Source organism: Alternaria ventricosa (genome assembly GCF_023758065.1).
Source record: "Alternaria ventricosa strain BMP 2768 chromosome Unknown scaffold_15, whole genome shotgun sequence".
Classification (NCBI taxonomy): domain Eukaryota; kingdom Fungi; phylum Ascomycota; class Dothideomycetes; order Pleosporales; family Pleosporaceae; genus Alternaria; species Alternaria ventricosa.
The window spans coordinates 695859-765557 of NW_026055695.1; the positions used below are offsets into that span (position 1 = coordinate 695859).

General features: G+C 47.7%; 16 protein-coding genes across 16 annotated transcripts; 7 read left to right on the forward strand and 9 right to left on the reverse strand.

Annotated features, from left to right (window-relative positions):
• Positions 1-4148: 4148 nt before the first annotated feature.
• Positions 4149-5559, forward strand: J4E93_008135 (uncharacterized protein; the record flags this gene model as incomplete). The annotated part of the gene is made up of 2 exons (XM_049346037.1): positions 4149-4152; positions 4403-5559. 2 exons carry the CDS (start codon positions 4149-4151, stop codon positions 5557-5559), a joined length of 1161 nt encoding a protein of 386 aa, XP_049196970.1.
• A 4037-nt stretch (positions 5560-9596) lies between these two features.
• J4E93_008136 (uncharacterized protein) lies at positions 9597-11693 on the reverse strand (the record flags this gene model as incomplete). Its single annotated transcript, XM_049346038.1, has 1 exon — positions 9597-11693. One exon carries the CDS (start codon positions 11691-11693, stop codon positions 9597-9599), a length of 2097 nt encoding a protein of 698 aa, XP_049196971.1.
• Positions 11694-12857: 1164 nt separating this feature from the next.
• J4E93_008137 (uncharacterized protein) lies at positions 12858-13420 on the reverse strand (the record flags this gene model as incomplete). The annotated part of the gene is made up of 2 exons (XM_049346039.1): positions 12858-13366; positions 13414-13420. 2 exons carry the CDS (start codon positions 13418-13420, stop codon positions 12858-12860), a joined length of 516 nt encoding a protein of 171 aa, XP_049196972.1.
• Positions 13421-14108: 688 nt separating this feature from the next.
• On the forward strand, positions 14109-14755 carry J4E93_008138 (uncharacterized protein; the record flags this gene model as incomplete). The annotated part of the gene is made up of 2 exons (XM_049346040.1): positions 14109-14114; positions 14213-14755. 2 exons carry the CDS (start codon positions 14109-14111, stop codon positions 14753-14755), a joined length of 549 nt encoding a protein of 182 aa, XP_049196973.1.
• A 494-nt stretch (positions 14756-15249) lies between these two features.
• On the reverse strand, positions 15250-15712 carry J4E93_008139 (uncharacterized protein; the record flags this gene model as incomplete). Its single annotated transcript, XM_049346041.1, has 2 exons — positions 15250-15407; positions 15496-15712. The coding sequence occupies 2 exons, from the start codon at positions 15710-15712 to the stop codon at positions 15250-15252; spliced, it is 375 nt and encodes a 124-aa protein (XP_049196974.1).
• A 3495-nt stretch (positions 15713-19207) lies between these two features.
• On the reverse strand, positions 19208-20686 carry J4E93_008140 (uncharacterized protein; the record flags this gene model as incomplete). Its single annotated transcript, XM_049346042.1, has 2 exons — positions 19208-20508; positions 20683-20686. The coding sequence occupies 2 exons, from the start codon at positions 20684-20686 to the stop codon at positions 19208-19210; spliced, it is 1305 nt and encodes a 434-aa protein (XP_049196975.1).
• Positions 20687-21515: 829 nt separating this feature from the next.
• J4E93_008141 (uncharacterized protein) lies at positions 21516-22056 on the reverse strand (the record flags this gene model as incomplete). The annotated part of the gene is made up of 2 exons (XM_049346043.1): positions 21516-21733; positions 21825-22056. The coding sequence occupies 2 exons, from the start codon at positions 22054-22056 to the stop codon at positions 21516-21518; spliced, it is 450 nt and encodes a 149-aa protein (XP_049196976.1).
• Positions 22057-23169: 1113 nt separating this feature from the next.
• Positions 23170-23532, reverse strand: J4E93_008142 (uncharacterized protein; the record flags this gene model as incomplete). Its single annotated transcript, XM_049346044.1, has 2 exons — positions 23170-23334; positions 23392-23532. The coding sequence occupies 2 exons, from the start codon at positions 23530-23532 to the stop codon at positions 23170-23172; spliced, it is 306 nt and encodes a 101-aa protein (XP_049196977.1).
• A 958-nt stretch (positions 23533-24490) lies between these two features.
• J4E93_008143 (uncharacterized protein) lies at positions 24491-25213 on the forward strand (the record flags this gene model as incomplete). The annotated part of the gene is made up of 1 exon (XM_049346045.1): positions 24491-25213. The coding sequence occupies one exon, from the start codon at positions 24491-24493 to the stop codon at positions 25211-25213; it is 723 nt and encodes a 240-aa protein (XP_049196978.1).
• Positions 25214-26942: 1729 nt separating this feature from the next.
• On the reverse strand, positions 26943-29370 carry J4E93_008144 (uncharacterized protein; the record flags this gene model as incomplete). Its single annotated transcript, XM_049346046.1, has 4 exons — positions 26943-27491; positions 27602-28830; positions 28878-29293; positions 29348-29370. 4 exons carry the CDS (start codon positions 29368-29370, stop codon positions 26943-26945), a joined length of 2217 nt encoding a protein of 738 aa, XP_049196979.1.
• A 3158-nt stretch (positions 29371-32528) lies between these two features.
• Positions 32529-34224, reverse strand: J4E93_008145 (uncharacterized protein; the record flags this gene model as incomplete). Its single annotated transcript, XM_049346047.1, has 2 exons — positions 32529-33863; positions 33916-34224. The coding sequence occupies 2 exons, from the start codon at positions 34222-34224 to the stop codon at positions 32529-32531; spliced, it is 1644 nt and encodes a 547-aa protein (XP_049196980.1).
• Positions 34225-35680: 1456 nt separating this feature from the next.
• On the forward strand, positions 35681-38540 carry J4E93_008146 (uncharacterized protein; the record flags this gene model as incomplete). The annotated part of the gene is made up of 2 exons (XM_049346048.1): positions 35681-35686; positions 35757-38540. 2 exons carry the CDS (start codon positions 35681-35683, stop codon positions 38538-38540), a joined length of 2790 nt encoding a protein of 929 aa, XP_049196981.1.
• Positions 38541-42936: 4396 nt separating this feature from the next.
• J4E93_008147 (uncharacterized protein) lies at positions 42937-44431 on the forward strand (the record flags this gene model as incomplete). Its single annotated transcript, XM_049346049.1, has 2 exons — positions 42937-43740; positions 44117-44431. The coding sequence occupies 2 exons, from the start codon at positions 42937-42939 to the stop codon at positions 44429-44431; spliced, it is 1119 nt and encodes a 372-aa protein (XP_049196982.1).
• Positions 44432-44794: 363 nt separating this feature from the next.
• Positions 44795-45982, reverse strand: J4E93_008148 (uncharacterized protein; the record flags this gene model as incomplete). Its single annotated transcript, XM_049346050.1, has 1 exon — positions 44795-45982. The coding sequence occupies one exon, from the start codon at positions 45980-45982 to the stop codon at positions 44795-44797; it is 1188 nt and encodes a 395-aa protein (XP_049196983.1).
• A 1924-nt stretch (positions 45983-47906) lies between these two features.
• On the forward strand, positions 47907-49055 carry J4E93_008149 (uncharacterized protein; the record flags this gene model as incomplete). The annotated part of the gene is made up of 1 exon (XM_049346051.1): positions 47907-49055. The coding sequence occupies one exon, from the start codon at positions 47907-47909 to the stop codon at positions 49053-49055; it is 1149 nt and encodes a 382-aa protein (XP_049196984.1).
• A 1293-nt stretch (positions 49056-50348) lies between these two features.
• On the forward strand, positions 50349-51731 carry J4E93_008150 (uncharacterized protein; the record flags this gene model as incomplete). Its single annotated transcript, XM_049346052.1, has 2 exons — positions 50349-50387; positions 50439-51731. The coding sequence occupies 2 exons, from the start codon at positions 50349-50351 to the stop codon at positions 51729-51731; spliced, it is 1332 nt and encodes a 443-aa protein (XP_049196985.1).
• Between the last annotated feature and the right edge of the window lie 17968 nt (positions 51732-69699).

Consider the following 69699-nt stretch of genomic DNA (forward strand, 5'->3'; position numbering starts at 1 on the left):
TGCCCCACGCTGGAGATTTTAGCGTCAGGTCATGGCGCTAGCGTCACGTGCAATCGTCTCGCCTGGTCGCGGTTGCCCTACGAAGCATCCAGAACTAGATTTCATCATGCATTCATGGATGGTAGTTCCATGATGCGGTTTGACTACACAGGCTTACACCTTGCTGTCCTCTGACATTGTCACTATCTACCCAACAAACTCCCTCTCAACCATACCAACTGCTGTGCCCCTATCCGCCCTCACCGCTTCAAAAGCCTTGACAACCGCTGGGAACCACACATCTGCCATCTTGACATCTCCACTATCATTCGGATGTATTCCATCCCTCAAATCCGCCGTCCCACTGAACCCGGTATACTGGTCCACAACCCAGATGGGGCTTTCCGTTGTATTGAGACCCTGAGCCCAAGGAACGATTGCGCGATTCAGGTCTTGGATCTTGGTGTTGTAGCTGCCGAAACCCATGGGGATGATTTGCGCAACCTAGGATGGCAGAGTGAGTAAGCGATTGGTATACAATGAGGCGACAGCGCTTGTACAACAGCGCTTGTACAACAGCGCACCTTACTCAGGTACACAGGCAAGTATCAAAAAGAACAGACTCACCACAATCTTCATCCTCGGATTCGCCCCCCTCATACTCCCCACCAACGTCCCAAACGCCTTAACAATATCCGCCACCGCCTTATTCTGCTGCACAATATCATTCGTGCCAAGATGCATCGTAATCACATCCGCGGGATTACTTTTCAACCACCCATCCAACTGCCCTTTATTCGCGATATCGATAGCGAGGAAACCAGAGTGGCCTTCGTTGTCGCGGTCGTAGGACGTGTCCGCGCAGTTGTTCTCGGTTTTGCCGCTGCCGACAAAGTTTACGGTGGAGGAGTTGAAGGGTGTGGTTTGCAGGCGTTGCCAGAGTTTGGAGCGCCAGCAGATTATTTCGGTTATGGAGTCGCCGAAGGGCATGTAGCGGATTGGGGGGTTGGTGGTTTGGGCGGATGCGAACGTGAGGAGGGTGGTGAGGGAGAGGAAGGTGGGGAGCAACATCGTGGTGGTTGTGATGCTATAGAGGTGCGTGTGTATCTGCGCGAAGCTGTGTTTATAATCCAGTTACATGTTGGCATGGGGGACGAAGAGCTGGTCGTTTTATGTTGTCTTGATGCTGTTTACCTGGCGACACCCCATCTGTTGCACTCTCTGCCATAATTCAGGCCATATGAACATGACGCTTGGAGTACTCTAGACACATATGAGGATCTCGGAGCGAAGGGAGTTTCGAACGATGAGGGCGCCATCTGGTGTGACTAGGTGTTACTATACCGAAGGCTAAATGCAGCTGCCGGGTGATCGCTAATATACGCAGAATATGCACGCTCGGAGAAAAGGCAAGAATGCGGGGAAGATATGGCAGACTGCCCAGTACGCAGCGGACACATCAGATGTATCGTTGGGGTGGTCTTTGGTGTTTAGACGTTATGCGATCTCCTCGAGCGGCTTTGACTTCCGGCAGTCACTTAATAAGTTCGAATTGAAAGTCAATAGCACGTGCGGAAGTTACTCCGAAACTCAAAGGCGCTGGTCTAGAAATATAGCTACCCGCTAACCCTGATGCTAACACGGACGAAATGTCAAAACTGAAGAAGTAGGTACATGCGATGACATGAAGAGATGGTCAAAGCATAACGCTCGAACCTCGACGGAAGGAGAACTACTCACCGCCTCTAGCCGTCTCGTAAAACCACGTGGCTGAGGATGGTGCTCAGAAGGAGAAGGTGGAGTGCTCAATGAACAAATACGACCGTGGCGTAGATGAAGACACGCCGTCACGCCGAGCGATTTACGACGACATATGGAGATGTGTCTCTCTTAGTCAACAATGACTAAAGAAGTCTCCATCATGACTGTACAGTACCTCCATCACGGTGGGAGAGGAAATGAGCTACTTACCACACGCTTCCACCAATTACAGCCTCGATATAATTTGCCAACTTCCTCATTGGGAGGCATACCTCAATTTCTCCGCCTGCTTCACTCCAAATACACTCTAGACATGAGGCGCAGCAATCTGTGAATTTGGAATCGCAGGCATCGTATGATGCTCATTGCTCGCTACCGCTGCCGCCGGATGTTACTCCTTAGCGGACGGTAATACCCCAGATTTCTGCTCGGCCCTTTCCCGACCGACATACGCTGTCGGGGTATTGATTGGTCGATTGGACAAGAAACTTGGAAGTGGCAGTGCAAAGAGGTAGCACGTGATTGCTGCGAAATTGTGTTGTGACTGGGAAAGGGCCGTTGTCGGTGCGCAAAGAGGAAAACAACCGAATGGAAAAACACACTGATCGTGAAATGGACGCGAGAAGAGAGACGTGCACAAGAGCACAAACTGCGAGAAGACGGCGAGGAGCGCGGAGGTGAGACGAGTGATGTGAAAGATTGGGGCGGTGGGTGCTGACTTCGTGCGACAACTCACTATCGGCCCTCACACTTAACTCCGAAGGCTCTCGCGATCGAGCAACCCCGCAACAAGATGTCGATAACTCATCATCGACGTATGCTGAGAGAAAGCAGCTAGCTTGGCATTGTGATGCCTCGGTGATTCCCAGCAGAAGACGCCGATGGTGTTGATTTTACTTCCTGGAATCCAAGGTTTCGCGCTCCGAGCTGTCGCGCTCCGAGCTGACGCGGTCCTTCAGGGCTGAGGCTGCCACGCTTGCAAGCCACCAGCCTGCGCCTATCGAGACATGAACGGCGCCACGTGAAACCGACCGGACTTCATGCAGCTGCAGTGCGATGGTCCCAAAGTAGAAGGCAATTCCATGCAGTGGTAATTATGTCGCGTATACACCGTAATATGAGGAACAGGCCGAATCTCCGATGGGGAATTCGACTAGGCCGATGGCCGAGGGCTGACGGTGACGAGCACAGCCTGGACAGCATGCTCCTGTAAGAGTGTGCCCAGCTCGAGGATGAAGTCATGGGAGTCTGGATCTCGACGCATGTTGCTGACATGTCTTGGAATTGCGGTCGCTGGAATTGGGTGTTGGGAGATCCAAGGCGAGGGACGTGCGGGACAGGAGGGCCCACAAGAGCGGGCACCAAGACCGCGACCGTCGAGACCACACCTGTTCCCAACCTTACGTGAACTGACATGCCCGCCGTTCTCAGCGTGCCCCCGCGCCGGGACATTACTTTTGCAAAATAGCTGGCGGCTGATTCGTCCGGATGCAACTTACTTGTTTGGCCCTGCACATAGCCACCACGACGCGTCCAGCCAAGCCGCGCCGAACGTTGAGTCCGCTGGCCCTCACTGGTACCACCTCTCTGCGCCAGACCCTGCACCATGTACAGGCGGGAGATCTCACTTGTTATCGCGGCCCTCTGGCGTTCGTGACGCGTACCGCTTGCACAAGTTGTGTTGTCATATCGCGAGGTCCTCACGGTGTTTTGCTATGCCCAGCCGGTGACTGACGGCTCTCCGCAAAGCCGCCGCATTCGGCCAGGCTTGTCCAACCACACATCAGCAGTAATACCGTTGGGTTCACCTGTGCCTGCGAGGTACCTACCTCCACCAAACTAAGCCAGGTTGTGTGTACGTAGCCATGCTTCTGTCAGCATCTATCTTGGGGGCTTGGAGGTGTATCTTGGAAGGCGGGTGATCCGGGCTCCACCATCTATAAACCTCTTTGTCCACCGCTGCCAAATCATCATCGAACTGGAAATCCCTTACTCACCTCAAGACATCTTCTCCTATTGGTTTGGCTACTTGAACTCTGATCAATAGCCTTGTGATCGACTCTAGACACGACGCCATCAAGCCACGCTTTCAGCTAGGCGCTGTCGACTAGCCTTGGAACATCGAGCCCTTTGGCAACCTCGAGTATTCGGCCTTCCTTCAACGACCTTTCAGAACAAAAGAAATGAAGCGCGCAACAAGTTCGGTCATTGGCCTATTGGCTCTGGGTAAGCCCCCAACAACAGCCTTACCACATCACATTGCTAACCTCATTCAGCCTCACAAGCCACAGCGCAAGTAGCCAGCGTCTGCCCCTCTACAGGAGTCTGCTATGGTCTCAACATTCCCGAGCGCACAGCATCATCTGGATCAGGAGACATCTTCTTCCAGATATCGGCCCCAAGCAACTATGAGTGGGTTGCGCTCGGCCAAGGCAATGGCATGGCCAACTCCAACATCTTCGTCGTGTACACTTCAGGATCTGGCAACAATGTCACACTGTCGCCAAGAAGAACTACCAGCTACCAGCCTCCCAGCCCTAACGATGATGCTCAAGTCACTCTCCTCGAAGGCTCTGGTGTTTCGAACGGTGTCATGACCGCGAACGTGAGATGTAAGAACGGTAACCACCACCACATAAACACAGGCTAACACGTGATGTAGGCTCAAACTGCAACTCATGGTCCGGCGGCACCATGGACTTCACCAAAGGCAGTGGAAACTGGATCTTCGCCTACCAATCATCTGGCGGACCCAAGAACGACGACTCCACGTCTGCGCAAATCAACCAGCACTCCAACCAGGGTGTCTTCGACTGGAAGTTCGCTCAAGCAAAGGGTGGTTCAAGTGTAAACCCCCTCCTCAACACGTCTCCATCCGGTACCACAGGCGGCGCAACACCTACCAACTGCCGCCAGCGCCCCTCCGGCGCCGCAGGCACAGGCAACGCCAGGCCAAGCCAAACAAGCAACAACGACGACGATGATGATGACGACAACTACGGTCGCCCCACCTCTCGTCCTACATCTCGCCCCAACGGCCCCCCAGGAGACAAGCGCTCCCCCTCCCCCGACAAGGGCGGCAAGGACGACGACGACGACCTCCCCTACTGCGACACCCTCCCCAACGGCGGCGCCACAGGCGGAAACTCCGTGCAAACCATCAGTTCCGGCGCGTCCGTCAGCCCCTCCAAGAAACGCACCATGCTAATCGCCCACGGCGTCCTCGCATCCCTTGCCTTCGTCATCCTCTTCCCATCTGGCGCCATCGCTATCCGTCTTGCGTCTTTCCCTGGCATCGTATGGCTGCACGCCGGCTTCCAGATCTTGGCTTACATGGTGTACATCGCAGCATTCGGAATGGGTATCTGGCTCGCTCTTCCCATCAGCGGGGGTCACTACATCAGCAGCTACCACGCCATCATCGGTATCTTGGTGTTCTGCCTCGTCTTCTTCATGCCTTTCCTCGGAACCCTGCATCACATCCTCTTCAAGAAGACGCAGCGTCGCACTCTTACTTCCTACGCGCATATCTGGGTTGGCCGTATTGCTATTACCCTCGGTATGATTAACGGTGGACTGGGATTGTTGCTGGCGGATAACTCGCGCGATGGCGCGATTGCGTATGGTGTTATTGCGGCGGTTATGTGGCTAGTGTGGGTTGCGGCTATGGTGTTTGGTGAGGCGAAGAGGAAGAAGGCGGTTAGGGCTAAGAACGCGCAGAGGACGGATAAGGTGCAGGAGGAGAGGAGGGAGAGCGATAGGAGCGCGGAGGATGTGGAGTTGGCGGGGCATTACAGGCCAGCTAAGGGTCAGCAGTAGGGTGCTTGCTGGTTGGAGATGGGGTGGGTGTGTTGGAAGCGGGTGTGCACTAAGGGGGAGGGGTGTATATAAGTGTAGTTGGCATTTCCTTGTTGTCAGAGAAGATCATGAACACGTTCAAACCTCCATCCTCTTCTTCTTCCTCCCCATCCATCCTCCCCGCTACCGCCTACCGCCTACCCATCCCCCCAAAAACCCGACTCGCCGCCCTACTAACCTTAATAACATCCCTATACGTCAAACTCACCCTCGTCCCCCTCACATTCCTCCCTCCGTTCTCTTCAATCTCTTTCCTCGCTTCTTCACTCAACAACTCCCAATTCGCAACTGTCTCGGCGTTCACACCTTCATCAACCTCTATGGACGCGATGCCGTGCATGAGATCCCTGTACGCACGCCCCGTGGTGATGAGTAGGGAGCGGGGTTCTTGGAAGATGCGGGTTGGGAGGGTGAGCATCTTTTCTTTGGTTTCCTGCTCTTCTCCGTCTAAGTCTGTGTTTAGAGGTTGGGGACGTTCTTCGTCTTCGTTATCTTTCTTCTCCTTTCCATATTCTGCTGGGTTTTCAATTTTCGGAAGCACATCCAAGCACAGCGCCGCCCCCAAACTCACAGTCGCAACGACTTCAGCATACGCTCCACCGTCTTCATGCGGCATAATGCCCTCGCCGGGTTTATACTCGTTTACCAGAACATGGTTTGGTTGACCGTGGGGCGTGTGATCAAAGATCCCCAAGTCTTTGAAACGGGGTAAGATGGGTGTGGTGAGGTAATCAGGTAGAGGGGCGGCGAGGAGCGTGTTGTTTGATGTGAGAGTTGAGGGGAGGGCTTGGAGGCGGCGGTGGGTGAGGTGGGTCCATCGTTGGGCGGGGATCTATGGAGGGAGGGGAGAATCAGTTGATGTCAAGGGGGATTAGGAAGAGGTATGGGTTGGGTTGTGGATGTTATGCGCGGTGATTGTATGTGGAGAAAGGCGTGGTAAGCGGGGTAAGTACGCGATATCCGAATCTGTAGACTAGATCAGAGGTGGGAAGAGAACATACCTTATGCAAAATCGACGCTTCCTCTTCGTGACTAATGAAGTTGGGGATATAGTAGAAATCCGGTGGCAGACCCGCAATGCGGAAAGCCTGCAGGCCCGTCTTGTCATCAACGGGTAGAGAGCACATAACCATTGCTCGGCCCTAGTTTGACAAGGCAGTTGACAGCCTTGGTAGCTCGTGGTGGATTGATGATGTTTGTGAGATGTACATGGGTTGGAGACTGATGTAATGCAGCTAGCAAACACCCGTGGACCCTTACGGTAGGCGCGCCTCCGCCAGTTTGAGCTAGTCGCGCGCTCACGTGCGAACGCTACGCTTCACACCACAATACATGGGAGTGCAACATAATTGTTACGCACATTAACTGTCCAATACAGTCTGCGAGGCTTCATACTACCATCTGATGTAATTTTCAAAGTGTCATGAATCATGCCAATTTTGTAGCTGCAACGGAATGTGACTGCCCAGGTGATTATACCAGCCCAAACATTTGAACTCAGCTCACGTGATGTGTCGGCATCAGTTCTAGAGTAAAAGGCACGGAAATGCCGTTAGGCTTGATGGGATTTTATACTCAAGATTCGCGGTAGCAGGAAAGCCAAGCTTGTCAACATTTTCCTCCATACCTAGGTAGTAACATGCCAACGATTCGGAGAACGATAGAAGCGCAGCCAACATGAGTATGTGCATTGAGCGAGTATGCAGCCATCAACACACTGTGCGAAGTGACTAAAGACCAGGTGTAATCACCAGTCTTTGACCGCTTACTTTCCCCGCCTTGAGCAGATTCCACGCCTCTTGCACCATATCCAGGCCACCGAGAACATGAACAGGCACAGGCTGCAGCCGCCCAGCCGCGAACTCACTTTCCAAGAAATCCCACCAGACCCACGTGGTAAAGTTGCGTGTCTTGGGGTCAAGATAGACATCCATAATCGGCACAAAGTTGCCTTGAACTCCAGTGGGCAGCTCCACACCCGGCCGCAAGCCCATTGTCGACAGAAAAGAGCCCCCTCCGTGCGCAGCCAGAACAGCTCCCAACACAGGCTGATCCTGGGCCGCGTCCGCAGCAGCCAAGACGGCTTCGAAAGGTCCTATATGTATGAGCTCTTGCGTTGCTGTCGGCGATTTCCTGTCGACAAAGTGCACGGCACCGAAGGACTTTACAAGCTGCGCATTCTGAGAAGACGCAACGCCTACTACTGTGTAACCTGCTCTAGCAGCCAGATAAGTTGCATAGGCACCGAAAGAAGAGGAAGCGCCCCAGATAAGCACCTTCTTGTTCTTGTTCTCGGGATTGGCATGTTCTGCTGGCTTCTCAAGGTGCAGGTGTATAAAAAGCGCACTGGCAGGATAGGCCAGGCTGGAGATGGATACCGCAGCTTCGAAGGACACTTGTCCAATCTGCAAGGCCATGTTGTTAGCAGACAGTTGGTTACATCGCGAGACTTAAGCTGGGCATCTCGTCCCCTTACCTTCGCTGTCATTTCTTGCGTGGTAACCGCATATCTCTGATATGCTCCAAATCGAGGATCGTTGCGGATACTTCCAGCGCTGTTGGTGACGATGCGGTCGCCCTTCTTGAAGCGGCTGACCTCCGTGCCGACTTTGACGACCACGCCAGAAAATGATACTGCACTCGACTTAGCAACCATGTTCTATAGCGGCACTCTGCTGGAAACGGATACTGACTTCCAATAATAGTGGGGTAATTCAGCTGATACGGGAGTGTTCCCTCTTGGATCTTGTATTCTGCTGGCTGGGCAGCGACCACTTTTACCTCGATGAGAAGTTCCTCTGGGCCCGGTTCGGGGATATCGGCAGGACCGATTTCGGCCTGCTTCCCTACGCCTGGTAGCCATGCCGCTTTGTTCTGATACTCCGCCATCTAGATGCTGAGAAAGAAGTGATTGGAGACTGTCAGAGAGGTGTTGAGTGTGAGTTTCTTGGTTCGTGTATCGTGAGGTGGCAGAGTGTTTATATTCCCTATTTGAAAACTTGATTAGATTGATGATGATATTCATTTAACGCCTATATGTGACCTCCCAGGGGGCATTCCGGCGGGCAGCGCCGAGGAGTTACAGTGCTGACGCACTGCCTCGTGGGCCTGTTCTAGGGTGACTTAGACATGATCAGTACCGTTCGTCCAATGCATATCCCATGCTTGGGCTACCAGCTTTGTAACACTACCGGCTTAGCAATCGCGAGAAGAGGCTTTACTATGACAATGGTGCCAAGATCTATTGCCGGATTACGAAGACGCTCGTTTTTGGTGTGTTGTAGGCTAACACCAAAATCCGCACAGACTCTACGACACACTAAAAACGAGCTCCTTCGTAATGCTACCTAGTGTCTCGGAAGATTTCCGCGCTTCTCTCATAAGCAGACCCACGCCGCCTCTGGTCCGGATACTTCATGTTCCGAGAAACCGTTCTGTCATCTATGGTTAGAGAGCACGTTATGCTTGCTCGATACTAACGCAAGAATAGTAGGCGGCCTTGCTAGCTTGTGATAATATTCGCATGTTTGTTGGATGGAATTAAGTCCGAGATGGGGTTGAGTCCGAGATGATGTAACGCAACCAGCAAACGACGCGTCGCCAGTTCGAGCCAGTCACGCGCTCACGTGCGGACGCTGCTCTCTTCATCACACAACCCATTAGAGTGCGATATGATTGCATGGAAATCGATGTGTTGAACAAGTATGAAAATATGTTGATCTCTGTACTGCATGCAGCATATGCTGATCTACATTTGTCCAAGAGTACCCAGCCTCAAACTCCAAACATCCAATGCCAAAACATCATTGAGATCTAATGTTCGCGCTCGGAAAACAAAATCCTAGACTCATGTTCATCATACTCATCTCATGCCATAACCACCATCACAGCATCAGCCCACAAACCTGGGGCCAACTACCATCTCAAAAGAAAACGCCACAAGCCTGCGGTGGAGATGCACTCAACACCAAGACCCACCCAACCCCATCAATCCACAATCACATCACAGCACACCCGCCAGGGCCACTTCTTGCGCGGCGTCTCCTCCCGCCCCCACCCGTAGCCCCAGCCCCAGCCTCCTCCTCATCCGCATGCATCATCTGCGCCTCTCTCGCGCGCCTCCTCCTGCGCCGCGCTCCCGCCCCACCAACCCCCGCCTCCTCATTCAACATCATCCAATCCGCCCACTTCCTCTCCAGCCGCGCCGCGGCCGCAAAGTCACCCCTCAGAACACGCTTGGTATGTTCCTCAACCGTCGGCTGCCAATTATGGAAGCACTTTAGCTTAATAATTTCACTTGGGTAGGTCGCGACTTTACTCGCAGACCGCGAATTCGGTCTTGTGATCTCCGCGTTTCTTGATAGGACTTCGCGGACGCCGGTCCAGGTCACGTTTGCGCAGTCGTAGGCTTCGATGCGGAGGCCTACTTCGGGGCGTTCGGAGTTTGTGAGGCCGCGGGCGGCACGGTTGCGGTTGCGGAGGCCGGAAGCGGCTTCGGCGAGGACGAGGTCCGAGATGCGTGTGTTGTCCATTTCGAGGGAGGCGAGACGGGTGCAGGCTTTTAGGACGGGGAGCATGCCGACGTCGCCGAGGTTTTCGCAGTACGAGATGCAGAGGTGGCGGAGGTGGGGGGCGCAGGCGGATTCGGATAGGGTCTTCAAGACTTCGTTTGTTAGGTTGTCGATTTCTTCGATGTCTAGATGGGTGAGGACGGGGACGGTGGGGAGGAGGCTGGTCAAGGCATCGTCTGTTAGGCCACCGCATTTTGAGACTTGAAGACCTTCTAGAGACGGGACGTTGTGTACCAATGTCTTCAGGCCTGCATCCGTAATGCTGCGGCAGCGCGTAAGGTTCAGATGCTTGAGGATTCTTGGTGGGACGATTGGGCGATCGGTAAGGACATCAACCTCTTCGTCCACGCCCTCAATCAAAGCAGCCAGTGCTTCGTCATTGAGACTGTCGCAATTCTTCAGGTCGAGCCTCTCAAGAGTGTTGCGCTTGAACAGTGCGACCATCAGCTCGACATCGTCCCAGCCTCGCACCTCGCCTGCCCTGAGATCGCGCAGCTTCGTGCATCCCTCAACAACCTTCTTCAGCCCTCTGTTGTCGATGTTATTACACCATGAAATGTTCAAGACTTCGACTTTCGGGCAATGTGCAGCAAGGATCTTCATTGCTGCGTTCGTCGCACCCGCAAGACCCGAGAGATTGACGTGGACGAGGCGACTGTTCTGGAGTAAGAAGCAGTGGATAGATGTCCGGTCGATCCGGCAGCCCTGGAGCGAGAAGTTCTCCAGGTTCTGGCAGGACTCAATGAAGCCATCCTTGCCCCAGTGTTCTCTCAGTTGTACGCAACCTCTTAGGTTCAAGTCTTTCACGAACGGACCAGCCGATGTGATGATGTTGACCAAAGCGTTGGCAGAGATGTCGCGGTAGAACTTGCTTGTATCGAGATCGCTCCACAGTTGACCATCAAAGCACATGGTATGCCACGACTTGGAGACGCGCGAACAACGCACAACCTCCTTTGGCTCGAGGTATCTCAGGATCTGCATGCGGATCTCCGTTGGCATATCGCTCCAGAAGTTGAAGTTTGCCCGCTTCTGAACCTTGTGGACGGGCCGCGAGAAGTAGTCGTTCTCGGCTTCAATGCCATCTCGTGTATATGGTCGTCGGGCGGAAGGAAGAGGCACTGAGGATGGAATATCTGGTGTCTTCATCCGCAAACGGGTCCTCTCGTCCCAGAAGGGAGTGCCAGGTGGGCTGTTGGCGACGGAGGTAGGAGCTGTGGAGAAGCCATTCGACAGTTCGGAGGAGTAAGAACTGCCAAATGAGTTTCCATATGGCGAGCCAGGCGATGCGAGGGAGACGCAAGACATGGATGCCTTTCCGCCGCTTCTCAGACTGTGAGAGCGGGGTCTACCCAAGTTCGCCAGACTCGAGGACGAGCCCATCCGTTGTAGACCCTTGAGAAGGCGCTGTCTGCCCTTGAGCTTTGGCTGCTCGATCATGATGGCGTCTGATGGCGGGGTTCCCGGCGCGGGACGCATTTCGCTGTGGTCGACAACCACGGAATCGATGGACAAAGGCTCCATGGTGAGCGTGGCTGTGCGGTACGCGTGCTCGGCGATAAGCGGGGAAGGTGGAGGATCAAAGAAGTCGAAGACCGAGGGAGGATATCGTCACGTCTACTGGAGCAAGATGGCAGGATGAGAAGGTGGGAACAGACCCGTACCAGCGAAAAGGAACGAACGCAAGAGGAGCTGACGCTGACCCGGTGGTTGGGTGCGCGGTTTTTGATAGCTGAGCGGATGGCGGAACGCGCAGTTCAGTGCAGTCTAGAAAGGCGGGGATATGGCCCGTGTTATGCGGCGAGCCAGAGGCCGATCAATAGCCTTTCGGTTCAAGAAGGGTTCTTGGCTGTTGGCTGACGAGGCGAGCGGGCATCACTTGAGGGCATCTGGGTGCGATGCTTATGGTGTGCGACCAAGTGACGCGAAGGATGCCAGCAGCAGCGACGTGCAGCTCTTCCATGTGCAGCGAGTTGCTGTTGTCCAATGTCTTATCGTTGCTATCGCGTAGATCCGGAAGGCCCGATTGGGGGCGCGCCACGTGCGGCCTCCGATGTCACCAGCGCACCTCCGAAGAGAGACATTGGTCGCTTGACCGTTGAAGCAGTGTCGCGTGAGCTGATAAGAGCCTTGGATTACAGGCATCTCACTCATCTTGCGAGATGGACGTTTGCTTCAGGTTCAAAATATGAAGAGAAGGCATCGGCATTCAGGGTCAGGTCTCCAACCTGCAGTTGGTGTTATGCAGGGTCAACCAGCAGCAGCCTTTTTGCGTCTAGCCGACATCCACGACCCGCCACTGGTACAAATTCCGCCAATCTGGATGTCTTCTAGATGCAGAGGCTCCGCCTTGGAACTTTTCGCCCCAGACGCCAGGCAAAATACGTCCTTGGGCCCAACGGCACATGGACCATTCAGCCGGGCTTCTCCATGTTTCCTGACAGGCGGGTGAGGATTGCACCAAGCATGTTGAAGCTGTTGTCCATTAGGTTTGACAACAAGAGTTCGTTGATCTTAGCGTAAAGTTTTTATAACGTAAAGACCTGGGATAGTGTTCGCATCTAGAACTGCTACAGATCTAGTGGATAGAGACTTGCGCTGTGCTCAGGATATCAATCCCCAGGGCCAAGTCACGATACTCCAGCATATTGTAAACCCGAATACAAGCCCCCTCCCATCCATATCCCACTATGCCGCCGTCTCCCCCGTACAATACTTCAAAAACTTGCCATGCGCCCCCGGCCAATTCTCCTCACACTTCGCCTTGACCGTCCCCACCAACATCCTATTCGCCCTAATCTCCACATCCTCCACAAGACTCCACTCGCACCCTTCAGCCCCCTCTCTATCCTCCTCACTCAACCCCTCCGTCTTCAAACACCGCCACGTAGTCTGCTGAGTGAGACCCAGCGGCGCCTTGATAGTCCATAATACGCCGTCGTCGAGATCAGTCATGTGGGCGTCGAACTTGACGGTTGTGTCCCAGAGACCGGCGGGGAGCGCGTTCATGTGGTCGGTTATGCGGTAGCATTTTGCGTCTGGGGTGGAGGGGTCGCTGGGGAGGTCTTCGTGCGAGGCGTATTCGGGGTCGAGGCGGATGAGGAGGACGTGGTTGTGGAGGTGGGAGACGGCTGTCGCGAAGGAGACGGAGCGCGGGAGGTGCGTTACGTGGTGGAGGGTTGCGGTTGTGTTTAGAGCTGAGGGCTGTTAGGGAGAGAGAGGTGAATAGGGGTGAGGGACGTACAGAACATGGCTGGTGGATTGGTCTGATAGCTGATTAGATGGTGGTGAGGGTTGCGATGGGGCACAGGTTGCGGCGCGGATGCCGTTCTATGTAAGACCTTGCGTGGATTGAGCACGAATATGTTATGGTTAATCTTGAAGATCAAAAGCAAGTTTATCGGCAAGAGGCTTGAGAGAAGCTAAGCTTATGTACGTCGAGCGCTCGTTGATGATGCTTCTACAGTTTCACGGCAATAAGCGACGCGTCTCACCCAGGCACAACAATTAGGAATAGGAATATAACTACATTAAGATCTGTGCAACAAAGAAGCCACATCCAGCCCCCCGTGATGATGGCGAGGGCAAAAGCAAGTAGTCGGAGCTACGTGGTTGACCTATGGCATGCATCGGAGTGCGGAGCTTCAGTCGACGCGATCGGGATCCGCGGGGAAGCTGGGAAGCCTGACGGCCAAGCCCTGCAGCGCGTCTCCGAGCTATCACGCCGACCACGACCATCATTCTCTTAGTCAGGCCACCGCTTTGACAAGTCATAAAACTCGCTTTGGAGACCTCAATTGAAGCATCTTCATCTACACAAACGCAATGGATATCCTCACGCAGAAGACGCCCACGGCGCTGGCGATCGCACAGGCGGTGGGCATCACAGGCAGTGTATTCCTGGTTGGTAAGACACTCTGGCACTCAATGACCATCTCTATGGTGGTCAATGGGCAGATATTTCCTCTAGAGAGCTATGACTGATGTATATACCAGGCTCCAACGTCTCCCTCTCCGTCGTCGGCATCCCCGCCGCCATGCAGGCCCCCGCACCCCTCGCCGTAAAGCAATGGTACACAATCTTCACACGCGGCGGCGCAATTGCACGTCCTTTGGCTGCTATCTCAGCGCTGGCAACGGGATACTTGGCTTATCACCGTACGTCCTATTCCATTTCTATCTCCCTTCCAACACCCATGCCGCCACTCCAATCCCAAGCCACCCACGAACAATATATAACTAACAACCCAACAGAAGACCGCACATCCACCCCCTTCCGCCTCAACGCCCTCGCCACCCTCCTCCTCCCCTCCATCGTCCCCTTCACGATCCTCGTCCTCGGCCCCACAAACAACAAACTCATGGCAAAGAAAGACGAACTCGCCAACGCCTCCCTCCGCGACAAGCACGTCGAGCAGTTTGCCAAGGAAGGCGAGACAGTCAAGGAACTGATGGACAAGTGGGCTAGCTTGAACTTGGCGCGCGCGCTGCTTGTTGGTGTTGGTGCGGTGTGTGCTGTTGCGGCGGGTGTTGTGGGCAGGAGGGAGGTTAAGGAGATTGGACGGTTTGCGGGGTGGGGACGGTAGATGGTTGTGAGATGAGGTGTGGGTCATGGGGTTGATGAAGTTTGGATATGAATCATGGCTCATAGGGCAGATAAAGACATTTGGAGGTTATGATACACGAATATATGCATTGATCAATACATCTCAGCTTGAGTAGTAGACCAATATCAGGAGGAAAGAGGTTAGCACTGGAAGAGAAGTATCTGCTTGTAATGAGATGTGCTCTGGGACTTGTGAAGCGCGAATATCTGAACTGACTCCAGGTATATCTACATGTGTACCGAAACGCTAAGAATAAAGCATAAGATAACGGCTATGTGCTTCAAAAGAGCTTAGGCATAAGAACTTTTGGTTAGCACACTGTGATCAGCTCCAATCTGCGACTTAGCATTTACCACATCACTCCGAACATCCAGTCACAAGCCACTTATTCAATCCACAAATACATTTATCTATCCACCTTGCTATAAAGATCCACCCATCAACCCTTCACACAACCCCCATCATTCACTCTCTTAGTTAACCTTAGCCTGAGCCAAGCTGTTAATCTGCTGAGCACCATCCTGAATCTTGCCGTTGGCAGCCTGGAAACGGCACAAGTTACCAGAGCGCTCCTGGACGTTGTTGTCGCATACGAGCTGGTCGTTGGCTACGCAGTTGAGAGCGCCGTTGCCTTAATTCACATTAGCATCGTCTCATATACCCCCTACCACCCCAAGAACACCGTCCAGTGTCTTATGGATATGGATATGAATACGTACAAGCAGCAGGTCCACCAGGCACACACTTGCCAGCCGCACCATTAACAGTGCAAGCATCCTGCTTGAGCGATTGCTCGGGGATACAGCATGCACCGTTAGCAGCCTGCCTGTTCTCAAGGATAGCGCGGGGGGTGTTGCGGACGTTTTCGACATCGGCGATGGCGGCGGAGGAGACGGCGACGAGGCCGAAGAGGAGGGCGGTGATGGAGAACTGCATTTTGGCGGTTGGTTTTGCGAAGTTTGTTGGTTTGGTTTTGAGGTATTAAGCAACTGGTTATTGATTCGAAAGTTGGTGATAGGTGATGGGTGAGTGAAAGTAATTGATCCGCACAGCGGGTAGTGAATAAAGAATAAATGTAGATGTGAATTGGAAGACTGGCTTGAGAATCGCAGTATGGGCAGGGGAAGATGCGTGCTTTATACTTGCTGTGAGAGGCTCTCCTTCTTCTGAGTATAGAGCATTGATACCTATTTCGCTGCTTTCCATAAAAGGTATCCTGGGACGGTGATCCTGAGGCAAGTCGCAGGCAGTCGATCATGCACATCTCAAACCTTTGGCCGGGTGGTCGGGCCCTGGCGGGGATGGTGAACCGAGGGATCGCGGGCGGGCAAAACAATGATTCTTGTGCGTAGGGAGTATGGCCGAGATGGATCGGTGTGCTGTTATTTCTAGTCTCGCGAGATACAGTATACTTACAATGATCTTCTCTCGTGAACTAGCACCTTGGTTGTGGCGTCCAAAAAACCGTGTTACACCCCATCACAACCCAACGCCACACTACCCAACCACAAGCGTGCCGTCAAACCCGAGTCGACAAGCGAAACCGAAGCGCTGCCTTGCACTTGAAACACATGCTGCCTTCTCAAACATGCGGCCTTGGGGAAAGATGTAAAACGTAGAAGAACCTGCGGTTAAACGGCTGATTTAGGCGACGGTCTGTGACATGCAGGTTCAGGCGCTTCCAGGCGCATCTTTGCATGACGGTCGTGAACGAGTTGAGCGTGAAGACCGAGGAGAGCTTTGTCTGAGTGCAAGCGTTACCGATGCCTTGGTTTCGTCGAATGCGATTTTGCGTGTGCGAGAGGCAGGGTAAAACCGCTGGCTGAAGTACACCGCCAGGCGCAGAGTGCTGCTGAGCACCGAGAGATATCACGAGAGGGCTCAGGATAGCACAGACATTCAAGAGATGCGGTACGGGTACCTGCGCATAGCGTTGGGGCTGAAGGCTGTCACGCGCGCATGCAACGTCGGCGCTGACTACGATGATCTTCACACATGTCGCTCGCGCAACATCGCCGACTACGCGAAACATCCTGCTCAAATTCGCCAGAGTAGCAGACATGTCTCTGGGCTGCGCCACAGGTCCTGCGACATTGATAAGAGACATTGTTTAGACTGTCATACGCCTTCTACAGAGACAAAACAATGTAGATGGATGCATGGTACATGTGAAGGTCTTGTGATCTGGAGTTAGATACAATCCTTGCCCATTCTTACATCGACTGTGATAAATCATCCGATATGCGGGAAGTACTGCGACCACCTCGGAACTTCGAAAGCGGAGTCCGGCAGATGAAAGACGTCGAGGAAACATTCGACGATGATGAAGGTCCTACAGGAAATGTAGAAAAGAACGGGAAGAACAGGAATGAACTTGAAGATGAGATTAAGGGTGTGAAAGGCCTGTGGGAAAGTGTATTTCCAGATGCTCTTGGGCCGCTCATGGAGTGGAAGTTGTGCAGCTTCGCCCCAAACCCCATCGCGCAGATCCATGGCTAGACACCAGAGAGCATATGGAAGGCCTGATCCCAGAATGGTGAGACTGCTCACTTTCCAAAGCAATTCATCGGTACTGTGGCGAAAAGGTCGATTCCATACAAGCAGGTGCACACTGCCGTAGAAGAGACCAGCCAGGACAAACCCTTTTGTAGGGGCACTCCTTGTTGTATCGAAATGAGGCCGCTTGTCGTAACCGAGTTTTAAATGTCGCGTATCATGTTGACGCGGAGCAAGCACAATCTTTGGGCGATTGCGCGAACGAACACTCAAGAAAGCGCGTTTCGAACAAACAACGTGCAAGTTGATCTTCCTATCAGCTCTTGAGGCTAAATCGAAGCGTCGAAAGTCCAATTCAGTAAGATCTTTGTATGCGAATCCTTCTTCATATGTGGGGAACGCAAAACCTTGATATATGAGATGCTGGCCCTCCCCATTGGGTCCGATCCTGGCTTGCCTGAGTGAGATGTGCGTAAGAACAGGATGCGGCTCCGAGTTTCCTAAGTTGGAAAATGCGTAGGGGTCTGCGTCCTGTCTAACATCCGTCCGCACTGGCTGCACACATGGATACATTTGATAAACAGCTACCAACGCGGCAATTGGATGTATGTCTGCATTCGTGCAGATAGTCGGCTCCTCAACATCTAGAGGCTTGTTCCACCAAAAAAACCAGTATAGAGACAGAGCGCATACTGCATGCACGGCAGTATTGATCTCCAGAAGCGATATCGAAAGACCTTGAGTGGATCGTGTCAAACACTGGATGCCGAACCAAAGCGCTTGTCCGCAAGTCAAGATCTTGGTGAACATGCTGGCTTTGCTCTTATCTTGTATCTCTGATTCGGGTATATCTGGAATCAGTTCGGGATGATGTTCGGAAATGTACTTAAGACCCGGTAATGTCAATGTCATCCTTTGCCGCCCGCCAGGAAGATAGGCTAGGTCTAGGCCGCGAGTATCAATGGCAAAACCGCCCATCGTAGCGTATAGAGAATGACAGTGCGTCCATGGGTGTCTTTGACATTTCGTATCGGGCTGTGCATTCGTGGGTCGAGGGTGCTTCTCCAGCCGTTTGGTCAGGCCTGTTTCCACTCCAACCCCACTCGACTTTTGTGAGGCGGATCGGAAGAAATGACGCAGCGTCGTCGAAAGCGTACCAATGAGCCCTCGGGGCTTCGGTTGATCAAAAGCCTTCCTCATGACTTTTCCGATCTCTACTGCGTTTATGTGTTCAATGTAAGCAGTCCAAAGAACCTATTCATTGATCAGCATCCATGAGGTGTGCGATGGAGAAGTTTGACGTACCCACTCCGGAGCCAGAAGCGCTATAATCATCCAGCCCGACTTCCGCCAGGTTTGCGTTTTGATTAGCCGGGTCTGCGCTCGGCTTATCTCATTTTCATACTCGGGGATGTTCAAGTGGACGGCTGTCCAAACACACAGGATCATCGTAAGAAGAGATGATGATACTATGGACCACGTGCCGCGGACCAAAGGTTCTGGTTTCCAGGAGTGGTAATGTGTTCCATTGGGTATAGTCGCATTCGCCATCTTCACTGTGCCGCCGTTCAAAGCGGAGGACAGTTCACGCGGCCACGGCGCGATGTGTGAAAGTCCTCTCGTTTGTTGGATGATGGCAGCCGGACTCGAAAGGTCTATTACCCAGTGGAGGTCGAAGCTGGTGGCAAGACTAAGGAAGACAGAAACGGGTCTGTTCGATGTACTATCAGTCAACCGCATTTCAGCTGCCAATGTTGTGGCGGCTGTCACGTCGCCAAGCTGAGATGTACAGCTTCTCCACAGCGCTGCGCGCCGCTCGAAAACCTGGCAGCTGACACGTATGCATGCTGCATGCTTCATGATCACCTATGAGATAACGCAGACATTGATGATGCAGAGAATGCTCTTTCGTAGTGTCGTACAGCAGATTTTGTTTCACAATCCATAGACGAACGTAAGCCTATCGTCGCCCTCCCTGCCAGCTCGCGCAGCCTTCTCAAGCCAATCCGCGAGCCAGGCAAGGCTCGTATGCGACCGCGTCATACCGATGAACTTCTTCAGCCACCGCTGTTGCTGCGGCACTGGGCCTCTGCCATGAGTCCTTTCTGCCTCGACGTCGTCTTCGCTCCACTTGCGCAAGATGTTCTGTCGCGTCTCATTCTCGACTTTCAAGCGTCTAAGGAAGAGCACATAGCCGAGAGCGGCTAATGCGACAGAAGCAAGTGTCCACCAAAAAGGCACGATGTAGCCACCCGCAGCATATTTTGGTCGGAACAGGATCGCTGAGATGACTCCAGCGAGATTGCCCCAGCCATTGATGCCAAGCAGCAACGCGCGCTTGCCGGGCGACGGCGTGTTGCCCGATATCCAGGCCACGGTGAGCGGAGAGGCAACATAGGTACCAGAGAGGAGGATGTTGAGAGCAATGTAGCGGGGTATTGCCCATGAGGACGGTAACAGCACCACGATTACCAGGCCGGTTACCATGATGAACAGGCCGAGCAGTATGGGCTTGAGCCGTATACGATGTTTGTCGCTGTAGCTAGCTGCAAAGTACAGTACTATGGCTCCGCAGATGTGTGGTGGTGCAGTGAGCAAGTTGATAAGCGCAGGATTCGCCTTCTTTGTCAAAGGTGCCAGTACAAGCGGGAGGAAGACGGAGAAGGCATAGACTGGGATGGCAGATAGAACGTTACAGGCGAGAATGTGCCATATCTTCGTGTTGAACACTGACGAAAGGACGTCGTGAGGGCTTAGACCACGATCGTCGACCAGCTGTCGCGACGGCGTGGCTGAGGTGATCGAGTGTTTGGATGAATCGAGGAGACCGCGGGACTCCTCATCGTAAGTTTCTTCCGCTTCTCGATCATCTTCTTGGACTGCTGCCGGCGCGTTCTGTATGTCTCTGTCTCTCACCACACGCGAAGACGCATATCGACGCTCTTCAGGTGTGAGGAACCATGCCGTCTCCACGCTGTGTGGTAGCCAGAAGTATCCGATGAAAGCCACCACGATAGTGAGAGTGCCTTCCAGTAAAAAGAGCACCTGCCACGGCTTCCAATCTTTGTCTGAACCTCCATCGTCGTTTCCGAAGTGGGAGAACACTAGGTAGCTTATAAGGCCCCCAAGCGCACCACCAACTGCCGCCTGACCGTAGAAGAAGGAGAGCCGGCGGCCGAATTCGAAGCGCGTGTAGAAGAGGGAGAGGTAAGTGACGGTGACTGGGTAGAATCCGGCTGGGAAAATGTTAGCCTTGTGGTCTGAAAAGGGAAGCGACAGTCGGATGAGGAAGGAGCAAGCTGAAAAAGCCGACAAAGTTGACGTAGACTTCCATTCCATGAGGCAACATACCTTCAAGACAACCGATGAGAATGCGCAGCGTGTACAGCTGCCACCTATGCCTCACCCACGCATGTAGCGCTGTGCAAACACCCCAAAGAAGCATACAACTAGGCACCCAAAGCACCATGCCATACCTTCTTCCCAGTGCTGCACCAAGCGGTTGCAGCGCAACGAAGAAAGCGAAGAACAGCGCAACAGCCGTATTCAGCGCTCCCTTATCCAAGCCAATATCCGCCGTAAAATGCGCAGACTCTGCATTTCCGATCTGTTCCCCATTAGCAAACCTTCTCACTGCCAAAGTCGGCGTATACATACATTCGACTTATCCAGCGCATTAAACAGGAACAGCAACGCCAGAAACGGCAGTAGCAAACAGTCCAGTTTCCTCAACGTCCTCTTATGCAACCGCGCATCCACAGCGCATGTCTCCTCCAGCTCATCCGGCGGCATCGTTGTCGTGTCGTGTTCCGTTGCTGAGGAAGACGAAGCTGCAGTGAGCTCGTATAGCTGGTGCTCATGGTCGGCCATATTGTCGGGCGCCAAGAGCGAGCCCACGCGCATGCATCACAGGGTCTGCGACTTCGGATGACCTCGGTCGGTGTCGCGGGCAGTAACGGGTTTGGGTAAGTGGGAAAGGGTTAGAGTCAACAGAGTGATGCATGATGGAATGTTGTGGAAATGTCAGACAAGGTACGGAAGATTAGATGGGCGGTTGAGCTATTGTTTTGGACCCTGAGGGCATGACGTTGTTGATTGGAAGGTTCATGGGGGTGCTGGGATTGGCGCTGGAGTGGGAAGGCGCCGAGGGTGGCTTATCGATTACCACCGAGATTGAGGACTATCGTTTTAGATCCCATCTATCATGACACAATAACATCCGAACACATTACGCATCCTGCGTCTACTCCATCATCTCCTCTTCCCGCTTTCCAAACGCCTTGACAGCCTCGTAGTACAACGTAGCAGTAGCTTCACATGGTCCCTTCGCCTTCTCAGTCGCACACTGGTTGAACATGTCCGTCTTGAAATTACTGTCGGTACGCGCCTTCATCGCATCGAAGCGGCCTTGTTGTTTGTAGTTGCGGTAGCCGAAGTCGTGACGGTAGCATGAGTTGATGACTGTGATCATCCGTATTAGCTACTGGCATCGAACTGACGGTGGAATATCGGGTCATATGTGACATGGATGAATGAGGAAATAAACACGTACAGTTGAAGCCAAACGGATTGTCTGGACTAGCAGTGCATCCATTGCTCTCCCAGTTCAATTCCGGAGGACCGACTTTGCCATCACGGTTGGCGATGAACTCCGCGATGGAAATGTCGAACATGTAGGTATCGGTAACCTGCTCGAGAGACGCCTGGCGTTCGACAAGCTGTGCAGGTGCAGAGGCCGCAAGAGAGGCAAAGCCCAGAAAGGCAGCGATGATGGTGGACTTCATGATGAGTAGACTTGAATGAACCGTTCAGGATTGAAGTCAACGTATATAACCCTAAGCTAAGCTACACTGCCTCACTTTATACCACGTACACCACGATGCGTAATGTCCCGATGTTTGCGCCGCGGGGTCTTCCCGGTCTTGGGTGCTTGCGACATTATGGGTACCTGCATGTGTGCTTCGGAGCAGATCACTTGCATATGAAATGAAGCATTTCGTCGAAATAGGCCCTTATGTGCTGGAAGCGTTGTAGTAGGTATGAAACAGCATGCAAAAGAACGGAAGAATGCATGCGCATGCCAGATCTGTCAGATCTGTCCGTTGTCACGGTCTTACGTCGGACTCGCCAAGAGGTATGTGAGCGGGTGATCCGAGACAGCCTCTTCAGCCGCGCTATCACGACCGCAGTTGTTGCGCATGTTGTTGATCGGTATTTAATGGAGGGTAGTGTGAGGAGGAAATGGGAAGGTCAAGAGTGATGACAGTGCTCGACTGCCGTGATGATGAGAAGGAAAGCAAGACTCAAAATTGATTCTACGCAAAGACGAGGCAGACGCTCCAGGTGGTTGTGGGTACTAACACGTCTTACATCGATATCCAGCTTCCGCAATGGCAAGTCTCGTCAAATTGAAAGGGAACCCTGCTAGAAGTGACTGGGTACGCATCCGAACTTGGCAGGTCGACTGATGGTTGTGTGCCGACGACACACGCCTTCGAAATACCGTTCGAGAACCGGTAATGAGATGCTGTTGCAATCGATGTGGATCGTACCAGGGTGATTGTCTGAGGATACCGAAATCTGAGGATTGAGCCTGATGAGTTGAAGAGATGCCCCACATGTTCGTTCTTCGCTGGTTTGAGACACGGCTACCGTTCATCGATGCGGGGCTATCGCTCTGAACACACTGGGACATCTCCGCTAATTCTCCAGCTGTCATGTCCTTCTTCGTAGTATCGTGAGCGGGCCTAAGACATCGGTTAAACATCAGAGAATGCCCCGTAGTCATCACTCCACAAATCGCCATCCTTCGTGCAATGCCATTGAATTGTCTATGAGCATATTCCCACTACTTATACAGTGTCATCCGCTCTTTCTGGTCCTTCCAATCCCCTCGCTTACAACTTGCTGATGAAGAGACGGGCAGCGAACATGCGCAGACGCTGGGGCAGGATGTACTTGGAGAAGATGTAGATGAGCGATGGCAGGAGGATGAAAGCCACGGTGGTCTCGTTGACGAAGAAGAAGGGGATGAGCTGGGGCATGGCCGACTTGAGGATAGTCTGTTACTTGGATTAGCTTCCATCCCTCATTCTACCATGTCCCATATCCATTCTCACCATCTGCTGAGGGCCAACCTCGGTCTTCTTGTTCTGGCTCGCGATGAAGGCGGGGCGCGCCAGGGCGGAGGGGCGGACGGCCATGGGCGCGCGGGCAGCGGCGGCCCTGGAGAAGGGGCGGAGGAAGCGGGCGGCGTTCATAATGGGCTATCTGGAGTTTTGCGGGTCAGCGCGCTGCTGTGGGGGTCCAATTGGCGGAGCTGAGCCTGCGAGAGGGGGAATTGACGCACTGAACGCGATGGTCGAAGCCTGGGGAGATGAGGGGAGATGGTGTTGCGGTCGCGGGAGTTTCGGTGGTGTTGCTATCGTCGTCCGCAAAAGCTCGCACAGCTGCGATCCCGGAAGTTGCCGCGTCCGTGCATTGGCTTGGCGCTGCCTTCCTCTCCCAACTCCGCACTTCCCCACGACTACTCACTTGTATCGAACATTGCGTCTTTGAAAGTTTTTGAGACTCCTATACTGTCGCGTCAACCCAGCGCATCCCCTTTCACGATAGCTTTCGCTCATGTTCTGGAACGCCCCTGCTGCACGCCGCCGGACTGCCTAACACTAGAGTTTAAGGTTTGCACAGTACTCCAAACATGATGATTGGTGTAGAGAATGTCGGGTCTCTTATCCGCATGGATATCACAGACCTCTACAGCTTCATTTCTGGTCCTATTTTATATGACGAAATGAGCCAGTGTTGGCTCTTCCTTTCCACCGTGTCAAGTGCGGGGGGCCTCATCTTCCAACCAATGTAAAGGTGAAGCTTACTGCACTCGTGTGACATTTCCTCACCTGCCCTTGATTTCCAAAAACCAACATGGCAATCGAAAAGATCATGATATTAGGGGTAAGACACGAGACGGACTGGCTGGCATCGAGTGGCTAACACGCGTAGAACTGGGAGCTTTGCCTCACCATCCTCAACGCCCTTTTCCCACAGGAGAAACGACAAGGAACACCCAGATATCAAGTCACTGTACTCACTTATCTTTCGCAAACCCTCAGTCTGCCACCTCACGTCAAGGCCTTCGATGTACAGCACAAGAAATCCGGCTATTCGTCTGCTTCACTGCAATCAGTAATGACCGGACAAGACTTAGTTATAAGCACAATGTCGGGCGGAGATTCAGAGCAACAAATCCGCATAATCAACGCCGCCATCGCCGCCGGCGTCAGGCGCTTCATCCCTGATGAATTCAGTCACGATAGCATGAACAAGCAAATACAGGCGCGCATTCCAAAAGATGCCGGCCGGGCGAAGGTCATTGCTCATCTGAGGAGTATGCGGGAGGATTACCCATATTTCGAATGGACAGCGATTGCGACAGGATATACGCTCGACACCCAGCTTATCAGCGGTAATATGGGTTTCGATCTCGACTGGCACAGCGCGACTATTCACGGCATCGGCACTGAAGCTTTCGCAGCTTCTAGTTTGGAGAGAGTCGGACGCGTCGTGGAACGCGTCATCACACACTGGGACCAAGTCAGGAACCAATACATATACGCTGCAGGCGTCATAACGTCTGCCAACGAGGTTCTGAGATCTACTGAAAAGACGACTGGCCGTGAATTTACTGTCGGAAATCACGATGTCCAAGAGTGTGTTGCAGAGGGAGAGAAAAGAATAGAGAAAGGATTTCCCGACTCAGGCATGTTTCTGCTCGAGCGGAGCGTGCTGTATGACGAACAACTGGACGCATCAAGACCTTTCAGGAATCGCAACTCGAACTATGTCCTAGGACTCAAATCAGAGTCGGTCGAGACTATCGTCAGAACCGCCTACGACGACTTCAAACACTACGGCAAACCAGGATGCGGGTGTTCAGCTTGATACCCCACTTAACGTCAGACTTCTATACCATACCATCAACCTCACGTCTAATTCTACCTCGTCTCCCCTCCAATCGCACTGCCTGCCCAGACCATAGCCCTCCCCCGCAAGATCCGCATATCCCGCATAATCTCCCATCTCCACATCCACCCCTACCCGTCCTCTTTCCCGGAGCGGCAGACAAACAGTCCTTCATATAACTCAAAAGCCACCCTTACCGATCAGGAACGATGTCGTGCATACACCCGGATAACGCCACGTCGTAGATCCCGTTCGGCATCGCTTGGACCCTGAGTTCGACCCAGCCTCAGGATACGAGGCCAGGATTGTGGTATGGAGGGATACGCGGGATACGAGAGCGCATGGCGGGCCATTGTGAAGGACGTTGCGCATGAGTAATTTCCTGAATGTCAATAAAGTTTGAGGAAGTGTGGATTTCGCGGGATAAGGACTGGATGTGGACGGCGTTGTTCGTGATGGGAAGCGCAAAGCGCGCGTGGCCTTTACGATACCACTCAGGAAGCAAGAACCACATCACTAATAACAACCCTCCCCAATATGAGTAACATCATATACCCTCTCAACTATTTTTAACCAAATATCTTCTCCACTTTCCCTACCACCCACTGTCCCTCCCCTCCCCACCCACCATCCGACGACGGCCTCAACCTCGGTCAAAACTCCCAACATGTGTCCACACCCAACCCACACGGCCTCATCCACGTTACACAGCCTCGTCACAGCCTCAGTTTCGGGCTGCAGGATCTGAGACCCAACGGCAAAAAGGCTGAAACACCGCATGTGCGGGAGGCGTTATCTGGGTCTCACCGGCAAATGTTGACAGTGAGGGTGGTTGCTGGGTGAGTAGAATGGAGTGGAGGGGGGAGGGGATGTGAGAGGTGGGGTGGTGGTAAGAAGATGTGTGTTGGTTGTTGGGTGTTGTGGTTGTGGGTGTGGTTGTGGTTATAGTTGTGGTTTTGATGTTTGGGTGAGTTGGTGAGGTGGCAGTGCGGGAAAAAGATCAAAGTGTCGGATGTGGCTGAGCGTTGGGCATCCTTTTGCTTGTTCCCGCACCGCTCGCTGCAGGTCCAGTCGACCAAACCAACGGTCTTTTTATTTTCCTAAGCACGTTTGCTCAACACGTTTCTATTTTTCCATCATCCAAATATAGCCAATTCAACACTTCTCGTCTGTGATTGTAAAACTTTTCAACGCTTTGTTCAATGGTATTGCAACACAACTTCTGCAGGAGAAAACAAGTCTATAAACGTTTTTGCGCTGCGCAAAGTAAAAAAAAAAAGCGAGGACTAAACTACGTTCTACCTACGTTGGTTGGCAAAGTAAAGGAGGTGGGGATATCGCTGGTGTGTGTGACAGTGTGACATGTCGAGGGATAGAGATGATGACAGAAAGGCTGCTATGCTACTACTGAAAATGCTGGGAGTCGTGCCTTCGTGAATGCCGAGATTGATGAGTGAACGCTGCTGCGGGAATGGGAACGCTATAAACCAAGAACGCTGGAAAAGGGGTGTAGTAATGGTCGAGGCGACGACGCGACGCGAGATTAGACGCAATAATGAGGAAGTTCAGATACCCGTACCACACCCACCCGTGCGATAGTCTTTCTAGTGCAACCCCTCCGTTGATGTACCGTGGAGCCGGTGACGCCGAGAGAAACCCAGGACACAATTGTTGCTTGTGAAAGAAAGTCTAGAGGACGAAGTTTGACTCATATCATGCTTGCGATCGAGTTGAGGGCTGTGGTAGTCGTTCGTATACCCACAAGCTCGGGTTCGCTGACTTGATGCGAGAGGTTTGGCGAATGCGAATATTGATGGCCGGAGAAGCTCTGCAGGCTTTGGAGTGGCGTGGTAAACATGCCAACTACGGGCTCGTGTCTACTAGAAGGGTCGCCATATGCATCTCCAAATGACGTCGCAGTCGGGGTTCGAAGGGAATGCATGTTGGGCGTGCCTGAAGTGGGTGTTGGGTACGCTGTACTGGGATAGCACGAGGTGTTGACTTGCGGGGTCGACGTTGGTGTGGACGTTGGCATGGGAGACGGACCGCTCGACATGCCGTAGGACTGGAGCGACGAACTACCGGGTATCGGTGTTGGTGTAGAATGGCGGTGAGATGTCGCGTCCGACGTCGAGAGCTCCGGGTTGACTGGATACGAAGACGAGGTCGCTGACGCGGACGACGCTGCACGAACGCGCCCAGCCTGCGTCTCACGGCGGCGCTTGGGGCCATCTTTGACTTTGGGATGTGTGTGACACTGCGGCATTATTAGCATACTTGATCTTATAATAGTTGGTGAAGAGGCGAATAAGAACTACCGAGAGCCAATAGCCAAGCACCGTGGAATGTGGAGGACGTATGACTTACCTTGTATGCATGTCGGAACCACGTCGTTCCCTTCTTTTTGTTGCTGACGAGCGCAATCCATTCACCGCAACTTCCGCAAAGTCCTTCCCAGACATCAAGATTGCCTTCCGTCCGGCGCGTGTCTTGCGGGCCCTGGAATGCCGCGCCAGTAGCTGCACTGACACCATGCGTGAAGGACTTGTCGTACCAGAAAGCGCTGTTCTTGAGTACAAGCCATCTGCCAGGCTTGCATAGACCGCACCAGCCCTCTCGTTTGTTTCCATGACCGCGAACCCAACGCGGGGTGTACAGGTCGCCAACAAAGCGAAGATCCTGCTCGTGTGGTACAAGGTCGGGATCGGACGGGTTCATGTCGGACTCCGGTGGGTTCAGTGCCTCCTCATGCAGGGAGGAGTAAAGATCAGGTGGGTCTGACAGGTCTGCAAAGTGTGATGAGCAGCCGCCGTGACGATCCGCGTTACTTTGGAGTAAGCGGAACAGGCCCTGCGAAGGTAGCGGTCGAGGCACCTCGAGATGATGCTGCTGTTGCTCTTGGTGGGCGAAGAATGGCTGGTTATTGGCATAGGGAGAATTCGATTGCGAGTACAACACGTTCTGCGTTGGTAGGCCGAAGTTGTTGTAGGCACTTGGCGGATAAGCGGGCAGCGAGTGGTGGGGGTTCAGGCGGGGACCGTATGGCGCAAAACGATCCGAAACCTGTGACATTGGGCGTGAGTTGTTTGGGGTCGATGTTGGCGCTTGCCCAGTAGACCACCTCTTGAACCGAGTGCTTTCGAGTGTGTATGGTGATGAGCGGACATTGTTGTGCGGTGTCGGCGACACGCGGGAGCGACTTCCAGTTCGAACAACGCCATCGTACTGAGGTCGTCGTGGTGAGGCAAGCGGTGACAGAAGATGGCTGGCACTCGGCTCCGGGTGGTTCCAAGTCTCATACTCAGACGGATATGAAACTGGTTCCGATGATCCCATCTCTTCGTAGGACGCCGGCTCTGGAAGCACACCGCCAGTGCTAGACATCGAAAAAGACGACTCGGACAGTCTCCGGGTGGAGTTCGGATTGAAGTTGGCCATGTTGTCGTGTTCTTGTTGGCCCATGTTGTTGTATTGGCGTAGGTCGATGATCGGAGTGTTCTCATCGTGTCCCATCATGCCATGACTGAAGTCCGACACATCCGACTCTAGAGAAGGAAACGATTCCAACTCTTCGCACACCTTCTGACCCCATGGACCTTTGTTCGTTAGCATTACATGTATGTCAGCTACTGAAGACGCTTACTTGTGTCGATGACGCCGGGAAAGTAGTCGGTCGTCGCAAGCGATTGCGGGGCAGTCATGGTGGTGCTATAGACAACACCACTGGTAACAGTCGGTTGCGAAGTCATCATGTCCGGTCTTCCCATAAACTGTCGTTGATCCTCTCTGCTGCCTACAGCAGGACCCCGCGGCGTAGCATAGTACTGCTGGGTTTGCGGCACAGCCCACGTGGGCTGGGGTGGCGACGGTCTGGACATAGGGTGCAGGCCTTGTTGCTGGTGTTGTTGTTGCTGTTGCTGATGTTGTTGATGTTGATGTTGCTGCTGTTGCTGTTGCTGTTCATGAGGTGGAAGGCTTGCGTAAGAGTACATTGACTGCATCCCTGGGGAGGGGGAGGGATGCCCCATGGCGTACTGCCGATTAGGTGACGGACGGTACCTAGAAAGGCCGTCAGTATGCGCGCACGAAGCAAAGATGACTGAGAATACTCACTGTTGAACCGCATTGAACTCCATCTTGGGTTCCGTTCTCTATATACAACGACCGTAAGATGTTATGGAAGTAGTCTGTAGTGCAACGTGGTTAGCGACTGATTAGGCTATACTGCTAGACAAGGGATCACCCGTCGAAGCCCTGAGTGACATCGAGCAATACTCAATTAGGAAACTCACATTGATAACGAAAGTAGACGGCTGCAGAAAGGAATGTGGCAGGGCGATAGCGCTGTGCGACTATGGCTGAGCAGATGTGGCGCCGGGGTGGATGTAAGTTTCTCAAATGAGTGTACGAGAACAAAGTTCTCAATCGCAGCCAGCGCGGATGGAGCCCGCTCCAAATGAAAGAAATGTATACGAAGATAGTAGTTGGGCAGGATCCTAAAGAGTGACGGGCCAAATAGTAGGAAAGGCGGTTGGAGGGGTTGCTAGGCTATATGATGAATGCACGGGGGTTGCAACATCCGAGAGGAACAACGAAGAGCAATGATCTCTGTGATTGACGCAACGGAACCGCTTGGGCGCAAGTTTGAGAGAAGTGTCGGGACGCGCCTTGGCTGCAGGTGATCTGGAACGGCCACAGCAGAAGCGTTCACCCAAAAGAGCGTCTGGCGGGGATGGTGTAGTGGGTGGTGGACCGGGCGCAAGGCTGCTGGGATGCCAAAAGGCGATTAGACGCACTCTGAACGGTCGCACCAGTCGTTGTCTCCATGATCCTCTCGGCTGGCTCGGAGAGGCTCCTCGGGCCTGCGCACCAAGTGCCCCATGTTGCTGAGGCGGAGGTGTCGACATGGATGCCGCGCTGCCCTCGGCCATCATGACGACCCTCTGACAGGGAGCACTTGGTCGACGAGTTCAGCTGGAAGGGCATCCCATCACTCGTTGCAGCTCGGCGTCGAGTTTCAGCGCTCGAACAGGCTGGTGCATGTCGTTTATGGAAGGATGGAGAGCTGGGAGAGGTCGGCCGCGAGATACGCAACTTCCCGCTGTATCAACTCCACTACCAGGTTTAGGGATCCAGTTTCATCATAGCTGGAAAAGTTTTGTCTCAATCGAGTGCGAGTCTGATGGCACGGAGCAGCTGATTGGGGGGTGTGCAGTGTATCATCGCATGTGGCGCGTAGTTTGGTGAGGGATGGGCTGAGTCAGCAGTCGCTTCCTCTGGCCCCACGTCTCTTTACCGCGTCGCGACAGGTCCGAAACACTCTTGACACACGTCCAGGGGAACCTGAGACCCACCCTGCTCGCAACGTGTACCGCACCATCGACTCTTTTCTCGGTTTTTTCTATATTGATTCGCCGACACGAGCCCTCGGTTGTGTCGTGCAGCGGAGTTGTGGCCGCATTTCCATGTGAAGTCGACGTATTCAGCTATTCACTGCGCGGACGCACCGCGTTATCGCCGAGCAGTGGCATCGTCAACTGCCCATGACCGAAGCGAAGCCACTTCATTCCGTTCTGCCCGGAATGGCGCCATCTTTGCGCCAACGGAACATCCTCTCGTCTGTCGTCCGTCGTGTGTAGTTAGCACGGTGCAACGGTTATCAAGCTTCTGCACGTCATTGAGTCATGTTGACAAGTGACAGCGGCCGATCGCCAAATTACCTGCTAGTCTGAACGTTACAAGACGTCGTTGATTGAATTCAATATTTTCAGGACTTGGCCTTGTACGCATGGAGGAATATCTTCAGATCACGAGGCCGCGGAGTGGTTCGCAATCTTGCCCTGGCTCGTGGCTTCGTTACGATGCATGCCTCAGTCTTGTACCACCACCAACCCAAACGCACATTTGTCAACAGGGCACAATTACCACCGGAACTTGAGAACCCAGGCTACCTGCAATCTTCCGAGAGCTCGAATTCCGAAGCACGAACTACTACAGCCCTGCCTCGGGTGCCGTGCGGGATCGTTCAAGATGATGCGCCACAAGGAACGACCCCAAGCAGTAAGCATCGTGGCTCGAAAAGAGCATAAAACGCCGATTATGAATGATTTCAATTCTCATGAACTCAAAATCGCTACAGATCGCCGCTGCCATTATGCGATTAGTAGTAAATATTGCCTTGCCCCCTGGTGCCCATGGCATCTCCACAGCTTCGTGTCTTTCAGGTCAAGATCTGTCCGGTACTTCTCGGCCAACAACAGACATACTTGGGATTGTCGCAAACGGGAATCCAGTCGCCCAGGCAGTGTACCTATGCGGCGTCGATCGTCCCAAAGAGGAGACCCTGCTTTACCATCTGGGGATCATCAGCACCATATCACGACCACATATGTTAAGTGCCATATGAGACCACACCACCCGTGCACCGCAGATTCTGCATGCAAAGGCTAGGTTCGTACGAAACGATTCTGCAGCGACCCCTCGACCGCGTCATAGACAATGTTGTTCGACATAGCCACATTTCATATCTAGATCTATTATCACAGCGCGTTCCACAGCGCATCTGCCTCAGCGTATCGCAACACAACAAGACACCAACTCACCACCAACCCAGTCCCTGCACCTTACCACCACCTCACGAACACCCCCAGACCTTGCAACCATCTCTCACAGAACTCAGCCTTACGCCATGACGTAGCCTACACCCACACCCCGAACGACACATGACACCCTCAATTAACCCAACACACCCGGTCGCAGTGTAGCGTAGCTGCGTCGCAACTCCCCCGAACCCAACCGCACATCCTTCAGCCCTAAATTCCCCCAGCCAGCCCTACTGCCCCAAAGCCGGGATCGACGTGTACAACATAAGTGAAGGAACTGGGGTCATCCATGTGCGCCGAGACAGTGGTTTTGACAGGGCTGGCAGGGAGGTGCTGGCGGGAGCGGGACGCGCGGACGACAACTCATCGACGACGGCCACACTATCACTATAGTGAGGGAATTGACATGTCGCATATTCGTACATAGAGTTGGTGTAGATGTGAAGGCGTGCGCGACTGAGGAGACGGCGTGTTTGAGTTGACGAGAGAGATGGATGTTGGGCATCCACGTAGAACACGCCGTGACACGATTTCAAGATGACACAAAGCGATGAGCTTCACGATTCCAGTAATACATAATCATCCCATCCGTAAAAGCAGCCCTCAAATAAAATGTCGCAGTCATCAATGGGAGTCGAATTCGCGTAGCAGAAGTCCACCGTCTAACCCCCAACACCAAACCCAAAAGGTATCTACAACTTCCCAACTTTGATCTCACACCCGCCAGACACAGTATCGAAGCTCAAACTACTCTTGCCGTCCCCCTTCTTCGCCTCCACATGATTCTTCCCCGGCTCATCGTTCTCGCCCAACAACTCCAACTCCTTCCCTTGCAAATGCAATGCTCCACTCAATGACGTGCCATCTACATTCCCCGTCCATTCCTCAGGGTATGTGACATCTAACCCACCACTCGTGCTCTTATGCGTACTCACAAGCCCAGACATAGCTACGCCCTTCGCCTTATACGGCGAGCGCAGTGTGAGAGAAGTCTGACCCGAGTGTGTATGCGTATAGATCTCGCTCTGGTAATCCCCGGATTTAAACGGCAAGAGGTCAGCCGTAACAAGGCCAGCCACGCTGTTAATCTCAGTGCGCGAGCCGTGGATGAAAGTGCCGTCTACAGAACCGACAGTCGTGTTGATGTAGGTTTGGTAGTCGCGCTCGGGGATGTGTTTGCGTTTGAAATCCGTGCGAATGCTGCCGCTCAGCGAGTCCACGCTGAAGACAGCGGGGTTTGTGGAGCCTTTCGCGGCGGGCTGGGGCTCGATGTCGATGTTCACGGAGCCGCTCTTTGTTTTGACGGAGAGCAGGTCGGAGAGGGCATACGCCCCGGAGATGGAACCAGAGATGGTGGAGAGGTATGTTTGGCGCGAGGAGAAGGCGATGGCGTCGAGGGTGCCTGTGGTTAGAGAGATGGAAGTAGAGTCTGTGACGGTGAAGTTTGTGCCAGAGTGGATTTGCATGCCCATGTGGGTTGTTGCAATGTGTAGTTTCGACAGGGTGGCGCCGGGGGCCATGTAGATTACTACGGACATGCCCAGGCAGGCCTTTCCGGGGCGCACGCCGTCGAAGCCGTCGGGGAAGGAGGGGTCGCCGATTGTGAGGCTGTTGTCTGTGGAGGCGTAGCGGACGGCGTTTACGTCGACGGAGGCGGATACGGCGTAGGATGTCTTTACTTGGATCGTGCCGGGGGCTTGCTCCGGAGGGGCGGTTGCGACGTGTATCCAGCCTGCTACTCGTCTGTATGGTCCGTCGAGTTGGTGGACGGCTTCTTGGATGCTGAGCTCGTCTGTTTGGCCGAAGTCGTGGTGTTCGGTTCGGACGTTGTAGTCTTTTCCGCACTTGGATGGCCAGCGGATGGGGAAGGATTGTTTCGGGGCTGTGGGTTGCGCTGCGGCGGATGGTGAGGGCCATGGGACGGCGATGAGACTGGGCTTGTCGGAATCGTCGTCGATGAAGCCTTCGGGGTGGGCGGCGTCACCCTGTGCGGACTGTGCTGAAGACAGGGAGGTAGTAGCAGAGTTCTTGACGGGTACGTTAGTATGATGAAGTACTTCCTTGGAAGTATCTACTGACCTGTCTATCCCTTCGGACTGACACCGCAGCAACCATAAGGGCCAACATAGCAGACACGAGCATCATAGCAAGCACTGTGCCGACCACCTTCAACCAGGTCTTCTTGAGGCATTGCGACCTGAGACTCCGTCTCCCATACTGTTCTTCCTTGTATGTCACATCTCGGGCTTCTCGTCCATCAAAGGAGAGCAGCCTGGCGCCTTCTTCGCCACTCAGTCGACTCGTGTAAAGACCAGGTGTAGTAGCTTCGAGGTAAGTAGGCGGCGGCCTCTCATCCGTCCCAGCCTCTTGTCCTACAAAAGCCTCCATAAGCGGTGTCGAGCGATCATTATACGGCGATGGCTCGATGGTGATCTGAGGCCTCGAGGACCGACTGTTCGCTGACGCAGTATCGATATACATGATTTCTGGTTGAGATAGAGGCTTTCGGTGAATACAGTAAAAGAATGGGTATTTAATAAAGATTGTAACGTGCGCACGCGCAAAGAATGGACCGAACCAGGGTATCAAGAATGTACAAGCAACAAGGAGAGTAAGAGGGTGTGGAGGTCAAGAAAGAGGCCAGGCAGACATCGATCTAAGTAATCATCCCAAGCTCAGGCATTCAAAGCTTGATCTGCAACTCCAAGGGCTGGGCCGACATATTGTGCTGCTACACATTTGTTTCGGTGCTGGAAACGCTGCATGTTTGATGTTGGCTTGGCGAGGGTGTGTGCAAGCGAACTGCCGTTGTTTGCGCTTTTCTTCCTCAGAGAAGATTCGTTCTGAGATGCGACTGTTGATCACTTGTTAATGGCATCTAAGCACATAATTCGTTGGAACAGAAGAAGAATGGGTTGTCAGAGGTTGTGGCTCATAAGCTTAATGATGGAAGGTCGTGGCTGGTGTCATTCAAGGCGTTGTCGGACGATGGGGGCGCTAGGCTAGGGGCTCGCAACGCTGTCGATCAGGCACTTGGCACCTCGGTACAGGCACACGGCAGCACGCAGATATGCCTAGATTTGACTGTAGCCAGCGTGGCGAACGTTCTCAAAGCCAAGAACTGTAAGACATCCAGGAGCTTGAAGAATACTGCGAGCAGACAACTATCCGCCATGAAGTCTTGCTGGTGGAGTTGAAACTACTCAGACATTAACGTACCTAGGTATATGCAGTAATAATATATAGACACCTTTCATCTTGAGTGGCCTAATCCATCCGTTTTAATCATGGTTAATTCCAGATCTTGCACGATAGTCAGATCCACGCTGGTGGGCAGTAGGTTTTCTATCTTGCAGGTCCCTCGCGGTAATGCTAACGTCTTCTCAGCTTCGGTGTTGGTGGCACCTATGGCCAGATGGGCGATCAGTTCGCATCGCCTGCCGACCCCATCTTCTGGCTGCATCATGCCAATCTGGACCGCGTGTGGTGGTCGTGGCAGGCGAGGGATCTGGGGAACAGATTGCGTGACATTTCTGGGCCGATGATGCTGCAAGATCGGAACAACGCGCAGGGCGGCAATGTAACGCTGGACTTTCCGCTTTCGCTGGGTTATAATGGCTGGGACGCGACGATTGGCGATGTGATGGACATTGATAGTCTCTGCTACTCGTATGATGAGCTCTATTGAGCGGTGTTGATCAAGCACAACTTAGATCAACATCATGTGGTGTGGTGTCGTGATGGTGAAGGCTGCCTGAGAGCGGACCCCCGAGAGCGGGGCTTGGCGGTTGACGTAGCGAATTGTCGCATTGCGGGCGTGGCCTTTCCAAGTTCCACGCCAACTATGAGAGTCGAATCCCGATAGCAGCCCGCAAACCCTCGACATGGCAGCCCTCCAGAAGTTGTCGCAACTGTCGCAGCCACACTGCGTCCTGCTCGCCGTACAATATGCCACCGAATCCAACATCCTAGCGCTGCGGGCGCTGACAGCACTCCGGGACGGGGATCTGCCGCTTGAGCTGACCCTGAGCATTCTCCTCAATTACCTCCCCGAAGAGAGCGACCCGGCGTCGTACTACGAATATCTCCATGATCTGGCGACTGGATCGCGGTATCCCGGCGAGAACCCTGGGGCATCGCTAGACATAACATCGGTGGAACAACTCTCGAATTCACGGGCGAAGAAGAGGAGACATGCGCTGGATCTGCCGCCTGTAGTCCATCCTCTTTATGCCGAAGAGAGTGAGCTGGACCTCTTCAGCCACTTCCTAATACACCGCGCCCATCGCATCGACACGCAGACAGGCCTCCTAGATCTCGTGCCGCAGCTGGTGGTTCCGTTCCTGGGCCACTCCGAATACCTGCGCACATGGTTCATATCAACAGTCTTTCCACTATTACGTCTCACCTACGAGTACTACCCGAAATCTACTGCAACCACGCTCGACGAATTTGCGGCACTCAAAGGGCGCCGTGCCATCGATTACCAACTCTCCCACGCTCGAAGCGCGACCGATGCCAATACACACAACGCGGCACGAGATCTGAAGGGCGTAGTCGCCCCATGGCTATGTGGAGCGAACGATCGCAAGAGGCGGAAAATCGCACACGAAGGTCGGAGAGCGTCAATCGTCCAGGATCAAGCACGCGAACCGGACGACTGGGACTGCTTATTTCAATGGCTGCTACATGCATCCAAGGAGCATCTGGCGCTTGTTACGGCAGCCATCTCCGACTGGGATGGCCCTGAGGATATGGACCTTGGTGGCTACGAAGAAGGACGAGACTACGTCGATGACCAACAACAGCGGCAGCTGGAGATGAAGTACGCAAGGACGGCGCTCGGATGTCTCTACCTGGTCGACAAGAGTGACATCACATCGTTACAAACTGCGCATTCGCTCTTGACGAGGATATGCACGCTTCTCAATTATGACCCGCCTCCAGACCTTAGCATTGGTGTCGCCCACTTACCCAGCTACGACCTGAAGGATCCTCTGCTCCAGGACTCGACTACTGCTCTACTGAGAGAGGATCGTCTACTGGATCATGACAATGTCATCACACAGCCTGGCGCTGAAGCGTTTCGCATAATTGAGCTCATCATTTTCTCGTCGTGTGTCCTATCGACCTTGCAACAACCGGTATCTATCCGGGAGATTGCGAAGATGTCTCTTCGGGACGACTACTCCGAACAACTATCGTTATTGCAAAAGATATTGCACACGCTGAATAGCGGTTCCAAGAAGGATAGCGAGCAATGGGCCACTATTCGGTCAAAGTTGCTGTGGCTTTGGAACTGGGGTACCGACTACCACGACGAAGACCGAAGAGCCCAAGGTATCTTTGGATTGCTAGAGCGGAAGACGTTGGAGACGGAGGTGTTGAAAGCTCTCTTGGAAAGCAACCACTTCCCCCTCGCGATAGACCTCTACATCAAACCAGGGTTTGGCGAGCAGCCGCTGCTGTCCTCGGATGTGGAGCAGGTCGTGCTCGCCTCAGCCATGCACCACTATGACAACGCCAGCAACGGTAACCGCAATAGAGGTGGCATGAAGCGTGCGGCTGATATCATCAATGCATTTACTCCCCACTTCCCTTCCTCGTCGCGGTTCCGTCGGTTCCAAGCCCTGCTCACAGCAACTCACGCCATGTCATTTTACTCGCTCATACTCCAGCATGGCGTACCTTTCCAACCAGTCAATATCCGAGTGAGCCACAATCCGCTGTCGTTAGTGCGCAAGCTACTATCGCAAAACAGCGGTAGCTACACCAAGCTCGACGATCTGGTCTCGATTGGTCAGAACTTGGTAGTCGCCATGCCGTCAACCATCATGGATGAAGAAGCAGGAAACGTGCCAACGGATGCCGCCACAATCGAGCGGAAGAAAGCCGCAGCGGAACAACGAGTGATTGGCATGGCTGTCGAGGCTGCACTGGAAGAAGACGACTTCGAGACAGCGTACTCATACGTCGTCAATCGACTAACCCCCTCAAGCCCATCGCCAACGCCACCAACCTCCTCAAACTTCTTCTCCTTCGGACCCCCAGAAACCGAAGACCACCACAACGACGACGCCGAAGACGTAGCCTGGCGCGCCGCCCTCCGCGCCGGCCGACACAACACCTCCCTCTCCCCATCGCACTCCTGGACCCAATCCAGCTCCACCGCACGCCCCGACCTCCGTCGCCTAGAACAACGCATGGAACTCCTCAGCCAAGCCCTTCTCCTCGCCCCACATAACCACCTCGAAGAAGTCCTCGGCGTATGGCAACAATGCGAAGCCGAAATGATGCACCTCCTCGCCCAAGAAACCGAAGCCGAAGAACGCTTCAACGATGCCGCTGATCGTAAGCTGCCCGGCGCTTTCGACATGGACTCCATCACCGTGCAGCCGCAGCGCCGCGAAGTGGGGCGGGGTGCGGTGGAGGAATCGCCAATGGGGTTGTTTGATGTGGCGAGGGGGGCTGCGGCGGCGTTTTCGAAGACGGCGTTTCCGCTTAGGAGTAGTAGTGGGAGTATGCAGGTTGCGGCGCCGGGTACGGAACCAAGGTCGGGTAGGGTTAGTATGGATGGCAGTGAGAACGGTAGTGTAGATGCGCAGGAACGTGTGAGGAGGAGGGATATGGTTGCTAATGCTGCGACGGGGGCGCTTGCTAGTGGGATTGGGTGGATGTTGGGTGCGAAGCCTGTTAATGAGTGATTGAGGGGGCCTGTTGTTCAATGCACGATGTTCACGAATGTTCACGAATGTGATCGAGATAGAACAGTGGACTTGAAGTATGTGCTGATGCGGTCGTGCTCTCTGGTGAAGACGGGTACGACGTTACTTCCGTCAAGCTTGCTGTCATAGTTTACAAGCCGAATACACTCAGCCAGCGCTTCGTCTCTGCGCGTTTCTCCGTACCTCCACGCTTCACACCCATCCCACCCCCCGTCATGATCATGTCATCCATCACACCCTCCCCCATCCTCTCCGCATCAATACTCCATCCACATGACCACAACGGATTCCCCGGATCAGCAGGTGCCTGTGCCACACACCAGTCAATTCTCCTTCTTGTCCCCTTTACAGAACGGATGCAACGTTACATACCCCTTCGATACAACATGCCCATCCCCTCGGATAAAGCTCCACAGTACAGTCTGTGAGATTTGTAACAGGGATGGGGGTAGCGCATGGTGGCCCGTCGTGCGAGAGCAGTTCGGTGCAGCAGTTGTCGGTCCAGGTGGGGTCTATGTTCATTTGGCAGAGGCTTAGTGGTGGGGAGGGTTGGGCGTTGAGTGTGGTGAAGAGGGGGAGGATGAGGAGGATGGCGAAGGTGAGGGGGTTGGGAGTGGACATCTTTGGGTGGATTGGTGGGGATGCAGGGGAGGGGGTGGATGGATGGTAGACGGAGGAGAAGATGGGGGTAAAAGTGGATATTTATATTCGAAGTAAACAGCCTCTCGTTCCCGCTTCCAACATCCCCGGGTACAGCATTCCAATCCAACGTTACCCATCCTCCCCGCTGACTTCCTTCTACCGTTCACATGTACTCCAAACGAGTGACAGAGCCATACAACGTGTCATCCATCCGTCATCCCTTGTCCGTCATACTCCACCTCGTCAGAAGTGTGCAGTGTAGTATAGCCTACATTCAAGCGTTCTTCATCGCAGCAACAGCCTTAGCCATAGTCTCACCCATAGCGTTGGAACTGAAGTAATCCCAGTACACCTGCTCCAAATCCTCAAGCGTCATGTATTCGGATACGATGCCGCTGGGTCCGTGGCCGAAAAGAGGGCCGGAGGCGGGGTAGGCGGGCTCCTGGTATTATCGTTAACATCGACTCCATCATCCCTTTTTACCCCGGCACTCATCCCTCCTCTCCCTTCCTATTCCGTCTCCCTTCCTATTCCGTCTCCCTTCCTATTCCGTCTCCCTTCCTATTCCGTCTCCCTTCCCTCTTGCCCACCAAGATCCACCGTGATTAGCAGGAAAGATCATACCTTCTCAACACAAACAGCCCACCCCGTCGGATAATGATACGTAGAGCATTCAGTCAAGTTGCTCACATACTCGATGTCGGTGCAAGGCGCATTGACCCCGCGGCTGATGACCGTGTGGCAGCAGGCGTCGGTGTAGTCGGTGCCGTAGAGGAAGCCGCAGATTGTGTCGTCGGGGCCCATCTGGGCGGTGGTCAGGAGGGGGAGAGACGCGGACGCTGCGAGAGCGATGGTGGGGGCGGTGAAACGCATGTTGGGAAGATGGGGAGTTGGTGGGGGGTGAGTGTGGGATTGTGAGAAGGTGGGATTGTGGGAAGATGGGATGTGGCGGTTCTTCGAGGGTTCTTATGTGGTGACGGAGATTTGCTGGGCTAGTGGTAGAATTGAAGATGCGCTCGTTGAGAAAATGTTGGTACGATAGATGCGCCATCCCGTCTTCCTTCCTTCCGTATGGCAAAGCTGGATATCCGCGGGTGTTCCTTGGACGGGCGATGGAAGTTTGCAGAGCCGCATGGCTTTGGCAACTCCGTTGAGCGATGAAAGGCGAATGATCTTTTGGTGCAACTCAAGCTCAACTGACCGGACGGGTAAAGCTTAGGAAACGGCATCATAGTCCCCAGTGTCGATGATGTCGGGGTCTTGCATATGCCGTTGACTCAGATGATATGTCTAGGTTTCCTAATCTGTCGAAATCTTCGCGGATGAAGTCTGTTGTTTCTGGTTGAGCCTTTACCTCTATCGGTAAGTCTTTGTTTTCTTTCCTTGTTGCTTACCGGGGTATCGATTATGTGTGAACATGTCCAAGATAGTCGAGCAGCAAACATTCCTATGTATAACAGCCGCACTTGAGGCTTGGGGAATAGAGAATGAGGTAAAATGTAGGGCATGCTAGTAGTAAATGTGTTGAACGAGGAGGGAAAGACTGTAGGTGAAGTCGAAATTTCCTTTGCTCCATCAAGAAACATCATCAAGCCAGCTCTGAACATTCACCCCTTCATCTACCTCAAGACCCCTCATCCACAGCCACGCCTCGAGATCATGCCACCAAGGTCCAAACGGAACTTCATCAAGGTTTGTGAGCCCCTGCATCGACACACCGCTAAATTTATAAACCGTAGGATCATGGCGCAGCCGCCGGTGTTCTCTCACATGTCGACTTTCCTTACCCATGAAAGTCGTGCGAACAGGCACGAGTCTATCCGCAAACACTCTAGCCCTCGCGAAATCACCCCTCGCTTTGGCAATCTGGAAAGCGAGGTAGTATGCATGAGCCAGGCCGACTGGATTCGGGCTATGGTCGTGTCGCTTCCACAGTTGGACCATTTCCTCGATGAGGGAGAGCAGTGTCTCAGGTGTTTCGTTGATGCCGCGCGGCCCGAGACCAGCTTCGTCTGAGATGATGTTGTCTATCTCGTTAATGCGATTCAGAATCAAGTCGCTCTCGATGGACTGCTGAGATAGTAACGAGCAGAGTTGACATTGACAGGTGAAATGAAACCGCCTCTGGAGCTCCTCTTGTCGCTCGTTCCGATCGAAGGCGCCCCCCAGGTAAGATATCGTGATTTCTTCGCCCCTTGAGATATCCCGTATAGCATGTACTGTTAGCCGGTTGCAATCATCGTGCCAGAAGTGAGCAGCATTGTTATCGCACGCATGGTTGATGCGGCATGCTGCGGAGAAGATACTGCTGAGATCTAACTTTGAGCCGACGGGTAGAGCGTTTGTGTATAGTATACCTACCCATTGTGCCAGATAGTCGTTGAAAGGGTGGATATTGCTCATGGACAGAAACTCGCCTCTTTGTTGTTGGTTCAAAAATGTGACTCGGTCTGCTAGTTCTGTCTCAACGGGTTCTCCTACCGCGAAGATGGGTTTCTCAGAGATGATCCTTGTACCTTTGGGGATATCTCTAGTCGCGATAAGGCCCTTACCTTTTCCAGGCACATCTTCAATAGTGTACGTGAGTGGGGTGGCTGAAGCATGCATGTTACCCATGAGTGCTTGCCGTGCGGGATGCATCTTGTTCTGGCTGAAAGTCAAAATCCGGTATGATTGACGCCTTGTAATTTGCTGTCCGGTTCGTAGAACTTTGTAAGGATTGGATGTCTATATAAGTAAGTAGCGCAGGTCACGCTCAGGGTGTCATGCTGAGATCTGCAAGTCAGAGGGGACAGACAGGTGTTTGCTGGTAACACATGAGACTCCGTCTTGGGTAGAAGTGAAATTGTGCTACCCGCAATTTCGTAAGCAAGAGCTTGCATTCTGTGGACTAACGGCCGTTGAGAGCGCAGTCAGCGTAATTGTGTGGGTGCCCGGTCCGGTGGATGGCTGAAGTATCGCCCGGAGTGCGTTAATATGAATTTGCCGCTATCCGCTGTGCAGTCTCCATACGCGCTGAGGTAAATAACCATGGCTCAAGAAAGCAACACTTCGGATGTCTGCTGAGACACGTGAAGACGTGCAAATCATGGACGTTGTTGAGATGGGAGTTCCTCGGCTGACGTTCAAATACCGTAAGCCAACAGTCCGCAATCGGACCAGAGGAGCTTTGCCGACGATCTTCAGCTGATCATTTCGAGATTGCGACAGCTATCGTCAGGGCAAGACTGATTAAGGCGATGAGGTATGAAGTGACGGCCGCGGCTTTGGTTCGTAACAGTTGAAGCTTGCATGTGGGTTAAGAGCGTTGTAGGGAACGATCGCCTTCCCTGCCAGCGGCTTGGCGGCGGCGCTAGTGGCATTAACGTGTCTCGCGCGCGTCCGGCTTGCTTGATCAACACTCCCCGCGTCTCCTCATAGCATGCATCATCAGCTAGCCGCCCAAATCTGGTCTGGGTCAACAGCGAGCTCACCGGAACCATGACGAGCGACAGTCGAGACATGCGCCCACGTGTGCCGCACCCCGCATTACTTCTACCCCTCCTGGCACCATAGCTCCATAGCTAGCTCTGGGCGATACCGGGGTTATGCGTTGCTATATGTGTAGAGCGCGCCGTCGGCATGCTTGCGCATCATTTCTGCCCTCCTCTGCCTTTCTTGATTCAATTCCTTTCCTCTGTTGAGTTCTCGCATTCGTCGCGTTGTAACGAGTCATTGCACGCCCAAAACCATCATGTCTGACTGGTCTGATCTTACCGCGGCTCTCAAAGGAAGCTTAGACAAGCTTTCCAAGCTTCTCCAATCCGATGCACAACTCAAAGCCTTTACGACTTCGAATGCCATTGACAAGGATGTGACTTTCGGCATCAAGTCAAGCGGTTCTGACAACACCCTCCTCGTCACAGTCACCAACGGCAGCGCAAAAGCCAGCACAGGCTCTTCGAAAGATGCCCTGTTCACGCTCTCTGCTCTGCCCGAGCAATGGGAACAGCACTTCAAGGCAGTTCCGGCGATGCCGTACCAGAGTTATTGGGGAATGTTTGGCATGAACATCAAGCAGAAAGGCATTGAAGTCCTGGGCGATCAGACGGCCTTTGCACAATGGACACATGTCTGGAGGCGCGTCCTCGAACTCACACACGACGCGCACTGTGGACCGATGAAGGAGGACGAGCAAGCCGAACCCGAGCGCGATTTCCTTACTGGCAAGTACCTGTACCTCGATGCTCCAGTATGGGGTAGGTGCAAAACCTTCTACGAGTACTCTGGTGAGGGAAAGCAACCCATCGTCTTTCTGCATACCGCTGGCAGCGATAGCCGGCAATACCACGGTGTCATGAACGACGCGAAGATGCGCAAGAAGTGCATCATGTACGCATTTGACTTGCCAGGACATGGACGCAGCTTCCCTTCGAAGAACTACTCCCCGGGCGCGCATACAAACACCGAAGATAGCTATGTAGGCATCATCACGGCTTTCGTGAAGGCCCTGGGTCTGCGAAGACCAATCATTTGCGGTGCAAGCATGGCTGGCCAAGTTTGTTTGGCGGTCGCGATCCGCCATAGGGAGGTTGGCGCTGCAGGTGTCATTCCGTTGCAAGGGTACGTGTAACGATGAGGCAAAGGTAGCGATGCTGATGATTGTAGTTCTGAGTACCTTAACATGGAGCGACAATGGCATGATCGCTCTCCAGTCGTGAACCAATCGCTATTCAACCCGGAATGGATCTATGGCGTATGTCGAATAGAGTCTTTAACAAGAGGACGATGCTGACATGCAGTAGATGATGTCTCCTACCACGCCCCACGTGAACAAGCAGCTCATATGGCACACCTACAGCGCACAAGCCTACGGCGTAAGCACACCCCCCAAAACCAAACCCTCACACCAACCCCTTCTAACCCCTCCCCAGATCTTCCACGGCGACCTCGACTTCTACTTCGGAGGTTGGGACGGACGTTCACGCGTAGCCTCGATCGATACCCAGAACTGTCCCGTATACATGTTGACCGGCGAGTACGATTGGTCCAACACCCCAGAGATGGGACAGGCGACGGCGGACAAGATACCCGGAGCGATGCACAAGGCGATGCCGGATCTGGGTCATTTCCCGGCGACGGAAAATCCGGCGAAGTTTGTGCCGCATCTTATTGAGGCGGTTGATCATATATTGAAGATTAGGTCGGATAATTTGAGTACTATGCGGTTGGGTGATGGTACGGATTAGATGGATGTTGTTGTGAGGATGTATGGATGGCAGCGATAATGCATTGTTTTTACGCGAATGTATCGGTTTCTCATGATGGTTTCATTGACCTCTTATCGTTTGACTTGGAATGTGCGAAAGACAGGAGGATAGTATGCTCATGCGTTGATCAAATGAATAGAGAGACGCAGTCGACACCCGTATCGCACATGCACACCTGCTTTCCCATTCAAAAAAGGGTATCGTACTCAAATTATCCGTTCCAAACCCATGCAAAACAGAAACTCCTCGCACCAAAAAAGCCATCTATACTCCAACGCCTATATTACAGCCCGCAAACCCAACCCAAACTGCCATTCCATTCCCCATCTCGCCCATCTCCATCTACCTAATCTTATCAACCCTCTTCTTCGCAATCCTAATCTTGCCATCCACCCTCTCCACATCCTCCTCAAACAACCCCAACATGGCATTCTGCTCCACAATCTCCGTATTAATCTGCACACCCATCTCCTTCATCCTGCGCACCACCGTCGTCAAGTCCACAAGATCCTCGTCTTGCTCTTGGATGATTTGTTGTTGCAGCTGTAGGACGCCGTCATTGTCCAGCTCGCGGGTTTTGTCTGTTTCGGCGGCGGGCGGGCCGCCGAGGACGCGGCGGCTGCTGGAGGATTTGGTGGGGTGGGAGGAGGTGTTCTTGGAGGATGAACTGAAGAGTCCGGCTTTTTGGCTTTCGGTGACGGCGGCGCTGGAGGAGGTCGAGGGTGTTGACGACGTGCCCGAGCCGGAGATGGCGGCTTTGACGGCCATGCTGTTGAGGACGGAGTCGAGGCCGTCGCGTTCTTTGCGGAGACCGCTTATCATGTCTTTTCTTCGTCGGATCTCGCCGTCGCCTAATTTCTCGCCGGACCAGTCGTCGGAAGTTTTGTTGTTGGAGCCGCCGAGACGGCTTAGCCCTTCCTCAAGCGCAGAGATGAGAGTACCGGCTCTGACGAGGCTTTTCTTCGCGTTGGCCGCGGCTTCATGCTGCGCCGTTGCAGCGGTAGCTTGTTCGCGTTTCGTCAACCACCTCCTTGCATCTTGCAGGTTGGATTTAAGCTCCGAGTGCTTGTCCAACCAATCTGAACTATCCCTCACTCTATCCTTTCCGAATTGGCTGCCTGGGAAACCAGCCGCTTTCTTCCCGTTCGCGCCATCCTTCTCTCCTAGTTCTAGGAATTTCTTGTAGGCTTTGGAGACGCGCCAGCGCCCGTCTTCGGCGCTTTCTATCGCGCGGAGATAGGTTTCTAGCCCGACTCGTCGCTTCTCGATGGCTTCGGGTGTGGTTGTGGTGGTGCCTAGGCCTAGGAAGCCGCCGAGCCAGGATTTTGGGGGGAGGGGAGCTGGTGGTGCGGCGCCGACTTCTGAGCGGAGCGACGAGTCGAGGGCGGAGAAGTCGGAGTAGCGCTTTTGTAGGGTGGTTGCGGCGCGTGGGAAGGGGTGTTCGATTTTGATGGTGTACGATGTGTAGGCTTTGCCGTTTTCGGGTGTTTGCTCTTGTGTTGATGGTATTGAGATTCTGAGAGGCGCCATGCTTGCGATGTTGCTCAGTGTTCCGCAAAGTAAAGCTGGTGTTGGTGTTGCTGCGACAGGCGGCCGTCTGGTGTTAGGCCGATGCCTGGCGCGGTCGCGTGCACTGTATTCGCGGCAATAGCGTCGTTCTGCTTGCCCAAGCTGAGTGTATGCGCGTGATGTCCTTTGGGTTTATTGATTTATTGAATACCGGGGCGAGAGACGCGTTGAATGCCAAAAGCAAAAGAGCGATGCTGCAGCGAGATCCAGGGTCCATGCCTTCGTTGACGTTGTTGCTGCAGCTGCGGCACGCTAGCGCCACGTGCGTCACTAGAGCCTGACGGAGTGAGGTTTGCTGAACACCATGTCTTCTATCACCAACATCCTACCGACGTTACAACCGCCATCTCATCCAACAACGGATGGCCACAATGACGCGCCATCGAAGCAGCTATTGGTAATGCAATTCTATATCTGCCATGCCGTTACGCATCGCGACCTGGATGCCGGCTCGACCCATCCGCCCTACATGCTCAGCATTACGGCATCTTGTTCGGTTTGCGCATAGGACCAGCTGCTATTCCCAGGAGTCGCCAAAGTGTTAGATATATGCGGATGTTGCGACCATTTTCAGAAACATTCGAAATCCAGTTGCTGTCGTTCTGTCGAACAGTTTGCGTGCATATGCAGATCGTGCGTCTTAAGATCTCGACTCCAGCATGCACAGCTCACTATAGCAGCTATTTGGTCTCATATGCTTTCTTTGCTCAAGCTAACCGCGCATCGCAGTATCTCAATATTTGTAGTCTGTTAGCATTCTCTTCTCAGATATGCGCATACTGCCGCCATACACACACTCAAGCCGTGTCCCTCGACTCCGGCATCCACGGCTCAGCTATTCAGTCTTACCTCTCGATTTGTTCTCTTGCCCACTACCTTGAACACCGAAATGGTGCCCTAGTCTCACAGGTTCTCTGTTCTAGTTCCGGTGCCGTCTCTTCAGGGCGCAACGTCATCATAAGTCACTGCACACCCGTCACTTCATATTTTCTCTACTCTTCGGATTTTGCGACCCATATCTACGGCTCGACATGACTTTGATCTTCTTTCATACAGCTTGCCTGCAAAATGTTTGACTGCGACGCTCTCGTGGTGCCTTCTCTCCAGAGCGCAGCGTCGTCAAAAGTCACTGCATTGTCGTCATCTCATCTCTTCCCCGTTCTTCTCCGCGGGCTTCAAGGCCCATTTATACGGCTCCAAATCACCTTCTGTCTCTTCAAAAGGAGCTTCCATTTAACGTGTCGACACAGTACACTGCATTGCGAGCGATTGGCGTGACGCATCACGGGCGTCCTGTTCAGCCAGTAGAGGCTAGGCTTCCCGTATATGACCTGTAATGACCGCCGACGCCCTCTAGCCTCGTAATTCTATCAGTAATGTTATACAAGGTGGTCCGAGCCATCGCTGTCGGTCGAGTGTCTCGTAGAAAGAGGAGGTATCAGTGAATGACTGGACTTGTTGCGGTCGGACGCTTTCCCTGAAGCGAGAGGGCACCCCACCACATTTTGGACTGAGGCCACTGAACGCACGCGACTTCCTCCTCTTTTCTTCTCATCGAAAGTAGACGGTGCTTCTGAGCGACATCGACGACGGTACATCATGTCGGACCTTTATTTCCCCCGGAGTTGGTCAACAACACCATCAGCGACTCCATGTACACCTACGGGTTCGCAGAGGCGAGTCTGCTTCGCGGAGTCAGCAGTAAGTGCTCATCTGGCGGGGCATGTATGCATATCGCCCAGAGTCTCCTCCAGTCCCCAGGCGACGCAGAGACAAGGATGATATAAGCGGCCAAACTGACAACGCTTCTCCAGGGACCTGGAAGGCCGCCATCGACGCCCGCATTGCAGTCCTACCAATCGAGGCCTTTGTCCCACTGAACGTCATGACCCGCGCCATACTCAAGAGCGTCCGCGTACCCTATCTCGCTAATCGGGCGTGCGAGGACTGGACTGTACTCACTGGCGAGCGCGACACCCTTCCTAAGTACATCAAGTTATGGGTCAATTGGCTCATCAACAATGACGTAGTGAGCGCAGGAGATGAGTATGCGACCGCGCTCATGCTGAGCAAGCAGTTGCATATCGCGTGCAAGTCTGCTTGGGAGATGGCGAGTTACAGGAAGTCAAGCAAGACATTTCAGCGTGTGTTGCCATACTTCACCGACAACGGCGCAGGAATTCAGCTTGCTGTTATAGCGGCGGTTGGTAACCTCGATGCCCTTAAATCTGCTGTCAACTCATACGGCTCCGATCTGCTCTGGGACGTCTCATACACCTTTGGATCTGCGCTCGCTGCAGCCGCTGGTGGTGGTCACGATGACGTCGTCCAATACCTCCTGGATTACTTCGTGACGAACCACCGTATGTATCCCATGGAGCAGTACGAGGCAGCCTTTAGGGGCGCCATCGCTGCAACCCTGGGTCAAGGTAATACAGACATGTCGGTACGGCTCCTCCATGTATATCACCACTACTTCCCCGCGGTCCCAAAGCTCTTGCTTAGCAGTTGGATTGCTATGGCGGCCAAACATCCGGACGATCGCGTCTCTGTAAGGTTGCTGGAACTTCGCACTGAACCCGGTCTTCGCGAGTGTCTCGGAAAGTTCAAACTCGTCTGTAAGACCAAGAGCAAGCCCGTGTTTGATGCTTTCCTCAGGCTACGTTCCATGAACCTCAACCAAGGATACCTCGAGAAGAAGGTCGCTTTCCGGTGTCCTCTTTCCGTTGCCGTGGGTGTGGGCCATCCTGGTCCGGTCAAGTCACTCCTCTACCACGGAGCACATGCGGATGGGGTACCGACTTGTCGGCTTTGCGATCTTCCTCTCTGGCTCGCCGTTCAGGGTAATAGCCTCGAGATCGTTACCGCGCTCTTATCATATGGCGCTGATATCGAATCCATCGTCCAGTTGTGGATCGACAGCGATGACCAGTTCAAGGAGGAGCGCGGCGCCATTGCGATGCATCTCAACATGGTATCCCAACAGCGTAGCGCTCAATGGGATGCTGCCATGGGCGGTCCCCAGCAGTCGTAGGTAGTGGTAGCGCGGCGAGGTGGCTGCCGAGGAGGTTGCCGGCTACACACCAGCCTTGGATCGCAAAGAGCTGCGCGTTGGGGTAACGTCGGCCCCAACGTCCGTGCTTGACCGGTGCACGGATAGGCGCCACGACAACAAACTTCAGCTCGCACCTTCACTCCTGTGGCTGGGAGGCCTTCTTCCACCACGTCACTGCCCAGGTCCCCCGAGAAACGATTGAGAAAAGAGCATGAGTGTCAAGTAGGCGAGATCCCGGGTCTTCATCAGCGAGGGCTGAGGATACTCGAGCTTATGATTGAGACGTTTGTCGAAGACGTCCGTTGACGCATGAGAGGAATGGAGTACAGGGCTAAGTAGGGTCTTTGTTTATGGTAGAATTGTTTTCTTCAAGCTCAAGTCTCAGATCGGATGGCCATTACCAATTCATCAAACTATAAACTTCAGTCCCGAAACCTCCTCGTGCGCGCCCATTGCAATCCATTCCTTCCTGTAACCCTGAGTTGATACCTGATTCTACATTCAGTCTTCCTCGTTATCAGTGACTTTCGCTTTGCCTCATCTTACTGCGACCAATTGTTAGTTCTTAGGACGCGTCAAGTACGAGAAGATCTCTCTAGGGGCCAGAACGGGTGAGCAGAGTCCTCAGGGGGCTTCCATCTCATCTCATCTTATTGTGAACCAGAACATGCTCTGAGTTGTCTTCGACCTCGCACCGCGGGCTCAATCAGAGTCTATACATTTCAAATCACGAATTTCGGTGGACATTGGCAGAGAGGGGTTCCTAGATTCGGCTGCTTTGTTATACCCTTTTCTTCTACTGGGAAATGTAGTTTTTTCACTGGATTTGAGAGACACGATAGTGATGGCAGGATACGTACAGTACGGTTCAATTGAAGATAGACTGAAACTCCTACGAATGAGAGACGCCGGGTTCAAGTGAGTATCCAGAATGAACAGTCACTGTGCCGGGCGTTTGCGATCTGCTAGTCATCTCACCAGTCCGTCCGGGAAAGACATTGCGCAATGGAGGATGACTTATTGCGCAATGGAGGATGGAACATTGCGCAATGAGCGGCGATTGCTAGTCTAACTCCACTTGCAGTGTCTGCTATCCGATGCGCCCAGGCCAACACACAGATATAATATCTTTGTCCGGATCCGACGTACATTACTCCTACCTCTACCTCGAACTCGACATCTCAGCCGCTGAAGACGTTACAAACATGCTTCAGCTACTCGATCTACCGATAGAAATCGTCCAGCGCGTCTTCAACACACTAGCCAGGAAGCATGGTATACCAGCAGCCTGGTTGGCTCGAGGAGCCTGCAGTAAGTACCTGACAATACAACAACCGCACACGTGACATCCCAAACTGACAGACTGCGACATTAGCCGCGTTCCGCGATTACATCACATACGACATCCTCGCCAACCCATCCCTTCACGCCTACCTCAAGACCCCGGCCGGCCGTAAGATCCTCAAGGAGTACCTCGCCGACTTCCTCTTCGTGCGAAGCAAGAAGCTCAACGGCTTTGCACGCAGCCATGTGACGGACTTTATCCGCGCTATCCTGCGTGCGATGGGTCCATGGATCGTCAACGACGTGGAAGAGACTGCACTCAGGAAGGCGCTGTGTGAGCTGTTCGTTCGCAACCACAGCGACGCGTTCAGATGCGTTACCACTGACTTTAACAAACTTGGATACTACATGCCGAATACCATTCGGGTCACTGATGCTGCTCTGATTGCTGCAGCCGCCGCAACCGGAAAGCTCGACGCGTTGAAGCACTTCGTCGGCGCTAATAAGTGTCTGCTGTGGTCGCATTCACTGGCTTTTGGTTACCCACTTGACGCCGCGGTGTATGCGGGCCAAGATGTTGTCACCAAGTCGATCGTGAAGCAGGCAGTTACCAAACAGAACCGAGACGTCGCTGGATACTCCTACAGCGAGCACGTATCCTTCCGCCAAGCCATCTGCACTACCATCGAACTGGAAGACCAGCCTATGACCAACTACCTCCTAGCTAAGTACATCACTGCATTTGGTTCCGCAACCGAAACCTGCATGAAAGTCTGGCTAGACAAGGCCATCCAACTCAGCAACGAAGAAATCCTCAAGCTTCTTCTTGCTTTGCCTTCGCAATCCGGTCCATCAACCATCTACGCCGCTTTCGAAACAGCGTGTCGTCTTTCAAAGCCAGATCTCCTGCATCTACTCTTCGGTCCTCAAGTTGGTCAGTTCACTTTGTTGGTGAACCACATCCAAGGCTCCACATACCCCCTCCTCACCGCCGTAAACGCATACACAACCGGCACCTTCATCAGGTCGCTGTTGGAACTAGGCGCCGATACCAACGGTCCCGCGTACCTAGCCGGTCTCGAGCGGCCCCTCCAAGCAGCGACGCGGTATGGTCGCAGCATCGCTTGTCTGGTCTTACTTGGAGCTGGTGCTAATCCGCATTTGGTTACACCTGGAAGTTTGGCATGGGTTGAGAGTGTGAAGAAGAGGTACCGGGAGGATACGAGGGCGGGTAGGGTGTTCAGGGAAGCGCTTGAGGTTTGCGAGGCGCCTAAGGTAGCGAGGGACGAGGACTTTCTTGTTGAGGTGACTGAGGCGGATGGGGACGTGGAGGTAGATGGTGGTGATGAGGTGGATGTGGGGGATGTCTAGGAGGATATGTTGTGTTGGGGGTGCGGTGAAGTTTTGGTGAGGGAAGGAGGTAGACTGCAGGGCCTCGTGTCTTTGATGTGATTGAGTAGGCAAGAAGATGGAGATAATGCTGGTAGCAGATATCAGGAGTTCGGCATCTGGTCTTTTGGATGGAACGAACATTCATTTGGGTGAGCGGCGAGGTAGCTCGCTCAGTATGAATAGAATGCGGTATCATTGATTAGGCTGCCGTATAGGCGTTGCATGTCCCCATAGCCTTAGCCCTGGGATCTTATACCCATCGATCTTCCGATGCACATCCACAAGTATACCTTCATCTGTCATACCGTACAAGTCCTTACCCAGAATACCACCAGCCAGCTTCTTCCCCTGCTTCTCCGCCCCTCTCACAACGCGTAGATTCACGCACTGCGGATACGCCTGCGCACCATCCAGTTTCTCCGCAACATGCAGCGCGATAATCTCATGCCGCAGCACATAGTATCCTTCCGAGAGTCTTTCCGGTATTCTGACAACCCAAGAATACTCGTTCGCAATGAGCACATCCGCGGCCCACGTCCCACCGAGATCTAGTGTATCCCAGCCCGTACTATTCAACCATCCCAGCTCATCGATCTTGACCCAAGCCATATCTTTACTTTCTCTGCCCGTGCAGCTCCCCTTACAGTCCGCCAGGTACGTCATAACGGGACCGACGTGCGATACGGGCCATTCATTCCATTGCAGCTTTAGCTCATCACCAGCCGTTATGTTGATGTGGAGAGCGCCTGGAATGGCGTTGTAGTGGCAAGCGATGTTGGAGGTGTTGAACTGCGAGGGCGGGATGTAGATGTTGCCGAGATTTGACGCGGACCATGCCGCAAGTGGATGCGGCGGTATGAGATTGTCCGAAGAAGCGGGATCCCAGCCTGCGTAGATTGCTCCGCTCGATGTTGTGATTTGGGTTATTCGGCCGTGGGCTTGGACGGCGGTGGTGAGGAAGGCTGGTATTGCGATGGTGGAGAGATGCATGTCTGTGCGATGTAACGGCCCGCGGTCTGCTGTCAGACTTCAGACAGCCTCAGAACGGCACGCGATGAGCACTTTATGGCCATCTTGTAGTGGTCGACCACCGACCGGGATATTGAGCCTGTGATCCCCTTCGTAATCGTCGTTTACCCATACACACCTGGTAATTACCCCAGATTTCGTGATGTTGTACCCCATATCGACATGCACCCGTGATTGGCCAAGCTCTTCGGTAGCTTTGAGGAACTTACTCTAGACCTAACGCCTCTACCAGAAATACATCGCGAGTACTACACGAGGCATTCCGACATGAACAGGTATCCGCGAAGAGCCGCGTGAATGGCCTCGGTTGCTATACACTTGACTTGGGTCGGGGCTGTTAGCGTCCAGTTGTGAACGCGTCGGTACCTGGCTTCCCTTCGTCTTCTGCCGTGGGTCAATGTGCTAAGAAGGCCCTTACATTTGCGTACAGTCCGAGAAGGTGCCGTCTAGCAGGTACATGATGACGATGGTTACATTGATTGGACGTCCGAGTGTACATGGTAGCGGCAGCCAAAGGCTGTGTCGCTCTTGGCGATGGTTATGAGAATGCGAGAATGGCTCATGCGCTGGAGTCGCAAGGTACGGTGCATCTCATAAGTGTTGCTCGCATGCAGGCGTTGCCTTTTGTGAGTATTGCAAGTGTGTGGGATACGGGATGAAAGATGTCAGATGACGCGCGAAACGGTGACTGCCCAGCTATGGACCCTGACGTCGATCGCACCCAGATGCGCCCTAGCGCCCGCCAAGCGAGATCACCGGGAGAAAGGCCAACGAACCGCCGCTGCTCTACCCCACAAACAAGACGACGGAGCGACCATCAAGACCCCGCATGCTCCAAACAGGGCCGTTGGAGGTTGGAGTACTAACGGCTCGAGCCATGACGTCTAACGCGTATTCTCTGACTGTGCCTCGCCAGTGGGTCGCTAAGAGGGCGTATGGGGCCGAAGGAACAGGACATACCTAAGGCGACCAGAGACCAGAAAAGAACTAATAGTGACAGGCTATCGTTTGGACACACGGGTCGACAACTGTGACTTATCCGTAAATACAGGTCTTTCCTGAAACTTCAATTACTGCGATTGAACTGCGGATCGTTCCAGTCACATACCGCGCGCGTAAAAGCTACGAACCACGCGCAAAGACATTGGACCGTCTTCTAGATCATCAAGTAAGTAAAGAGGCCTAATATATGAAGTTTAAATCCATGTAAGATCTATCCACTAACAGGTTCAGAGTTGCTATGGTCGCAATTACGTTAGTGGGGTCAGCAGCCCTGGTAGCTACCGTCCTGGCTTACCCTCAAAGTTCCACGACGTATTCACCTCCGCCGAATGACGATCTCTCATTGCCATGCGAAGAAGCTGCCTCAAGACTCTATCTAGAGGACGGACCCCAGAAGAACTACCTCTATTCCGATTGTCACACCAGCGCCCATGTCATTGTTACAAGTCCCAGGCCTGATAGCAACACCAGTGTCGTCAAGCCTAGGCTTATCGTGGCATGGCCTGCTGGTAACAGCGGCGCTATGGCTTACTTCGCGCCTGAGAGCGGGCAAGGCAGTCTGAACATCAGTCTGGAGGAGTCCGGGAACGGAGAAACAGTCCAGCCACTGAGTGCTTCGGATCGTGTTGGAGTGTCAGCATCGATCAAATTCAACACTACTGCTAGATTGACGCAACCTATCCTTGGTAGTATACGGGCTATTCGCGACCAGACCGAAGGCTCAGGCGTTAGTCAAGACTTCCAGAACAACTTTGGTTTCGCGATCAACGAAGACGGGAGCGCATGCGCATACCTAGCGAGCACAGACACAGTACTGTGCACAAGGGCGTGCTGTACGCTACCGTGTCCGTGCGCGAAATGAGCTAGGTCGAGTAATAAGCTACCCTAACAACATAAGTAAACTAGAAAAATAAGGCTATAGAACTATAGTAAATAGAGATAATATTATAATAACTTTATATTATACTAAATATATACTTATAAATAATTTATACTACTTAGAATATTTTTTAGGTCTCTAGATTAATTATGTTCTAGTCTTTTATACTAGAGTATTTATAGTAGTACTACTAGCTACTATATAAGTTATACTAATAATAGTATATTTCTAATACTTTTTAGAAAGCTTAAAAACTTATAAAGTTTTACGCTTACTCTTTTAAAGTAGTTATATAGCTTTTTAAGTATTATAAGAGACTTTTTAGTACTTTTTATTAGCCTCTTTTATAGTCTACTTCTTTTTCTATACTTTTTTAAGTCTCTTTTTTTTAGTATACTTCTCTTAAGCTAGCTAAAGCTTATAAAAGTAAGTTTTCTTCTTAAGCTTATTTCTTTTATCTTTTTATAGTTATAGTTACTATACTTACTACTATTATAAAGCCTTATTCTTATAAGCTTACTAAACTTTTTTAAGTAACTAGAAAATAGCTTTACTATAGTACTTCTTAGAGTTATTAAGATAAAGAGTAAAGCTTTTTTTTTATTACTTCTTTTTAACTATAAGAGTATTTCTAAAGCCTTTAATCTTTTTATAAAGAATACTATTTTAAGCTAAAATATAGTATAAACTTTAGTAAAGCTTCTTAATATTTTTACTACTTTAATCTTTTACTATATAATATATAATAGACTTAAGTTTAAGCTAGTTATCTCTACTAAGATAAGAAGTAGAGCTTTTATCTAAACTAGATACTTTCTTATATATTATAAGACGCTATAAGCACGTATTTAGAAGCTTACTAGAAGCGTTAATAATAGCTACGTATAATATCTAGTGTAATATAAGACGTTGCGTAAAGAATAGAGTAGAATATAGAAGTAGTAAAAGATATAGCTAGAGCTGTATATAGCGCTTAGGCCTTAGCTAGCTAATTAATAGATTTTAGGTAATCTAGTAAGTTACCTAAAATCTGCGCGTTTAGGTATTAGAGAAACTATAGTAGTTACTATAATAGTACTTCTCTCTTACTCTTAAGCTTCTATAAGTAGAGATTATATTATATAGTATAGTAGTCTAGTTATTTTATATTACTTTAGGTAGCTCTAAGATATTAGAAAGCTTCTTATACAAACTAGCTACAGCTACGTTATTCTTTAGGTTTATAGTAGGTTTCTAGATTATTTTATTATAGCTAGTCTACTTAATATAGTACTTATATTACTTATAATATTTATTATAGCAGAGGTCTTTAATACTTTCTATAAAGTATTTTTCTTTATTATCTATAATAATAGGTTTAGATAGTAGAATAAGTTATTCTAGTAGATAATTCTATTTTAGTGTAGTAGGCTAGAGTAAGAATATATAAAATACTAGATATATCTTTATAGAATTAGGTAGTTTAAGATAGTACGTGTAGAAAGAGATCTTTTTAGCTACTTTATATAGGCTAAGATTCTTCTAATTAAGCTTTTTAGATATCTATTACGTTTAGATATTCTACGCGTTTAGCTATACTTTATTACTAGTTTTATACACTAGTGTAGGTAGACGCTTTTAGTTTATATATTCTTATTATAGAGCTTAAGCCTAGGTTAATTCTTTATAGATAAATTCTATAATATTACGTATCTTTCTAATTATTATATTAACCTTACTAGCTTATAGAGCTTAATATATAGATTATTTCTTATTAGTAGATAGTTTAAAGCTTATTTATAGGTTCTAGCTATAGTAGGCTATTATTAGAGTTACTTTAGTAGACTTAGAGATAGTATTATTAGCTTTAAACTAAGTAGTAGAGAGCTATTAAATCTAATTATCTTATTAATAGGTTATATACGCGCGTAGAACTTATTCTATTATAGCATTAGTATTCTTTATTTATTTATCTATCTTAGAGTAGTAGCTAGTTAAGAAGCGTAGGTCTATTTTTAGTTAAGTATATAGCTTATTATAGAAAGTAGATATAAACTATCTACTATAATCTAAGACTATTATATTAGAGAGGCTATAGTTATACTAGACGTAGCGTAGAAATATATATACTACGTTAGAAGCCTCTATCTTATTATAGAGAATTATATATTAGTACTTAGATAGATAGTCTATAATAACTATAATATTCTTATATTCTTTAGATTCTAGTAGGTTAATAATAAAGTTAATAGAGACGTCTACCTAATATTATTTAGGTATAGATAGTAGCTTTAGTAGGCTGTAGTATTTCTTATAAGAAGCTTTTAAACGTTAGTAGATATAATAGTAAGAAATATAATAGTAAATTATCTTAAATAGTTAGAGCTAGTAGTATTTCTACTAGATTAGTTTAAGTATTTTTTCTTAGCTAGAGTAGCCTTCTAATAGAGAATTATAAACTACTTATAAGATTTTAATCTTAAGTTTATTACTATTAGGTATTACTAACTTATTATAATAGTAGAGGTAACTCTTATAGTCTTTATAGTTACTAAGTATAGCTATCTTAGAGTATTATATACTATTACGTAATAGTTATAGTGTTTCTTAAATAAATAGGTCTTTAGGTAATCTATTATTAGTAGAATAGTACTTATTATTAATAATCTACTAGATAGATCTATCTATCTCTACTAGTCTAATTACTATAAGTTCTTAGAATAGGTTAGAATATAGTAGAGTCTGTTTTTAAGCCTATTTTACTTCTTCTTAAGTAAGCTAGTTCTAAAAGTAATAGGTAAGAGCGTTAGGCTTCTTACTGTATTTACTAGGTTAGTATATAATAGTAAACTAGAATTATAATAAGTATTTAGACTAGTAGACTTAATAGTAGCTTAGTTACTTAGTAGTAGTAAAGTACTATAGGTTCTTATAGTCGCTAAGTACGTTAATAGAAAAGGTAGCACCTTCTAATTCTAGTCTCTACTATTTAAAATAGTAAATAATAGTAAGTAGCTTCTTATTATAGATCTTATAGTTATTCTTAGTAGAGTTTATTCTTTTTAAGTAGTACGTAACTAGATAGAGAGCGCTGTTAGGTCTAGATTAGAATAGCACTTCTATAGTAATATAGTTAGAAGCGTTAGCTTTAATAATAATTAGTAGGTCTAGGTTAAAGTATTATAATATTAGTATAGTAGTAAAGGTATACTTTAAAGTATTAAAAGCCTTCTAGTAGTTATTATAAAAAAGAAACTTAGTATTCTTCTTAGTTAGCGCTACTAGTAGAGTAGCTAGATAGAAGAAACTATCTATAAACTACTAGTAGAAGTTTACAAAGCCTAGAAATGCTCTAATATTCTTAACATTGTTTAGGTACTTCTAATTTATAATAGCTTACACTTTCTTTAGATCTATTTATATTCTATCTACTCTAACTACGTAGCTAAGGTAAGTTATCTTAGTCTAGTAAAACTTATATTTATCTATATTTAGTTAGAGTCTAGCTTCTTAAAGAGCGTTTAGAATAGATTATACATACTTCTTATATTTATAGAGATTCTTACTATAAATTAGAATATTATTAAGGTAGACTATGTAGAAGATATCTAGAAATAGGCGTAGTATATTATTTATAAAGTATTAGAACGTGCTTAGTATATTAGCTAGTCTAAAGAGTATTACTAAGTATTTAAATAACCTATATTAAGTGCAGAAGGCTATTAGCTATTTATCTTCTTTAGCAATTCTTAATTAGTTAAAGGTAGTAATAATATTAAGCTTTATATAGTACTTAGCCTTACTTAGTTAGCTTAAGATCTCTTAGATTAATAGAATTAGGTAATAGTTCTTAATAGTAATAGCGTTTAAGGTATAGTAATTAACGTAGAAGCGTAGTCTACTACCTAGTTTCTTAATAAAGATAATAAAGAAGGTAACTAGAGAGAAGCTTGCGCAAATAAATTTCTTTAATAGGTAGTCTTTAAGATACTTGCGTAGTACTTTAAGTTTATTCTAGAATATACTATATAGTAGACTAAACTTATACTATTTACTAGATATTAGTTTAATCTTATAGTTGTATAATTATTATATAGGTAGCTTATTAGAATTCTCTTATAAGAAGATATCTATTAAGTTATAATACTTAGAAAAGACCTTTATAAGTAGATTAGTGTACTTCTTCTTAGCTAGTGCCTTATTAATATTAGTAATACTAATAGTATAGATTTTATAGCCTTTCTTACGTACTAGACTTATAAATAGAGTAGCACCTATATAGTAGATATTAAGTTTAGACTATAACTTTAATAAGTTATTCTTCTTATCTATTAACTAGGCACTATTAGAGTTAGGTATAAGTTTAGGTATAGATTTATTTAGATAGCGCTTTATCTTAGGTAGCTAGTAATTGTGCTATTATTATAGCACGTGCTTAAGTTTTAGATTCTTAGAGTAAGCTTTATTATGCCTATTATTACTCTACTATATCTTAGAAAAGAGAATAGAAGTTCTAGTAGCTCTAAGACAACGTTCTTTATATTATTAAGTAGTAAAGATTAGTCTTTTCTTATTATAGTCTAGGTTTACTTAGTGCTTATTTATCTAGAGTTAACTAAGTATTAAATTATAATAGCTAGTGTTTGTAACGTAGAGTTATATAGATTTATTATAATTATTATATTATAGTTTTAGAGTAATAGTGTAAAACACTTCTCTACTATTAAGTATAGTTCTAGTAAATCTAGTTAGGTAAATAATGTAGGGCATGTTACAGCGCTAGTCTAGATAGCTAATTAGATAGTACTAAGCTACTAAGCGAGTAGCTCTATAACTACTAAAATTTCTATATAATTATATCTATTATACACTTCTTAAGCTACGTTCTTATCTTAGCCTAACTCTATACTATTAGTAATACGTAGTAAATGCACTAATTACGTATATCTATTCTTCTCTACCTACTACCTCTATAATATTACGTAGCTTCTATCTATAAGTATCTATTCTTATAAGGCCTACTATAGATTACTCTAAACCTTCTATAACTCTAGACTTAGCTAAAGCTCTTATAGCTAAAGTATAGAGAGACTTTAATTTCTAGCTACTATACTTATATAATAATTATTAGTATCTATAGAGCCTTAAGAACTATCTAAGTAATATACACGCTACTAAGTAAGAACTTTAGATCTCTATTACTAAGCGTAATAGAATTATCTACTACTAGAAGAAGTAACTTACTACTAACTAAAGGTAGATTACCTAGCTTAAGGTTAAGAAGTCTTACCTTACTACTACTATAAGCTCTACTATACAAACTCTCTATAAAGCTACTACTTTACCTTTCTAAGCTATAGCTAAAGCTTATATAGATAACCTAATAAGACTACCTACGCTTATTACTTCTCTACGTTCTAGAACTACTAGCTTTAGTAAGAAGATACTTAACCTAAAGAAGTTTAATAGAACTTATAGTAACCTTTAGTAGTTTATCTAATAGATATATAGTAAAATAAATGTAAATACTAACTATTTTCTATTAGCTACTAACTAAATAACTTATATTATAGACTACTTTATAGGCAGCGCGTACGCGCTAATACTACCTAAAATCTAATATAGTATCTCTTAGTTTATTAACTACCTATAAATACTAGAATACTTAGAGTAGGCGTTTAGAGACCTAGATTATACCTAGAATATCTAGAATAAGCTCTTCTAACTATAGTAGAAAAACTTTAATTTTAGTACCTACTTCTCTAAATTCTAGTAACTAGCTCTAGAGAAAGATATACTAGAAAGCGTACTTATACTCTTACTATTTTAAGAAATATTTTAGAAATTATAAAATATACTACTTTATAACCTAGCTCTATCTTAAGAGTTCTCTACTTATACTAGCTACTTATAGAAGCTTAATAACTATTACTAATAGCACTAGTAGTAGGTTACCTATAACTACTAGGCTTTACCTATTAGAACCTCTCTAGTAAGCTACGCTGCGTATACGCAAAGAAACTACTATATATTTATAGTTACTATTAAATAGATTAACTACTACCTATTCTAAACTAACTAGGCTAAACTACTAAACTCTAAGATTCTACTACTACTTAAGATAAGAGACTTCTAGAACGTCTTCTTGTCTAAGAAGGTAGAGAAGCTTCTACTACACTACTTATATAACTATAATATCTACTTACTAGAGAGTAAGACACTACTCTTTAGACTACTATATCTAATATTCTAAGAAGAACTTAAAGCCTTAAAGAAATAGCTAGAAGAGAATCTCTAGAAGAGGTTTATCTAGCTAAGCTTCTTGCCTACTACCTTACTTATTTTATTTATTAAGAAATCTAATAAAGGCCTCTAGTTTTATATAGACTACTAAGAGTTAAATAATATATCTATAAAAGACTACTACCTACTTCTACTTATAAAGAAAAGTCTAAATAAGCTAAAAGAGATAAAGTACTTTTCTAAGATTAATATTATAGCTACCTTTAATAATATATATATAAAGAAAAGCTAGAAGTACTTAACTATATTCTAAACCTAATTTAGCCTATATAAGAGTCTAGTAATACTATTTAGCCTATTAGAAGCACTAGCTACCTTCTAGAGGTTTATTAATAATACCTTAAGAGAATACTTAGATATCTTTTATACTACCTACCTAGATAATATTCTAATTTATAGCTAAACTAGAGAATAATATAAATAGTACTTATGTCTAGTACTTACTATACTATAAAAAGCTAGATTATACATAAAGATTTAAAAGTGCAAGTTCTTTAAGAAAGAGACTACCTTTCTAGGTATTATTATAGAACGCAAGAGAATTTATATAGATTTAAAGAAGATTAAAATAATATAGAAATAGAAGACTCTATTCTACCTAACTAATGTATAAGCGTTTATTAGATTTAGTAACTTCTACTACTAGTTTATATAAAACTTTTTAAATATTATTACTCTACTAGTTACTTTTATAAGAAAGAGTGTCAACTTTACCTAGAATAATAAATACTAGAAGGCTTTTAACTGTCTAAAGACTACGTTTACTAAAGCTCTAATTCTAGCTCTATTTAACTAGAAATAAGAGATTATTCTAGAAATAGACGCGTCTAACTATATCTTCGCTAGAGTACTATTCTAGTATAGAGATAATAGAATACTATAACCTATAGCGTTCTTCTCTAAGAAGTACTCTATAATAGAGTATAACTATAAGATCTATAATAAGAAACTACTTGCAATTATACGCTACTTTAAAAAATAGAGACTTAAGCTAGAGAAAACTTTATTACTAATTAAGATTATTATAAACTATTATAACTTTAAATACTTTACTACTATAAAGCTACTAAACTAATAATAGACCTACTAGTCTAAATTTCTATTCTATTTTAACTTTTAGATTACGTACTACTCTAGAAAGCTAGGCGTAAAGTCTAACGCGCTAACTAGAAGGTTAGAGAATCTACCTAAGAAGAGAGATAAACGCTTATAGTACTAGAGCTAAGTTATACTAAAGAAGAAGAACTTTAACTAGCTTCTAACTCTACTAGATATATCTACTATAATACCTATACTAGCTGCTGCCCGCCTTAGTAATATACTACTAACACTACTAGTGTTTCTAAAATTTAAAAAGAGAGTCTACTTTACTATTAACTACCTTATCTATCTATTCTCTATTACGCGCGCTAGAGCTATAGAAAGCCTAGAGCTAGTAGCGCTAGAACTAACTACTAAGCTAGCCTATCTAATACTACTACTTAATAGAACTACTCTCTTACTACTACTAATAATAAAGAACCTAGTAATATAAGAATACTAAAATAATAAAGAACTAAATTCTATTCTAGAAGCTCTCTATACTAGATAAAGCTATTATAAAAAAATTATACTTTCTAAGTACGTAGAGTGTAAAGGCTATCTATATTACTAAGACTACTTATATATATCTAATAATTCTAAACTATATACTAAGCTACTACGTATATACTATAAGAGCTCTGTTGCTAGCTATATAGGCTAATTCTAGACTTATAAGGTACTATTCTAAGAGTACTACTAGCCTAGAATACTAGACTACGTTAAGTAATAGACTTAGAACTACTATACTTATAGAAAAGTTACTACTTTATAAGAAGTAAAGTAAGAGGTTCTAAGACTATTACTAATACCTAACTAAGCTTAGTAAAACTTATTTATAGACTTTATTACACACCTACCTAAAAGTAGTAGATTTAATACTATTCTAGTTATAGTAGATAGACTTACTAAGATAAAGCACTTTATTGCCTATAATAGTACCTATAATACTAAGAAAGTAGCGTAACTATTTATAAAGTATATCTAGAAACTATATAGCCTACCTAAGACTATTATATTAGACTAAGAACTATAATTTATATCTAAATTCTAGAGCTATCTAATCTAATATCTAGAGATATAGTCTCTCTTATTAACTATATACTACCTAGAAACTAATAGATAAATAGAGAGAGTAGACTTCTTTCTAGAATAATACTTATAAAGTTAAGTCTTATACCTATAGAATAACTAAGTAAGATAGCTACTACTAGCTAAATTTATAGTAAACAACGCTAATAATAAAAGTATCTACACTATACTATTCTTTGCGAACTATAGCTTCTATCTCTACCTTAGATTTAAGCTAGTAGAATCTAGCTAATAATCTACTACTTAAGACGCTAAAGATATTACTCTAAAGATAAAAACTATCTATAAATATCTATAATTAGAGATTTATATTACGTAAGCCTAGTATAAGAAGTACGCTAATAGAAAATATACGCCTACCTACTAGTTCTTTAAGAATAATATAGTCTAGTTAGATATCTAGAATATTAAGACTACCTACCTATAGAAAAAGCTTAACTAGAAATTTCTAGGTTTTTTTAAGATTACTAAAGTTATTAGCCTATATATATACTAACTAGAGCTATCTACCTCTATAAGAATCTACTCTATATTCTATATTAATCTTTTTTACTCTACTACTATAAATCTATTACTAGAATAATATTAAGAGCTATCTTTTTTTATTTAAGTTAAAGAAGTTAAAGAGTAAAAAGTTAAGAATATTCTAGACTCTTACTAGAACTACTATAGCTATAGAAGCTACCTCTAATTAAAGTATACTATAAAGTAGGCTAGATATAATAAGCCTACTAAAGTGCTAGCTAACTACGTTAAGAACGCCTAGAAGATTATTAAGAACTTCTACTAATATTACCTATATAAGCTTTATTAATTGCGTTATTAGAGCTCTACCTAAAAAGAGAAGTACTATTACAGCGCTAGTCTAGATAGCTAATTAGATAGCGCTAAGCTACTAAGTAAGTAGCTCTATAACTACTAAAATTTCTATATAATTACGCCTATTATACACTTCTTAAGCTATATTCTTATCTTAGCCTAACTCTATACTATTAGTAATATATAGTAAATACACTAATTATATATACCTATCTTCTCTACTAGCTAACTCTATAATAAGAAGAAGAAGATAGACTTCTTTCTAATATCTACTATAGCCTTCTAGCTATATATATAATAAAATTAGTAAAAGAAGAATAAGATATAGATATCTATAGTAAGTCTTTATAATATTAAAAAAGCTTTCTAAATTAAGACTCTCTTAATAGTAGAGTAAATCTACTAGTAACTTCTAGAATACCTATAGTTATACGTATACCTATTCTAACTAAAAAAGAGAGAGAACCTTCTACTTTTATAAGAGCCTAAGGTAGACTACTAGCTAGAGCTAGAATAAGAGAATAGTAAGAATCTAAAGATTCTATATAGGTCTCTCTATAGTATATTAAGAGATAAACTATTAGTACTATAAAAGATACTATATAAGCTTCTAGACAAAGAGTTTATATAAGTAAGTAATTCTTCTATAGCTTTACTAGTTCTATTTATATAGAAGCTAGGTAGTAGATTATAATTTTATATTAACTATAGAGCGTTAAACACTATTACTAAGAAGAATTAATATCTACTACCTTTTATTAAGGAAACTCTGCACTAGATTAAATAGACTAAGTAGTACACTAAGCTTAACGTAATAGCTACTTTCTATAAGATAAAAATTATAGAGAGATAGAAGTAGATAATAGCTTTCTAGACAAAATTTAGCTTATATAAATAGCTAGTAACTCTCTTTAGCTTTGTAAACGCTCTAAGTATATTCTAGCGCTATATAAACTAGGTTCTAAGAGACTTCTTAGATAAATTTACCTTAGCGTACTTTAATAATATTATTATTATTAGAGCTAGAGACAATTAACAATTAGAGATAATTAAGTATATTGTAATTATTTTTCTACAAAAGAAAGTTAGAATAAAATCTCTAGCTATATACCTAAGAGCTAAGTAATTACGTGTCTATAATTAGTTAATTATAACTATTCTCTAACTTTAACACACTCTCTAGAGTAGTAAGAGTATTAATCTACTCTACTAAAATTGTTTCTATTAAATCTACTATAATTAGTATACTCTAGCGGAGTCTAGGCTTAAGAATCTAGAGTGTAGTAGTAGGTTACAGCCTAACTAAGTGTTTAATTATACTTAACACTAATAGTAGTAAGCTCTTGTTTATTTAAATAAGGCCTAACAGCCTAGAAATTAACTCTATTAGTTTAGAAATTGCCTTATAATAGCCTAGAATGCAGCTAATAGCTATAGAAATCTAGGCATCTAACTAGTAAGAGACAATTCTAATAGCGAGATCTAGGCTTCTAATCTCTTCTAGGTAAGGTTTGTAGTGTAATTAACAGCTTAATAAGCTACGCTAGCTTTCTACGTAGGTACGCGCTTAGGCTAGAATTAGAGACTTTATAATAATAAGTCTTCTAATTCTTCTTTTCTCTACTATAATTATTCTCTTCTATATTATTAAGACGCTTAAGCTAATAATCTAATAAGCTACCTATCTAATTAACTTATCTACTTAAGATCTTTAGCTCTTAAGCTTTAGCGCTCTTAAGTCTCTACGCTTAATTCTCTACTTCTCTTAATACACTACTCTACTTACTTCTCTATTCTCTCTATTACTATAGTAAGTTCTTACTCTTATACCTAAATTAATAGCTAACTATTATAATTTAGTCTAATAACTCTACTTCTAACTCTAATAACAGCTATAAGTGTTAGCGCTCTAGCTTCTACTATAATAGCGTCTTACGCTCTAATTATAATACTTTTAGTAGTAGTAATTATAATGCGCGAGTAAGCACTTAGCGTAATAGCGCTCTACTTAATAGCGCTCTACAATTAAGCGCTTAACCTACTTACCTTAATTAACTCTAGGCGTCTGCTAATTAAGTTCTACCTCTCTTTTCTAGAATAATAGTAGCTAATAGCTTATTCTCTAGTAGCTTTATATAAGGTAGTTAGGCTTCTAATTCTTAACTATCTTAGAGCTTTATAGCGTCTAGAAACTCTAGTAATAATCTCTATAAGAATTATAAGCGCTTAGAATTATATATTAAGTATACTCTCTTAGGTTGTAAGAGCTCTTAGTTTAATAATAATAACCTTAACAACAAGAACGTCTAAGAGACTATTAAGCCTATTTCTAAGAGTAGCATCTTTGTTAAAGATAATACTTTCTAGACTTAGAGTTTAGGCTCTTAGTAATCTAACTACGTTAAGAACTAAGGCGCTTAAGATTAAGAGAAGTAAGCGTTTCTAAGTAAGAACTATAGTTATAGTTACTCTTCTAAGAGGTCTAAGAGTAAGGCTTCTAAGTCTAAGACTCTTCTAGATTATCTATACCTAGCGTACACTAGTTATTAGCGCAAGCAAGTTAGAGTAATACCTAACTATAACGCTTTTTAACGTTTCTAGTGTAAGCGCTATATCTATTAGTAACTTCTTAATAATATTCTAGAGCTTAATTACTTTAAGTAACTCTACTAGGTTATGTAGTGTTTGTTCTACAACTCTTATAATTACTATCTAGCTAATTAAGATCTACATAATTACTTTATAGGTATAGTAGATTACTATAGTACTAAAGTAAGTTTATAATTCTCTTCTCTTTAGCTTTTTTAATTCTTTACTAACTTAATAATAGCGCTAAGAATCTAAGAATACTATTAAGTATTATAAGTAGCTCTATAAAGATCTCTACGCTTATAAGAAGTAGAAGAAAGAAGCTAAGAGTAGTTCTAAGACTTTAGCTAAATTATTAGATAGAACTTCTAAGTTCTTAAGTAAGAAGAGCTTAAAAAGTGCTCTGTCTACAACTCTCTATAAGTCTAATTAACGTAGTGCCTATAGTAAGTCTATAATACTAAGTAAGAGAATAAGAGATATTAATATAGGTAGTAGCTAGATAGCTCTACCTACGCTTTCTACTTAGAGTTATCTGCCTATAGCCTTTAATCTAATATTATAATACTTAGAATATTATTATTAGAGCTTAACCTAGTAGCTACTACTACTAACTTTCTAGCTATAGGTTTCTTAATTTAGAAATTAGCTGCTGCAGAATTAGTAGTAGAATTAGTTTAGTTATTATTAGTTTTAGTAGCGTAACTACTAGTCTTAGTAGTGTAATTATTAGTTTTAGCTACGTAATAATTATTCTTAGTATTACAATTCTTAGCTACGTAGTTATTAGTCTAATAGCTCTATATCTAGTGTTATAAGTAATAGGTTCTACTACTATACTTAGCGTCTGCTAGAACAGGCTAAGTATAAGAAGGCGATAATACGTACTAAGTATAAGTAGATATAGCTTAAGATTTATATACAGACTTAAGCTGCTAAGACTACTTATCTATAAGCTTAGGTTAAGAATTTTAAGAATAGCTAGAATAGTAAGCTAGCTCTTAATAAGAATAACTATAAGAGTTATAATTAGAGAGATTACTACTATAGTAGTTAGTAAGTTAGTAGCTGTATAGGTTAGTCTAGCAGAAAAGTTTAGTAATTTAGCTGCTTTATACTTACGTTAATTATTAGTAATTACTTCTTTATAACTAGGCGCTGTTTAGAGTAACTAAGATCTAGCTTAGGTATAATTAACCTTTGTAGTAGTAGTCTAAATAAAGATCTCTCTACTCTATCTACTTCTTAAGAATTAAATGTTGTAAATTTTGTAAGTTAAGTAGCTATTTAAACTTCTTAAACTATTATTAGATAAGTAATTTAGTTAATCTATCTATAGGCATAATTATAGTCTCTAAATACTTAACCTTAAATAATTCTTTAGTATATTTCTACTGCAGCTATATATTCTAGATATTAATATACCTAAGCTAAGTGTTAATACGCTTATTCTTTCTAATAACTAGCCTAATTATTTACTAATTATTACACTAGACTATCTAGAGTTCTCTAAGATTAAGCGCTAGCTTTTTAAGAAAGCGCCTAAGCGCTATAGCTTTTTTAGTAGTATACTTAAGAGTAAGTAGCTCTACTTCTATAGTAAAGGTAGTAACTATACTCTACTTTATAGCTTTCTAGAAGATTACGCCTCTATATAATATAGTAATATATCTATAAGATAATTAGCGGGTCTCTAGATTATTAGTAAAAAATACGTCTCTAGTAATTATTAGATTAGACTTATTATAGTTACTATACTAGATTGTATTAAAGTAGGTATAGTAGAGATATATAATTACTTACTCTACAGCCTTCTTATACTTATTACTTAGGTTTATAAGAAAGTGTAAGAGCTTTAAGATAGTATACGCTATATTTAGTTAGAGTATAATTACTATATAAAGTATAGAGCTAACTATTTTCTAGTATCTCTTAATCTTAGGCTTAGTTGCTTCTCTAGTATTCTTAATTAGCTCTTCTAACAGCAGAGGCGTTAGAGAGAAAGATCTATCTCTAAGCTTAAACTTCTTAAGTATCTTATCTATATATATATTATAAATAAGTGTAATTATCTTTAGATATTAGTCTCTAATTATATAAATACTAAGAAACTACTCTATATCTCTCTAATCTTAGATCTTGTACTTGCTAGAGATCTTAGCCTATATAGCTATTACGCGTTACTCTATACTCTTATAATAGAGTAATAGAATATTATTAACGTAGAAGAGAATAAGAATCTTACGTTCTTAATTAAAAAAGAGGTAGAGCTTCTCTTAAGAAGCTATTATGCTAATAGCTCTTAGCGTTTCTAAGAACTTCTTATACTATAATAGTAGAGAGTTTTATAATCTATAGAGCGCGTAGTTAAGCTATACGCATAATTCTAGCTTTCTAAAGCTATCTAGTATCTTATAAATTACTAGGTTCTCTACTATAATCTTTATATTAAGAAATACTTCTATAATATTAAACTATTTAATCTCTAGATTACTCTAGGCGGTAATTACTATTATAGCGCAGAAGAACTTTATAGTAAGTATTACTATATAAGTTAAGTTAATTAAGTTCTTCTTCTAGAGATTACTATAAACTATAATTTAAGCTTTATATTTAAGAAGATAGCTATTCTAATTATACTTGTAAGTCTATACCTATTTTAATAGAAGTAGCTAATCTTAGGCTTATAACCTATAGATTTCTATCTAGGTTCTCTTCTTACTTAGCTAATTAATCTCTCTCTTAGAGGCATCTTTAAAGAGCGTGCGCATTAGATACTAGATTAGTTATTTTTATAATCTAGGCGGCTCTTAAAGATTATTATAGTATTAGTAAGTAGCCTTTAGCTTATACTTACTAAGCGTAGTAGCTATAATAATAGAGTTTATAGTCTTATAGCTAGCTTAATTATTCTAGTCTTCTTAAAGACTAGAGAGGTAAGTCTTATAAAAGTTAATCTAGGCTTACTTATTAACTAAGCCTGTAATTACTGTATTTACGCTACCTACGCTATTACTCTCTAGTTAATTACTAGGCTAAGCTAGCTATTTACTCTTGCCTTTTAGGCGTCTTAATAGTTAATAGATATTTATAGAAAGAGAGCGCTTAGGCTGTTTACCTATAATTCTCTTACTATAGCGCGTTCTAGAGAATTTAGCTATTAGCTAATTCTAT